The sequence below is a fragment of the Ochlerotatus camptorhynchus genome, unplaced genomic scaffold, assembly GCF_037179485.1.
Source record: "Ochlerotatus camptorhynchus isolate MF236.1 unplaced genomic scaffold, CSIRO-AGI_Acam_v1.1 ptg000201l, whole genome shotgun sequence".
NCBI classification, from domain to species: domain Eukaryota; kingdom Metazoa; phylum Arthropoda; class Insecta; order Diptera; family Culicidae; genus Ochlerotatus; species Ochlerotatus camptorhynchus.
Window position 1 is genome coordinate 1,949,528 of NW_027040691.1, and position 72,089 is coordinate 2,021,616.

Below are 72,089 nucleotides of genomic sequence, written 5' to 3' on the forward strand. Positions count from 1 at the left end.
AAACTTCAACGATGCCTTAACGCCTTTGCTGATATGGCCCCCACGTGGAAAATCAAAATCAATGCTTCCAAAACACAAACAATCATGTTCCTCCATCGGCAATCACCCAAACTAACACCGGCTCCCTCTTGTACTGTAATCATGGATGGCACAAGGGTTGAGTGGTCCACCGAAGTAACCTATCTCGGGATTTTGTTTGACGAAAAGCTCCTATTCCGCTCGCATGTGGAGAAAACCGTAGTCAAGTGTTCCGCCTTGGTTAGGAGTCTGTATCCGCTGATTTGCCGCAGATCCCGCCTCTCAAGGGTGAACAAACTGGCCGTCTACAAACAAATCGTAGCACCTGCGATCCTCTACGCAGCTCCGGTGTGGGAATCATGTGCACAGACCAGCCATGGTAAAAACACTGAACCCTTTTGCACGGGTGGCAGTTTTGTCTACAAACACACCACCAAGAGCATTGGGTTTTACGTTTCGTACCAGTGCTTGATGGAAAACCAAACGCAGCGAACAAGGCACCGGTACCGGTGCCTTGTTCGCTGCGTTTGGTGTTTTCTATCGAGCACTGGTACGGAGCGTACAACTCAATGCTCTTGGTGGTGTGTAAAAGAGGCAGTACGCAGTGTAGTGTTGCGTTTAGACATGCCTGGCACAGACTCACAGGAACAAAATTCAGGTAGCTCAGAATAGAGTGCTGAGGATGGTTCTTGATCGTCCTTTCGACACTAGAATAACAAATTTACATGAAGAGGCAGGCATTGCCAAAATAGATTCCAAAATTAACGAAATTAAGACTAAATTTGCACAAAAATGTAATTTATCAGAACATGCTTTGATAAGCAATTTGTATATAGTAGGTTAGGTGTACATAGTAGTTGTAGGTTAGTTGTAGTTGTAAATAGTAGTTATAAGTAGTCTCCTTTTTCCAATTCAAATTAAACCAATCCCACCAAGGTGGTCATACTTTAAAATAGGCCTGATAGGACTAGGAACTGTAAATAATAATTAAAATCCCAAATGTACTAAAGTTGAAAAGACGCATCTGTGTCACTTGAAAATTCATACATGTAAACCACACAATCACAAGAAATAAAGATCATTTAAACGGCAAAAAAAAAAATGTTTTGCACTGCACTGTCCTCTGTGAACAGTTATTGGAAAACAAATTATGTGTAGTTTCCGATCGATGCCACCGCCAACAACAGCAGTGACATCTGATGGAGCATGAAAGCAGAAGCAGAATCTGCTATTTATCAATTTTATTCAGATGAACGCGTCATTGGGACGGTACTAATGAATATTTTTGGTTGCTTTTGAAAATTTAGTTGATTACTGAATTTATGTATGAGCCAAAATTAGAGGCATAATGTTGAGGTAATTAATTGATTATTGAATTAGCACTCATACCATGAAAAAGCAGCCTGTTTGTGAGTTTTTGCCTGTTTTCAAGTAAGGAGTTATCATAAAGAAACAATTTGCTAGCTGGTATTACCCGGCGACTTTACAAATAAATACAATCAAACAAAATCATCATGCAGAACGAGGATTTGTTTCACTTCATATTTCACAAAATTGCTTTCGAGTGTTATGACATCGTTTCCCGCAAAGTTTACATTTTGACATAGGATTACGTCTCTTGGCAATATATTGGGGATGCAATTAAAAAAAAAAAAAAAAAACAAAATCGACCGTGTTACCAAAAGTGGTCAGGTGTTGACCACTTATAACTCTGTCAATAGCGGATGGATTTTAATTCTTAACAAGCCAATTGATTGGTAATTTTTCTTCAAAGCTGCTAAATTCAATACTTCATCAATTTTCATTTAGGTTACTATTGAAAATTACACAAATGTCCAATTGTGGAAATGGTTATCAAAATTATCACCGATTGCCTGCAAAAAGTGGTTTCCCTAACATAGTCGCCAAATATTGATACCGAGCACGTAATCCTACGTCAAATCTACGGTCGAGTCTTGGATACAACCTCTTACTTTTTTTTTTTCGAATTCGTGTATTTATTCTTTTCTTGGTGCTGGCGTTCTGCCTTCCGGAGGATGCACGCGAATGAGGTGTTAAGTTGGGTTTAGACAGGGCAAGTCAATTGATCAAGTCAGTTGAATTCAATTGAACGTGTAAACCATGCCATTCAACTTACTTGATCAACTCACTTGAATTGAAAAAAAGTTGAACCAGGCTCAACTTTTCAAGCCAATAGAATTCAACTGAGTTGATCATTTGACTTGCCTAGTCTAAACCCAGCTTTAGGCAGAAATTCGGTGCAAATGAAAAACTTCGCATGTCATTCAAAATGTTGTGTTCGATTGTAAAAACAACGCGGAAGATTTTTTCGATTACCGCGAGAGAACAAACCGGTGCTTTTTAGGAGGCAAAATTTGGTGAGATCCATCTGATTAAAAATCAATCATCAATGCATATTTCCATATATTAATAAATACGCGAGAGATTTCGAAACATCCCATTTCGAAATCTGGAAGTGTGTTTTGGCACTGCAAATTATTCATTGTTATTCATATGATAACGGTAGTGTGTACATGCGGGGCTTATTGTATGTGAAAGTAATCTCGGAATGGACTTGAACAACCAGGCATTCTGAAATGGGTTGCTGAATCTGCAGTAGAGCTATCGCTTTCTAACTCCCGGACTGAACATGCTTTAAACTATTACATCAAGGATTGTTGTAAGCAAATTTCTTCCATAATACCACTGCCGGCCAGTGGGGGTTAGATCGAATACACGAATACACACACAGTCCCAATTTTTTTTTTCGAGTACAAAAATCTGTACTTGTGGCATCGCTCAAGAGCTGTGGGGGGAACAGGGTGTTGTAATGTTGTTGCACCCAACAGCCCATATCCAGTTCCAATCATGAGGAAAGCAAATTAAATTTGTACTACCATTACCGGACGATGAACGGAATGTCATATTCATGTAACGCCTTACGAAGAGATGCGCTCGTAAAAATAAATATTATTGCCTTCGCCCTGAAGCGGTGGGATCAAACATGATAAGCGAAGCCCCCATCGGGTGCACGGCCATTAGCAGTCGAAGATAAGCGAGAAACCAGCTTGCAGTTCATTATATCACTATGCTGACCTATGATGGCTCAGGACCATTGAATATTTCAAAAAAAAAAAATGGATCGCTTTACCAAATGGCATCTTGATCCGGTCAGGAGCATAGTCTTCTGTAATATCATTTAGCAGCGAACTGTAATGCAGCGTGATAATTCATAACACCATCGGGCATTGCGTGTCTTCGATCGTGTGGGGTGATGAGAAGGTGCATAGTAGGGTTGCGATCTAATGTCTGTGCACATAAATATCAGAGCCGCCAACGTTGACGATGTCGACGGGGATCAGATTAACGACATCCACACACAGGACGGGCTAATGTTGATAAGCATTGATGGCGGCTAGTGGTCCTCCTCGATATGTGTCTGAAAGATAGAGACTGAGAAAGTGAAAGTGAATCATTTTATTTTTGTTACAACCGATAACTGGATTGCATGTTTGTAACATTTTGTTGCGTGGAATAACCGATTGCCGCACAATGCAAAATATATTAAAAACTCCTGAAATTAACAACCATTCCAGTTGGGACTCAACAGCTATGAAGGAGAATTGTAATATTCGAGATCGCCGGCATATCAATGTCCAGTAAACAACTGGCTCCTCCTCGTATTCAAGTAGCGAGAAAGTGTGAACCCGCGCGCGCAGACCCTCTCGTTGTTTCGCCTTGTCACATTTGGCCGACGGCCCAGCTGCTTGAAGTCACCAACGAAAGCCCCTCCGGTGATATCGGATGGCGATGACCTACTTCCTGTTCCCCTGGTTTCCTGAGAGGTGATGCTGAGCAGCGGCTCCATCCATACGACCCAGGCCAGGCGTCGTTTATCAATTTATATGCTAAAGGTTTCTTGTGCTTGTTGCCAATTCGAGTGCTTTTTTGTTGTTGTTTGCTTTCCACTTTTTTGGACTGTGCGCAGTTCTTCGGCCATCCCCTGGCACCGAGGAAACAACATATGAGTGATAGTGTCACATTCATATCTGTCCGGGCAGAGCTTTCGCAGTAGATGCCAACCAGCTATTCGATTCGGAGTTCAGTGAACCTGCTGGATGCTGGATGCATGGAAACAACGGAACATATTGGACAGACACGCGAGAAGCTGTGCTGGAACGGGATGGGCGTAAGGTTCGTAGTGTGCGGCATCAACATTGCACCATACCGGTCCCGGTCGGTCGGTCGGTGTCGTAAAGCGTCGGAGATGGTTTTGATAAGAGACCTATGGTTTGTTTTCCCTAGGGCATGATCGAAGAAAGTGAATTTATACCTGTCTGGAGGTTGCGAACTGGAAACTCGAAACCGATTCCTACAAGGCAACGCGCACTGAGGGGTACCTGGTGCAGCTTGGTTTGAAACTTGTTTGCCCATAATCAATCAAGTTCGATCAAAAACCAAAACTTTGTTCATTTTAACACTGTCGTAACCCCCATCCTCAACCAATGCAAAGCTTAAACTCCCCCGAAAAAAAAAATAACTCAAACTTCCACTCCTCTCAAAAGATATTCATCATCGTCCGAATCTGCACGCCTTCTTTTGTTAATAACAGGTTTTCGCTGAATATCATTTTTCCCGAAAATCCAACGTGAAGCACGACCCTGTTTGACCACCCGCTCCAGAGTTGCAGGAGAAATGCGCGCACAGTCGGACATCAGGAACAGGGATGCTAGATGATTTAGTAGGAAAGTCTTCGAAGGTTATAAAATGTCTGTTGAGTTGTTTTTGACCAAACATCCCGAATAAAAAAAAAAAAAAACCATTCAATAAATGATACAAACAACAATATTGATATAATACTGTAAACTATAAGTTCTATTGTAATTGTGTTTTACTCGGTTTTACTAGTTAAGTTTTTCATACACACTTAGAATTTTTATGAAAGCAAGCCCATTTAAAGTATAACTCTATAATGTGAAGGAGCTTGAGATTGAAATCGGTCTCCACAAGGCCACCGGGCTCGTTATTTCACAAAACAATTACGAGCAAGTTCCAGTTCAACCTGCTGTTACTAGATTTCGATCCCGGCGGCGACACCACCAACCTCACAACTATTCTTGAGAAGGATTTGTTATCGATCTCCGATCAACACGTCTTTCCCAAAACTCGAATGATATATATTTTACGAACTCGTTTCGCTAACCGAATTTCAAAACGCTTTATCTCATATTAATAAAAAAAATCCGATTTACACTAAAACTCATTGCATAGTTGGAGATGCTTAACGTCATATATCAGACTTAAAGTTGTCATTTTATTCGATAGATGAGGAGATGAAAGTATAGAGTTGATAGTTCCGTTTGAGTACGGCAGTGTGAAAAATTGTATATGGGTCATTCCAGCTCAAGTGAGTACAGAATTTAAAAAATTTGTGGTCGATGTCACTGATTTGAGCCAAAACGGTTATTTTGGCATTCTGAACAAACATCTTTTTTGATTTTGTTCTGAAATGCCTTGATCCCTCTTGGTTACAACCCTGGATTTTCGAGATTAAAAAAAATCAACTCTCAGAAGAGATTACTCCACAACCAAATAAGCTATTCGTGATCTTAGAACGTCAACCAATATTTTTGGTTCATCTTCTGAAATAGAATACCTTTTTGCCGTTACTTTGTCACCAGATATAGGCACAAAACTGTGGAATTTATGTGTGCCAGATATTGTCTTTGTGCTACACACTTAGAAAAAATCATGTAAATTTAGGTGCTCTGAGAGTGACATATACGAGCGTCAATTTTGACATATTTAAATTTAAGTCATAACAGACGCGAAATATAGCTCAATCAAACGTACTTTTCGTCGATCAACGAACTTTTCAGTCATGACGTGTTTGTTTACGTTTAATCTTTTATGTTAAAGATGGATTCCATCACGTGTAAAATTAGTTATTTCTAATCGATTCACCCCTCGAAACATAGGAAAATCCACTAACCCCTCATGTTTTCTGTCAAACTTTCATAGCGAATCAAAACAAACATAGTGTAGTACTGGAATTTCGACTAGATCACGTTAATCGATTTGCTTGGGACCAATAGGCTAGTCAAGTAGTGAGCCAATTTAAAATCGGTAGTTTCGTATTGATTGTTGATTATACTCGCTTTCTGAAAAGAGAAGAAGGAAAGGAATAGGAGAAGGAGAAAGCGAAAAGGATTATGCAAACTCTATCAACATAAGCAATATTTTTGATTTGAAATATACAATATAGAAATGCATAACGGCGGTGGTCACTACCCGAGTCTTGTCACTATTATCAAGTCATAAAAAGTAACAAGAACTAAAATGTTATCCTTTTATTACTGGAAAATCCTGATTCCGTAGTTTGAAGTTGTCACAACTAGGGTTCGGTGGTAGATCTTATACCAGTAACGCACCACAAAAAGGTGATCCCACAACGTTACTGGTTTAAAAGATAAAAATTTACAAAGTGGAACGAACTCACCAAGTTTAGCCAATTGAACCAAAAGGTACACTACCGATCATAAGTTTAAGGACACCCCCAAAAAACCATACAAATATGTTTTGTTCAATGATCTCTCATTTTACGTTCAATTTCCGATCTCCATTGGTTATTTTAATGGTATGAATGGTATAGCATAAGTGTTCTATTACTTTTATTTCAAAATTTGGCCAACTCAATTCTGAGAAAATCAGTCACGATTCTTCAGAGTAAATTTTGAAAAATATTGTAACTTTGGGTGAACTTTTAGCACACAAAATTTGAAAATTATATTGAACAATTTGCCTACGAGGAAAGTTCAATTCAATACCTTTCAAATGATCTAAAGAGAAAGCAAATTGGACGTAGAGACAGAGATGTGAACATAACAAATTTGTCATGTTTTTTTGGGTGTCCTTAAACTTATAATCGGGAGTGTATGTGATGATGTGTTAATCAACATAAACTAGTCCGGTTTATGTATTTGAGCGAAATGTTTTCCCATGATTTGAGATTAAAAATGTTCGGATGTATGTAGTCGATTTTTGATGCACACTTAGAAATAACTAATTTGGCAAGTGACGGAATCCTTCTTCTTCTTCTTTTTCGCATTTCAAGCTTATTGCGTATGGCATTATTAGCTTATTGCGTGCTCTCAACTTAGTGTTCTAGATGCACTTCCACAGTTATTAATTGAGAGCTTTCGATGCCTGTACCATTTTTGCATTAGTATAATTGTGTGGCAGGTACAATCATACTCTATGCCCAGGGAAGTCGAGGACCGGACCGGGAATCGAACCCAGCCACCTCCAGCATGGTCTTGCTTTGTAGCTGCGCCTTTACCGACTGAGCTAAGGGAGGCCCCTAAAAATGACGTGACGGAATCCATCTTTGACATGAAAAATGAGACGTAAACAAGCATCTCATGTAATATTACGTACCGTAAAACGGGGTAGCATTGATAGTTTTTTAAAGTATATTCTAAATATTTTTTACGGCAATGAATGTTTTTCAAATTTTATATTTTTAAAACAAGTACTGAGGATCTAAGAGTCAATTCGTTAGTGATATGTTTAACGAAAATTAAAGCATTTGCATTTTTTTTTTAGTTTTGTGACCGAACTTCAGTTTTTTGATTTGGAGTTACTTTGATAATGCTCGATGAATGTAGAAAAAAATTGGTGAAACTCAAACAATTTAGTTCTTTAAATATGAAACTTTGAATGAGTATATAATCAGAAAATATCATAAGCAATAAAAATACCACATTGAATTGGTGATGGCTATATAGAAAATAAATTTCATAAGTAATGGTTTGAGTGCTTTTTCAAACAGGCGAAAACGCGAAAATTGTTTTTTAATATGTTTGTAAAATATGTAACACATACTATATAAAAACTGTATACAATATCAACGGAAATACCCTTAGCTACAATATCGAACCAATGTTTCTAGTTTGAAAAAAGCGCAGCGACTAAATTTCTAGACTAACATTTGAAAAGGGCGTAATTCCAAAATGACCATATCGAGAAAATCGCTTCTGAATTTTGATGACCTAAAAATTAATCCTATTTCACGACTTTCCATTTTCTGGATGATTTTATAAGCTTGGCATATAGTTAATAGTGTAATCTATCATCATGCATCACTAAAAACTAAAAAAAAGTTTTCTTTGTCGTGAAATCGAGAAGAAAACATCATACGCCCTGATAATTTCATACATGTTGTTACCCCCCGGATCTTCCACCCTTTGAACTGCCAACACTGGTGATACGCCGTGGAAGTACATCCTCGGGATTTTTTGTTTTCTTTTTGTTCGTTGTTTACACGTGAACTATCAATCGGATGCATTTCAAATGAATCGGGCGTGACTAGATACTACAGACTCAACACGTTTGACATATTAAAACGATATAATTCGTAGTTCTGGTGCAAGGCGTAACAACCAGATGCATCATAGAGTTGAAAGTTGGAAATACGCCATGTAAGAAGAAACGTTTTTGATGATTTGAAGTGATATTTTCTTCTACTTTTTCGTGTTTATCGAGTAGTTTGTGAACTATTCTCTCTATATGTGGCAAAATATGGTTTGTTTACATTTTGGCTCTTCCGCCCCTTTCAAATGTTAATCTAGATTTAATCTTTACATTATAATATCAAAGTTACCCGCATTATCAAAGATACCCCGTTTTACGGTACCCCGAGACTGAAAAGTTCGTTGCTCGACGAAAAGTACGTTTGATTGAGCTATATTTCGCGTCTGTTATGACTCAAATTTATGTCAAAATTGAGGCTTGTATATATCGCTCTCAGAGCACCTAAATTTATATTAATTTGTCTAAGTGTATGTGCTTTGGCAAGCCTTTTCGTGACCAATTCTCGCGTCACTTTTCAAATAGACCAATGTAATAAATGTAAACAAATCGAGTTAAGCGATACAAACTATTGCTCTTCTATCATTGTATGTGATACAAAAACATACATCCAAATTTACTTTCATTTATTTAAGATAATCATTGATCAAAAATTGTCCAATGCACAGTTTGAAATGATGGGTACATGATTGTTACTTCGGTCATTCGGACTGCCTAACATGATTGGTGCTCATTATCCAAAGGCGGGGCCAATCTAAAGTTAGGTACTATACTCTGAAATCTGTGAAAGGGAATCTAGTATCATGTAGACAAAACGTCCAATGTAACACTCATTGATTATGTCATTGAGAAAAAACGTCCAATGTAACACTCATTGATTATGTCATTGAGAAAAGTCGTCCAATGTAACATGTCCGATGTACAACTCGACTTGTCAAAACGTCCTATGTGGTTTTTTCTATGTTGTAGCATGAAATTCAAAGTAAAATTGTGATTTTACCGTTTCTTCTGAATTTTTAACGTTATTATACACTGACTACATTGAAAATAGTATTGAAAAATGTATTGTTTTTAAACAGTTAAAATAATAATCTGTAGAACTTCAACTTCGATTTTTTCAAAATGGTGTATATGTTACATTGGTCTATTTGAAAAGTGACACGAGAATTGTCAGGTTCAGCGCTGCGACTCAACGCTGAGACGAATGATGGAACTACTCGTGGGACGAACTTGAACTAGATACAATGAGATGCAGCTCTCGCAGGACTTTTTTCTGTCTCAATGAACTCGTTGACAATCTAAAACTCGTCTCCTGGGTCTGGTTTTGACTAGATCAGTAACCGATTATAGATAAAAAAAAACTCCACGAAAAAAAAACGAACGTCACGATCACACGCACAGTCTACTCCTTCTCAAACCGTGGGCACATGATCAATCTCATACATGGATTCTCGGAAACAAAGTACAAACTGACAAAAAACGATAAAAAAGAACGATCTCACCAAGTCTGCAACAAGCCGCTGTGCCAATTTTCAGCGTAGCAATCCCAATTGGGGATGATCCATTTCTTGACAGGAACCAACATATACCATACTGGTTCATCTGTCTGAAATTCCACGAGTAATGTTCTCCTTTGATAGGTTCAGCGATCCACCACACCTCCATCATAATATCGGGAAGTCACGAGTTCGTTTGAGGCTCCGCCTTGGTTTCAAAACCATTTGTAAAAATACACGCTGTCCGGGGCTCAGAAGCAGGCATTGCAGTACAGCCCATATGAAGATGAACCACAAAAGAAATGTGGAACAAGCCAATTTGAGTATAACTGCTCAGACTTCATGGTTAAGATTCACACTTTATAAACTTCAGATCTCTATTAGCTTGACTTCTAGTTGTAGAGCCAATATCTTAATATCCTCAAAAAAAAAAAAAAAAAAAAAAAAATCACTCGAGCAGTACTCAAGCAGAGAAAAAAGTTAGAACAGCAAAAATAAACGTGACATTCGTTCACAAGCACAGCCTGCTATTCCATTTTCAAGTTTATTTTCTTTCTTATAATAAACTTCAAATGGATGTATTGTTGCTTGAGAATTATTCCAGTGATATTCTTGAGCAGCATTTTGGTTAATCAATGAATAATTTTCAGAAAAATCACAAATTTCTAGAATATTCCCATCCTTTACTGATTCTTTTTTATTTCTTAGAATGAAGGTGTTGGTTAATAATGTTAATGGTTAATGTTGACACGAAAGAAGATCTCAATTTAAATTTGATTCATACCTAATTCTTTATGGATAATTTTAGCTAAGAATGCTAAGTTGCTTTGCTATAGAAGTATCTGATTTTGCCTCAGTAGTAGACAATATAATCAATTATATTATTTTCTAATGATATAAGCCCTTTTCATATAAAATTCTCGATTAATCCAAGTGAGTAGTTGCTGATTAGACAAAATTGAATCACAAATTGAGCTCCATTGGGTTCTGAGATGATTTTGAGCTTCACTGGTTTAGTTTTGTGTGAAAATGGTACATTAATAAAATCAGTCCAGACATGAAAAAGTTTTTGTAAGAAAAACTTTTTTCCTTAAAAGTGCCCATGTCGCGATGTATGAACGGATGGTAGTAAACATAATTACCTATCTTGAGGCAAAGTTTCATCTAAATCAAAAATGGTAATTTTTTAAATCGACTTTAAATTTTAAAAATTGATTTTTTTCAGTGTTGGTCTAAAATGTATTTTTTTCAGTATTTTTTTTTCAAAAACTTGGACAATTTCCTAAAAGTCATCCATACAACACACTTTTGTAGGAGATGTAATTTTTCCATAATATTTTTTTGAAGAAAATCGGCAGAAAAAGTTTAGCCCTTCTCAAATGTTAGTCTAGATACATTTTGGAAAAACTGAGTATGCAAAAGTGCTTATTTAGTCAAAGTATGCACATCCAGAAAATTTAATTGAAATGTAAGAGGGTGTTGCCAGCCTCGATTTGATTTGGCGCGAAATGCGTCATCTGCTTTGTCTGTTATCATATTTTCACTATTGCAACTTCGGGTAATCTAATCTAATCTAATCTAACACAGCCAGTTCTTGAAAGCATCCTGGAAAATGATATATATTTCTACATCATTTTTCTTGTCTATTTGATATATGTTTCACATCGAAGATGCGTCAAACATATCAAAACGGCCAGGCCTACTGTGCAGCATTTAAGGGGCAAGATGATTCAGAGAACATCGGGCCTGTGCTACACGATGCTACAGAATCCAATAAATGGATGAAACGTGGACATCTCGTACCGTACGTTCCGATTTTGGTAATTATATGATTGGTTGGAAGTTGGAAGCATCAAAGCTAGAAAGGTTAAGTGATGCTCCATTTTCTTCTGACGGTTGGGGCATGAGCACTAAGTCTTGTCCTAGCCTTTTATGACTTATGGCTATAGCGCCATTACTCGCTTTCTGAAAAGAGAAAAGGGAAAGGAAAAGGAGAAGGACATAGGGAAAAGGATTATGTGAAATATATGAACATAAACAATATTTTTGATTTGAAATATACAATATAGAAATGCATAACGGCGGTGGTCACTACCCGAGTCTTGTCACTATTATCAAGTCATAAAAAGTAAGAAGGACTAAAATGTGATCCATTGATAACTGGAAAATCCTGATTCCGTAGTTTGAAGTTGTCACGACTAGGGTTCGGTGGTAGAGCTCATACCAGTAACGCACCACAAAAGGTTATCTCCCAACGTTACTGGTTTTTTAAAAGATAAAAATTATTAACTCACCAAGTTCAACCAATTGAACCTGAAGGCTGCTTGACATGTGTTGATGCAGCAGTCCAAATTGTAGACGAAGCTTGACGAAGATCCGGAGATGAACTAGTCCGGTTTATGGTAGTTTGCACAACTATGTCTTCCTTCGATTTGAGCTAAACAATGCATTGGCAAGCCTTTTCGGTGCCAATAGCCAGGTTCAACGCTGTGACTCAACGAATGATGGAACTAATTGTGGTGCCCGAGTACGGGCCTCGCCTATTTATGCTACGTTAGAGTCAGTACCTGGAGTCGGCCCTGGATCGAACTGTCAGACGAGGTAGATCTATGAGGTTCTGGTGTGTGCAGAAGAAGTGGAATAAAAATTATGTTGTTTGATTAAACAGTAAAACTGTGTTAATTATTTATTATGCAATTGAGAGCATTACATTGGCGACGAGGAATAACAACAGGTAACAATTGTAGTAGAGTGCCTATTCAAAATTTTTCAGCATTTAGAAGACAATTGAAACAACATCACTAATGGTTATGCGATGAAATTTTTTTTTTCATTTAGCTACGCCAAAAGATTGTTATCGGGTTATAACGATAGTTGCTGGACAGCGAAATAACACCGCAGAGGCGTACAAAGAAAAAAAAAACACCGCATTGGCGGACCCAGAAAAACCGCAGAGGCGAACTTAGGAAAAGGCCGCAGAGGCGGACACGTTACTGATTGCAGGACGTGGAAATTTATAACGGTTGCTTTAAAGCAGTAAATTTTCCGTCGTAAGAAAAGACAAAGGTCGTTCCTTCCCAAACAACAGCTGCCAGAGGGCAATTTGCAAGTAGGTATGGGTTAACATATGAGTACTTTAATGTACATAACCTAAGAATTGGTACGTTTATTTAGGGAAACGTTCGACGATCGAGAAGTGGGATATTCCCCAATTTAAGTTTAAATCATTCCCTCGCAATCTCATTCAAAATGAATGGATCAAATACAAGAGAAATCTTGATTACATTATCGCGGCAACGGGAAAAACAGACCGCACACGAATTAAGAATATATTTTTGGCAAAAGCTGGACCAGACCTGCAAGAGGTCTTCGCTTCCATTCCCGGTGCAGATGTACAGGAAAACAAGCACAAAAGTGTTGATCCATTTGCGGTAGCAATAAGCAAGCTGGATGAATATTTTTCGCCGAAACAACACGAGACATTTGAACGGAACACCTTTTGGACACTGAAGCCAGAGTCGGAGGAAACTTTAGGAAAGTTCATGTTACGATGTCAAGACCAAGCTGCTAGGTGCAACTTTGGTAGCAATGCAGAGGAAAGTCGTGCCATCATTGAAATTGACAAGGTAATTCTATACGCACCGAGTGATCTTAAAGAACAGCTGCTTCAAAAGGATGTTCTGAAACTGGACGACGTTACTAAAATTGTCAGCTCGTACGAGTCAGCAGGCGCAATCGATTAACCTTCCGGGAACAAGTTTCTCCAGTGAGCCGGATTTCACATTGACGTCGAGTGTCAACAAGATCAAACAATGGTCGAGTAAAGAATGTACACGATGTGGCCGTAGTGGCCATTCTGCGAATGATCCTGCTTGTCCCGCGTGGTCCAAGGAATGTATCAAATGCAAAAAACATCGGTCATTTTGCTGCTCAATGCCGATCTCTCTCTACAGGGAAACGCAAGCGGTTTCCGAAGCAAGAATCGCGGTGGTCAAATAAACGTTTCAAGTCGTACCAAGTTAACGAGATCGAAACATCAGGTGACAAGGAAGGTAAAAACTTTCTGTTCAGCATTAGTGATGGAGGTGAGCTGATTCGGATCAAGTTCGGCGGGGTAGTATTACAGGTACTCGTGGACTCTGGATGTAAGAAAAACATTGTTGACGAACAATCTTGGAAGTACATCAAAGTGAATGGAGCAAAGATATGGAACCAAACAAAGAACTGCAATGAGGTATTTCTGCCGTATGGAGAAAATGCGAAGCCGTTAACACTTTTGGGAAAGTTTGACACAACTGTATCAATAGATGACGCTGGTAGGATTCTCGAAACGGTCGCTACATTTTATGTAGTCAAAGGCGGTCAGCAGTGCCTACTAGGTCGAGTCACAGCTACAGACTTGGGTGTCTTATTTATCGGATTACCGAGTTATCAAGGGTATTCAGGTAAAGATACCGATAGACGAATCTGTATCACCAGTATGTCAACAACCTAGGCGGCCTCCCATCGCACTCATGACGAAAGTTGAAGATAAATTGAATTCGCTTCTGGTTCGGGATATAATAGAGCGTGTTGAAGGTGGCTGTTCTTGGCTCTCCATTGGTTACAGTGGTTAAAGACAACGGGGATCTTCGCTTATGCGTGGATATGCGCAGAGCAAATGCAGCAATTTTGCGGGAACGACACATTATGCCAACAATAGAGGATTTTTTTTACCAAGATTCACGTCTGCAAAGTGGTTCAGCCGGCTCGATGTCAAAGAAGCGTTTCATCAGGTTGAGCTTGATAGCGAAAGTCGGTACATAACCACATTCATAACTCACATGGGCCTCTTTCGATACAAGCGTCTTATGTACGGCGTAGCTTGTGCCCCAGAGCTATTTCAAAGAATCCTTGAGCAAATTCTGAGTTCCTATAGCAAGAATGTGGTTAACTTCATTGACGACATTATAATTTTTGGCAGCACGGAACAAGAACACGATGAAGTGCTCAAAGCAGTATTGTCTACGTTGAATGAATATGGAATACTGTTGAATCAGAGTAAATGCGTGTTCAAGGTTTCTGAATTGGAATTTTTAGGGCATGTCATCTCTTGTGACGGCATCTACCCTTCGAACAGTAAAGTTGAATCCCTCCAAAGATTTCGAGCACCTACAACTTCGGAGGAAGTCCGGACTTTCCTTGGCTTGGTGACGTACATCGGTCGGTTTCTGCCAAACCTAGCAACGATTACCGCTCCACTACGAGAGTTAACTCACTCTGGGGTTAAATTTACCTGGGGCAAAGAACAACAGGTATCTTTCGCAAAGCTTAAAGAGATGATAGGGAACGTACAACACTTGCGATTCTTTGACAACATGTTGCGGACAAGGGTTATCGCTGATGCCTCACCTGTGGCTCTCGGAGCAGTTCTTATACAATTTGAAGGATCCACCGACGATGATCCTCGACCAATAGCTTATGCCAGCAAAAGTCTGACAATCACAGAGAAACGCTATTGTCAGACGGAAAAAGAAGCTCTGGCGCTGGTCTGGGCCGTGGAGCGTTTTTCCGTCTATCTTCTGGGACGCAAGTTTGAGCTGGAAACGGACCACAAACCCTTAGAGGCGATTTTCAAACCCACCTCTAGACCATGTGCGCGGATTGAACGGTGGGTGCTTAGGCTCCAGTCATTTTCGTTTATAGTCAAATATCGGAAAGGCACTAGTAATGTGGCAGATCCAATATCACGATTGGTTGAGGAACAACCACCGGAAGAGTTTGACCCTGAAAGCAAATTTATGGTGCTAGCGGTTCTGGAATCAGCGGCACTTGACGTGCAGCAGCTTGAAGAGATGTCCAGCACAGACGCGACTTTGGAGGCCGTAAAGCAGTGCTTACGCACCGGAAATTGCAAAGTCGTTTGCTCCTTTCAAGAACGAATTGGGGTTCGTCGGAGACCTGGTAGTCAGGGGAAACAAGCTGGTTGTTCCGGAATGCTTGCGATCACGAATGCTAGACCTGGCTCATGAGGGTCACCCGGGCGAATCGGAGATGAAACGACGATAGCGTGACCGAGTTTGATGGCCCGGGATGGACCGTGATGCAGAGAAAAAGGTTAAATCATGTGAAGGGTGTAGATTGGTGAGTATGCCCAATAGACCGGAGCCGATGTGTCGTCGCGTGATGCCTTCCAAGCCGTGGATTGAGGTGGCTTTAGACTTTCTCGGACCTATGCCGTGTGGAACGTACTTACTTGTAATTATCGACTACTTTAGTCGTTACAAGGAGGTGGAGACGATGACCAAAATAACGGCGAAAGAAACCGTAGAAAGACTTGACAGAATATTTAGCCGACTCGGTTACCCACAAACAATCACCTTAGATAATTTAAATGTTGGAATTGTGTTGAAAACCACAAATTCAATTTTTGGAAAAGTAAGACGTTCCTACAATCTCGTTCTAAGCGACAGGTAGGAAACGCTTCACATTCCCGATCAGGTACAAATTCCTCTGCTGTTAACAACGGTCAGCGAGGAACAAATTTTACATAATCACCCATGCTTCAAATTCTTCATCTATATATGCTGCCCTCGCTGCTAACAATGTTCAGCGAATACATGGAGCTACCTATGCAGCTATTGCAGCTGGTAGAAATCAAAATGGAAAATGGAAATTTTGATAATTTTGACTTAGGAAGCATTACATTAATTGACATGATCATTGATATTCTGAAAACTAACTAATCAATCGTCGAAAAACAGCCATTCTACGGCGGTGGAGATAAACATATCAATTGCATACTTGTGAACCCCGAATGGGCCGCGAGTATTTGGATACTCCTTGTACTAACTCTAGTGTAAAGAAACATTGTGAAAAGTAAAATGAATTTCGGTTCCGAAAACCAATGAATTTACAAAACAAACATATCTGCAAACCTGGCATCTCTGGCGAGCGCAGTCGGACATCAGGAAGGAACTCGTGCTGATATGAGTGACAACAACGACGGGGCGGCGCGGGCGGCAGCGGCCTGGGCTAAAGTGGCTGGAGTTTTTCGTTGACATGAATCGGAGGTTGAAAACGCAATTTTGGCTTGTGTGTTCGCGAAACATCGAGTGAGGAATTTCACCACCACGAGTGGAGGATTGTAATTTTCGCATCAAAAGTAAGGATGGACTGTTGTTAAGAAGACGAAGAAGAAGAAGCTGCTGCCAACGAGCTTGCTAGCTGCCTATAGGCTCTGGACAGGTTGGGCTGTTTGAATACATGCCGTATCATTATGATGGATACATGGCGGAAACAAGTTGCGGGAAGTTTTAATTTGCGAAAGTGATGCCCAGAAATGTGGGCAGTTTATGTAGGCATAAGGGACAGATGTGAGAGTGGAAAGGTGAAACAGTAATTTATGCTTATGATTCTCGTTTGCAGTTGATGCTATCATTTTACCAATGACGTAAATGTTGCTTTTGTTTATCAAACTGGTCCGAACTAAACCATGATCGGGGTACTGAGAATTCTTCCATGAACTTTTAGTTAAATCACCAAATTGAGTGGTTTTTGTTTATTGTTTTAAAATGGAGCTGTACCATCGGGTTAACCTAATTTTTTATATCTTAAAGTGGTTTGTTTACATGGACAGCTGAGAATGATAAATAGAAATGTATCAGGAGTAGATTAAAGCCCTCTAGTTAAAGTATGGACGACTGTCACCACAAAACTGAAAAAAGCTGTTCCAATCGAGCAAAGCGGTGCATTTTGACGGTTCGATTGGAACAACTTTTGACAGACGTCCATACTTTTACTGTAGGACTTTAGAGTTGATATATATATATCAATCATACTTCTTGGAGTATTTCTTGAAATGGACCCACTCTCAATAGAACAGTTGAACTGATTTCAGTTTCTGCGATCCCGAACCCGCGTTCGCTATGAAATGTAATGATGGATGACAGCCGAAATACCAAATCTTGGTAAACATCCAATTAGTCAACACACGGACCCCCTATCCTCAACGTCCATTTTCCGGTTCCAGTCTGCTTCGATTTATTATTTTTTGTCAACATTATTTTTCATAAGGCAAATCAATGAAATTCACACTCATTTCTTATGGCTAAAATTAATAAATGTTACTCGATTTTTTACGTTCTTTTGCCTGCGTGTGTTGCCAGTGTTGCCGAATTCCGGATAAAACATGAATTTTTCGAAAATTCAGCTAAAATTGGTACTGACTCTCATTTGAAGTTGTTTATTTGCTGAATTTTCAGTAAACTAGTTAGATGCCGTGTTAGTTCGGTAAAATTGTTAGCAGAAACTCAGCAAACAAATGAAATGTTGGCTGAGATCTCAGTAAACAGTTTTTGCCGAGATTTGCATAGCCGAGTTTGGTAGAAAAAAGTTGGAAGGGTTGTATACTAGATACGACCGCAGGGTTGGCGTTGGATAACGTCTGTTATGTGTTGTACTTAATTGTGTATATTATATTTTAGGAATATTCCATAATAACTCTTTTGCGATATCTTTCCCCAAAGCGCGTTCGGACAATTCAGGCGTTTTCATTAATTTCTTCTCTCGATTCCGGAAGTGCACGACGTATCTGGAACTACCACACCAAAATGTATGCAGAATATTGTCGGTACTGGATTAGTAGCGGTAACCAGCAGGACCTACGTTGATTTAAGCTTAACACCCGCAGATTGATGAACGCTCCATCACATCACTTCAACCTTTCACATTCTGGCAAGAAAGTCAATTCTAAAACACCTTTTAAATTTATATGGTGGTTCTGAGTCGATGATACTAAATTAACCCCCGAATCCGTACAGAGTACGTCCCTGCCGCTTCAGAGCGTAAACGACATCCATGGCGGTGACAGTCTTCCTCTTCGCATGTTCGGTGTAAGTAACGGCGTCACGAATAACGTTTTCCAGAAATACCTTCAGCACTCCTCTTGTTTCTTTGTAAATGAGACCGGAAATTCTCTTAACTCCACCACGACGAGCCAAACGACGGATTGCAGGTTTAGTGATGCCCTGGATGTTGTCACGCAACACTTTTCGGTGACGCTTGGCTCCTCCTTTGCCAAGTCCTTTTCCACCCTTGCCGCGTCCAGTCATTTTCTAGTATGATAATTGTAACGTCGATGAAGGTTGAAACGAAAGTGAACAAAAATGCCAAATTTTGGCTCTTTTATACCTACTCGAGGGTTAAATTCTTTTTGTTAGTTGTTGTGTTCTTGTTCTTTCATCGTTTCTGATTGGTTGAACACAGCAAACGCATGTTATAAAACAGAATGGAAGTGATTTTTAAAAATCATCCCGATCCGCAAACCTGGGAAAGACCCTTCACTACCGTCAAGCTACAGACCGATTAGCCTGCTCTCAGCGCTGAGCAAGCTGTTCGAAAAATTGATCCTCAGCCGACTAAACAAGTTTGTGGAGGAACATGACATTCTTCTTCCGGAACAGTTCGGGTTCCGCAAGGGGCATTCCACCAATCATCAGCTAGTGCGGGTGATGAATAACATCCGAAGTAACAAAGCTGTATCCAAGTCCACAGCCATGGCCTTGTTAGACGTCGAAAAGGCGTTTGACAATGTCTGGCACGACGGACTTATATACAAGCTTTGTAACTCCAACTTTCCACCATACCTTGTGAAAATCACCCGTAACTATCTCCAGCAAAGGTCGTTCAGGGTGTCGTTGAATAGTTCCCTTTCGGGACAATTTCCGATCCCAGCAGGTGTTCCGCAAGGGAGTCTGCTGGGACCACTGCTTTACAGCATCTACACGTCGGACATCCCTCCTCTAGGAGACGGTTGCGTGTTCTTTCTGTTCGCAGATGACACCGCGATAGCCGTCAAGGGTAGGATGCCTCGTGAAATTACGAACAAGCTGCAACGATGCCTTGACACCTTTACTGATTATGCCACCTCGTGGAAAATCAAAATCAACGCCTCGAAAACCCAAGCGATCATGTTCCTTCACAGACAATCACCAAAACTTAAACCGTCTCCCTCCTGTACCGTAATAATGGATGGTACAAGGGTCGAGTGGTCCACTGATGTTACTTATCTCGGGATGTTGTTCGATGAGAAGCTCCTGTTCCGCTCGCACATAGAGAAAACCCTAGTTAAGTGCTCCGCCTTGGTTAGGTGTTTGTATCCGCTCATTTGCCGCAGATCCCGCCTCTCAAGGCAAAACAAACTGGCTGTTTACAAACAGATCATAGCCCCCGCGATCTTATATGCCGCCCCGGTGTGGGAATCGTGCGCTCAGACCCACAGGAACAAAATCCAGGTTGCACAGAATAGAGTGTTGAGGATGATCCTAGATCGTCCATTCGACACAAGAATAGCAGACCTCCATCAAGAGGCAGAAATTCCCAAAGTAGATTCCAAAATTGATGATATGACAACTAAATTTATTCAAAAATGCAATCTTTCTGAACATGCTTTAATAAGCAATTTGTACATAGTAGGTTAAGTGTATATAGTAGAGTAGGTTAGTCTTAAGCTGTAAATAGTAGTATTAAGTAGATTCTCTTCAAATTCTAAAAACAAAACAAACCAATCCCACCAAGGTGGTCGACCGTGTACTAAGTCTAGGACTAATCCTGTAAAACAAATTTTAAATTTTGCCCATACCTAAAGATGAAGAAAGCAATTAAATCACTTAGTAAAAATTTATATGGTAATCGTCCAAGTTAAACTAAAATAAAGATCATTTAAACTAAACTAAAACTTTTTATTTTTTATTCCACAGTGTGCTTTCATTGAATACACATCACAACCAACAAAATGGCTCAGCGACCGCTCGCAAGTCTACTGGAGGAAAGGCTCCTCGCAAGCAGTTGGCAACGAAGGCCGCTCGCAAGAGCGCTCCAGCCACCGGAGGAATAAAGAAGCCCCATCGCTATCGGCCAGGCACCGTCGCCTTGCGTGAGATCCGTCGCTATCAGAAATCCACCGAACTGCTGATCCGAAAGTTGCCTTTCCAACGTCTGGTCCGTGAAATTGCCCAGGACTTCAAGACCGATCTGCGCTTCCAGAGCTCAGCTGTTATGTCTCTGCAGGAAGCTAGCGAGGCCTATCTGGTCGGTCTGTTCGAGGATACCAATCTGTGTGCCATCCACGCCAAGCGCGTCACTATCATGCCGAAGGACATCCAGCTGGCTCGTCGTATTCGTGGAGAACGCGCTTAATTACCCCGTCTAAATCTTAACAAAACCGGCCCTTTTCAGGGCCACCACAATAATTCAAAAGAGTTGAAGTGACCTTTAAAATTTAAAATCGTTCGTTCCGTTCTTGTCTAGATTAAGTAACGAAGTAGAACGTGTGCGGGGGTTTGTTTTCGAGATTTTGAAAACAAACACAGCCGGGTCCGGTATATGATTTGGAAATGAATTTCACTTTGCCCAATCCACTAGAAAATAACATGGTACTTTCTAAGCAAATTTTATTATGTTTTCAAGATTCTCGTTGTTAAGAATTTTAAAATTATTTATCGAGATAAAATATGGCTCTGCGAAGATTCAACTTTAGAAAATTAATCGTTAAACTCTTTCTTGATAATGTAGTGGCCCTGAAAAGGGCTATTTTTCCAACTCGCTCGGCGTAGTTGCCCTTGCGGAGCAGACGGTGAATACGACCGACTGAGAACTGCAGCAGCTGGACATTCCATGACGGCGGCCCAGTATACCGGAGCACTGGCACCAACGCACTCGGCGTAGTTGCCCTTTCGCCCCCAGGCTCTGCTGCCGTTGCTCTGCTTCCGCTGCTCTGGTACTGCTACTCTGCTGCTCTGCTGCTGGGTCGACGATCGGATAGACAATGATGGAACGGGCGACCTTGTTGGACGCTTATATAGTAGAACAGAAAATATCAGAGGTGTCAGATACTCGCATCTGATGTCTCGGTTGGAGAAAGTATAAGAATATAAAAAAATCAAACGATTTTCACCATCTTTAGACAATGGTTTACTTTTAACCATTTTTCAATAGTTTACAGAATGAAATCAATAGTTTTGAAACATTCAGCAAATTGCTAGAAATATTTCCAATCGATTGATGCCATTATCTCGTAAATCTATCGAGAGACGGTTGAGTTATTATCGTTCAAAATCTTTTAATTTTTCGTAACGCATCCAAAATGACTGTTTTTAATTTTGTACCCCCGTATGTTGCCGAAAGACGTTATCCAGCGTCAAAACTAAGTGTGTAGGTTATGCAGCGTGACGTCACGAATGAGCTAAGTGTTCATCTAATGAACTTTTTCACTGTTTAGTGGTACCACAGAGGTAACTCTTAAGACCAGAATGTTCCGAAGAAATGTGCTAAACTTTTTGGCTCAGCTCTGGCACTCTCTTCGGTCCCAAGCTAATCGATGCATCCCTCGAATCATTCCACGAACCCCTCATTTTGTCTGCAAACTTTCATAGCAAATCAAAACAAACATAGTGTACTACTAGAATTTCCACTGAAATAGGGTACGTTAATCGATTTGCTTGCGACCAAAATAGGCTAGTCAAGTAGTGAGCAAATTTGTAATCGTTAGTTTCCACCGGTTGGTACCACTGAACCACAAACGAAGTGACAGACGGAGCGGCTCGAAAACTTTGGTGACTAACCTTCTATTGCAATTTTTCAGTGTACCACATGGCAACACCACTACTACTGGATTGTACCACATGGCAACACAACTATTGGATTGAACTAGCATTTTCACCAAATGTACTAGAATATTTTGGTTCTATCTCTTTCACTCTACTCAAAACTGAAATGCATAAAAAAATGACAAAATGATACGCACTCTTTGCACACTGTCAAAGAATCATTGTACACAAAATCAACTTTGTTCAAATCAAAACAAAAAAACTAACCCATCTGGTGGATGATGGCACAAGCTTCTAAGAAAATTCTATTACAGTGAACCACATTATTTAAATGGATTTCTTCGCCAGTAAGTCGTCTGTCACTTCGTTTGTGACTGAACTGTCGACGTTAATTTTTGTTGTTCTGATTTGTTCTCTACTTGGATGCTGATCGAGTGAAAAACTTTTGAGGATATCAAGACTTTGGCTCTGCAATTAGATGTCAAGCAAATAGAGATATGAAGCCTGTGAAGCTGGTTCCACATTTCCTTTGTGGTTCGTCTTCATAAGGGCTGTACTGCAGACGATTGCAAAAGCTGGACTGGTCGGACGGAAGCGGAAAATGAATTCCATGAGCCGTTCTTGCTGGCAATCGGATATGTGCCCTTGGAGGAGGAAAATAATTTTCCGACCGACCGGATTGAAGAAACGCAACACAGGTCCGAAGGGAAGTTGGATTCCGATTGCAAGTGAGTGTTAAGGCTGTGAATCATTTGCCGAGTTAAATTTATCTCGTGGTTAAAAGTGACATTTCGAAAGTTATTTTCTATTTTCGAAAATCCCCGTACTGTCAATCGACCGGTTTTAGAGCCACGGTTGTCAAAATTTAACTTCTTGTATGTCAGAAATAACCATGTTTGGATGGCAGGGTTAATCAACAACTTTCCATCTGTCAAATTTTAACCAAAAGTAAAAAATTCGCCAAATGGTTCAGAGCCTAAGAAAACTTGCTAATTTTTCTGTTTGTTTTAGGTTAGGTATCTGACAAACGACTACAATGCAAGGATTGATTCGAATCTGGAAAGAAGAAGAACGTTCTCTACTCGACTAGATGGATCCGGAATTTTGTCGTCTGTGTTTGAGGAAGGAGATACCTGCGATGGGTGAAAAAAGTCTACGAGGAAGGCGGTTGCTGTTGGTGCAGCCCTACTTGGTTATTTGGGTGAGATCATTCCTTTTTATTTATTTATACAGTAGCCCCTCCCTATCGTTAGGACATCAATTTAGCTTATCGTTTACCAAAACGAACCGTGCAGCAAACCCTACCCTCTTACCCAACATTCCAGTGATTCCTCGTGAAAGTGAATAGGACTCGGCAGAGGATTTCTCGGCTTCCATCAAAGCGAGTGTCACGTCAACACATTCCTAGCCCTTCCTTTCTGGACTTGTGTTCCGGCGCGGCCGGCGCTGGTATTGCTTAGTTTGAGATCACCAGTTTTTACACATTGAGGATGCTTGCTAGTCCCAAGCATCGTCTTTTGGTTCTATGTGTAATTACAGCTGATCTGGCAATAACAGAGTAGCAACTGTGGGCGGTAGATCATGCTCATGCTCAAACAGTACCACTGAACTGTCATCCGATTGAGGTTATCCCCGGCAGTGCAAAACCTCAGAGTCAATGTTATAATATGAGTCCCGGCAGAAGTACAAATCGAACTGTCATGCGGGTTATGTAAACATTATTGTTCCCACAGCCAGTGAACTACAAGTATTGTATTCATTACTGACAATATTTTAGTAATTTTAGATGAAAAACATTTCTTCGTTTTACTTGTTACATTGTGATATTTATACCGAGCACTTGTTGGATAATTTTTCAGGTTCTATAATTGTTTTTTTTTTCTCTCCAAAAGCTCCGTTATTGACATGAAATTTTTCACTGCTAAATGAAAGTCATCCGATGCTAAGGCAAAACATCTGGTTGCCGTTTACTCTGATGAAAAGTAAATCACAAACAGTGCTGCTTGTTCGCATCATTTTCTGTTGACGGGACTCTTATTATAACATCGACTATGCAAAACCTTATTGCTGATCCACAGAAGACTTTTCATTTGGTGGACTAAATAATAAGAATAAGAAGAAAAAAGAAGAAGAAGAAGGAGAAGATCAAGTACCACAGCTGTCAAACTGATGTACACTAATCAAAATCTCAAAGTAAAGTTTAAACTAAACTTTAAATAATGTTTAATGTTGAATTTTAATTTAAAATTATAAATTTATATATTTTAAATTTTAAATATTTTTTTTTCCATATGTTAATGTTTTAAATGTATTTTTTTTAATTTGAAATGTTTAAGTTTCTTATTTTAAATGTATATTTTAAAATTTGTATAAATGCATAATTTAAAATTTTACATTTGAATTTTTGTTTTAATTATTAATGTTAAAAACTTAATTTAAGCTTTTAATGTTAAATTTCCAATTAAAAATAGGTTAATTTAAAATGCTAAATGTTGAATAATAAAATGAAAAAAATTAAGTGAAAATATTCAAATGGTAAACGTTAAATAAAGGATGTGAAATTTTAAATTTTACATGTTCAATTTTAAATTTTATGTAACGAATGTTAAATTTTAAATGTTAAATGCTATATCTTAAATGCCATATGATAGATGCTGTATGATAAATGCTAAATATAAAATATAATATGTTCAATGTAAATTATAAGATGATAACTACGAAATAATGTTGACTATGATGACTATGTTTTATAGATTTTGTTAAATTTTTCATTCCACAATTTGAATTTCAAATGTTTTATTTTAAATATTAAACGCTTGTTAAATGGAAATTGGTCATACTGTGGACCCCCGTTAGTCGGGGGTGTTTTCCGTCGATTTTGTTTTCCGTACTGAGTATCAATGCTACCGACGCTAGGAAGGCAGCTCCAACACCTGAACCCTACCTATCGACCCATCAACTCATGGACCGGGCACCAATCGCTTTACTTTCCTTCTGTTGCTATCTGGGTAAATTCTACCCAGTAAACCCATTTTGATAGAAACATTAAATTGATTCCATGAATATCTTTTAAATAGAGGAAACAGTCCTATTGCTGCGGTACTTTAGAAGCGTTAGAAGCCTATTCAAGACCAACCATTGAAAATACCGCAACTCCATTTTGTAACCTTGTATGGTCATTTTCTTACGATCCGAAGACTACACTCGCAAACCTAAAACACAATCGGGTAGAGGAGAATTTTCCCTCCTACCTGTTCATTTTGTTGGTTTGCGTTGGTGGACTTCAGCTTGTGACAAAATGGCCTTACAAGGGTTGTTTACAAAATGGAATTGAGGCCTTTTCAATTGTTGGTCTTGTATTGTTGGTCTTGTATTGTTGAGTATTTAAGGTGATTGTATGTAGGGTCCACAAATGGCCGCCACAAGGGCTTTTATGCACTTCCACCTTGAATTTTCAATTGCACAATTTTCGGATATTAGAGACCCATTACACCTGAATTTGCTACTGCATGTAGCGCAGCAAACGTGCACACTTAGAAATACCTAATCTTACATGTGACGGAATCCTTCTTTGACATAAAGGATGAGACGTAAACAAACATGTCATGTAAAATTAAGTGTTCCGAGACTAAAAAGTTCGAAAGTACGTTTGATTGAGCTGAATTTCGCGTCTATTACGACTTAATGTTATGTCAAAATTGACGCTCGTATATGTCAGTCTCAGAGCACCTAAAGTTACATCAAGTTTTCTAAGTGTGTGGAGTAACAGTTTCATTGTGGTACGTGTCGTTGAAGCTGATATTTGTGCACTTAAAGTTTCGAAGTGGTAGCGAGAATAAGGATCTCACAGCGAATCACTTTAATACCAGCAAAAAAAATTACTTGGAAATGGATGTAATGTCGGCCTAAATGCCCCTAATTTGGGCCCATACATACATTCAGCAATGGAATAAATTTTCAATAGCGACCAAAAATATTCATTAGTACCGTCTCAATCACACGTTCATCTAGATAAAATTGATAAATAGCAGATTTTTATCGATGGGCCCAATCCATAGGCCAGCATTGGAGCCATTTTCCCTATATTCTACCCAAAATTAAGTTTAATTTACGTAAATTTGAGAATATGAAATTTACTCAAAAATAAGTTATTGGGCTGATCTATATCGTTGGGTCGAATCTCTCGTTTCTGTTTTAACAACAATAACGAGTGCAAGTGAGAGGCTTAACTCAAAATTAAGTTAGAAGAACTCAAATTTTGGGTAGTATTTTTCACCTGAAACCCGAATTAACACCTAAAAAGAAAGCCCCGCATCGGATATCACCTGCATCGTAACAAACCCAACTTCATCGCTTTCGTAATTCACGATTGACATTCTCCTTCATTCCCTGGGGTCATAACTCGCCAGCCGTCGTAACCGTTGTCCCAAATGTAAATCTGTCAATATATTACATTCGGAAATCTGGCCTTTTCCACTTCGATTTATCGAAGAAAAACAACGACGACGACGAACGGATGGTGTCATCTCCCGACGACGTGTCCGATTATTATGGCCATGACTAAAGATGTTGTAAAATTGAAATTGACTACGGGTCCGTGATTTCACGCTTAGCCCCACAGCCAATTGCCGGCAACACATGGCATGTTTTGGCTATTTTATTCCCGATGATTTTCGAACGAACAACGCGACGATCGAATCGTGCAATCGACTTAACACGCTTAGCTAGAAATGATTTTCGGTCACTTCCTCTTCTCGGGCCGGCTCTGCTCATTGTTCACGAACCCACTCGGCCATCGGCCCCACGCAGATCGATGGACGGGTCCCTCCCTGTAGGGCCGATCTCGTAATCACACAAATTTCTCTGCGCAGGGGTGGGATGGTTTCGATCGAAGTAAGGTGGGGTCATAAAATACTGCGAAGCTTAGCCAGCCGACTGAGGCGTCTGACAAACTAGGCATGTTTAGTAGGTATGCAAAGTAATCTTTTCCTTCCGCGGATGGATAGGGTATGTTTAATTAATAGGTAAATTGTTTGCAGGAAGTAAGCTTCCAGCAGCATCAAATCTTTACCGTCTTGATTGGCGTCTCGTTAATTGATGGCGATGGTGGAGGGTTGAGCATCAGGTTTGATTATGAGTTGTGGTTTTCCACGTACTTGTTAATTCCAACTGTGCACGCAAAAAAAAGGTTCCGGAATTTCCGTTTACGAATATACGCCACGAATAATTCGTTAAGTAATCTTTGTGCCGGCGTTACGGCGCACCGTGCACCAGGAAAGGCAAGAAACAGGCAATTTGTGCTGATTAAGAGCTGAGTAAGCTATTTTTTTTTTAGCTGAAGAAGCATATTTTTGCCTGCATAATCTCTTATTCCGCTTCCAATGTTTGTTGGTTAGGTCTGATAAACGTGATAAAAGATGTTCTTAAGGGGGTATTCCCAATCTTTTGCCTTTTTTCGGCCTGTTTTCCAATTAATTTTTTTTCAAGGAAAATGAATAGTAATGCGCCTAACTCTTTGGGATTCTTGTTTATTGAACATTAAAGTTTACAAATAAATTTTTTTCGACATAAAAAAAGACATTATTGACGTCACAAAATGGTGGCAAACAGACCCCTGTTCGCCGCAAACGCCTGGACGGGCGAAGACTTTTCTTTGGAACGGCTTCATCTGAAACAGATTTCGTGATGAAATTATAATCTGCATAAGATTCTCTGGAGCTTCTCCCGTTGGCAGCAAAAAATCTTGCAAATTAACAAAATGGCGGCCATATGAAAAAACAGGCGATTTTTAGCCCGCTTTTTTGCAGCTTTAAGGTGCTTCAAACAATGTTAAATGTTAATATTTTTGGCTGAAAGTGGGAGAAGCTCCAAAGAATTTAATAAGGAACAAAATGCGCAAAGATTCAAGTCAATATCTCTTATAGTTTCTGAGAAAAATCTTCGCCCGATAAAAAAAATGTGGTTTCGAGAAAAACGCGTTTAAAGTTTTGACTTTAGTTAAAACCATTTGGGGGTTCTTACCATTAGTCAGCTATGCCTGGACACCGAATTCGCTGATCGGAAAACGGCTTGGGGGGATGAAAGTATATAGTCTAAAGTACAAAAAAACGTGAAAAAAAAAATTTGATTTTTTGAAAAAAAGAAGATCGGGAATACCCCCTTAATATCCTGAACCTGTTCTCGAATACAAGAACATTACAAACATTCTTCCAGAGACGAATGCCCTTGAAGGGTAAAGTCTCTTTAAACAAAAAAAAAATATTCTTCAAGATGGATGTTTAAGGTGCTAGAAGACCACAGAAAAAGCGCATGGGTTTAGTAGAAGTTTAGAAAAAAAATCATAAGGAGGGCTGATCAAATCGGGTTATTGTATAAGGGTATTGGTCTGCACCACTACAGGGTGCGTGTGGTATTTCTGCACAAAATGGTGAAAATTTAAATAATTATTTTTGATTCATTTTCTTTCCAATAACATTATATTTTTAAGAAGTGTTATTTAAAAAAAGTCGCCTTCATTTTCAATAATTGTTGTCAAACGCTTGCAAAAATCACTGGAGGCGCGTTTTACCATCTCTCGATCTAAAGAAGCCATCACCTGTTATTTTTCTGATTTTAGCGACCCAATTGTTGTGTGAGGGGCTCTATTGGTATCCCGTTCTACGATTCCCCATACAAAGTAGTCCAGAGGATTGACATCGGAACTGCTAGGTGCCCAAACTTCTTTCTCCCATTACTCTTTAACATTTCCCGTAAGCCATTTCTGCGTTTTCTTCGCATTGTAAGCTGGAACTCCGTCTTGCTGGAAGACAAAATCAAGGTTGCAAATACTCATTTCAGCTAAAATAATGTTTTTCGGAATAATAAAACCAAAAGATGGTATGATGGCATGTTTTACTTGTAACTTACAAGAAGAGGTTACAAAGTATGCGTTGGAAACATAAAACCTGTAAATTTTGCTTTCTATGAGTCACAATCAGCGATTTGCTGATCGCTGAATGAGTGAGTGAGTGAGTGAGTGTGTCAAAAATCGCTGATTGTGACTCTCATGAAGTGAAATAAACAGGTTTAATATGTCAAAAACATTCTTTGCAACCTCTTCTTGTATCCTACCAATTCAAAATATGATCATGGCTTCTAATTATTTCATAATTAAAAAAGACATTGTTTTAGCTGAAATGAGTATTTGCAACCTTGGATAAAATGACGGCCAGTAGCTACCTTTTCCATCCACAGTACAACATTATTCTTCAAAACGTCCAAATATACATCGGCTGTTACCTTCAGCCCTTGCTCAAAAAATATGGGGGCTTACCATCTCCTTCACTGGATTCAACGCCTAGAACTGTCAAGTGCGTCGGAAACTTGGTTGACATGATAATTGGAACTTCATTACGTCTAGCCGCCAGCCATCTGCTCTGTCGAGAATTAGTACAAGACACTGAAGAAGTCTGCACATTGTAGACAAAATCCGCGTATCTGTCAAGGATAAGCAAATAAGGTAGTTGAATTAAATGGAAATTACTAATCCTTCTCTCTCTCTCATTATACAGGTATTCCACTAAGACGCCCACATTCATCAGGAAAGTAATTATGCCGAAACATAATCCATATGTACTAGTTCATTCCCTGAAAGTTTTAAGAAAATCCGACTTAAAATAAATTTTTGGCGAACACTTTTGTCGGGTGCATTTTTTTCGAGTACAGGCCTTAAGCAAATAACGCATTCATTCAGCAATAATACACAATAGTAATAAAAAACTAATCCCACATCTGCTGAGAAATTGTAATCCGCAAATGAATTGCATATTTTTTGAACAACATTTATTTCGTTTTTTTTTAAAAGAAAAAATTGAATGAAATTTACATTTATTTTTTTATTTTTAAACCGTATAAAAAAAATCATGTAAATTTCTGCGAATCACAGCGCACAAGTTATTAACGCTAGATTTGGCGTAATGTTACACGATATTTCATGTGCATTGCGCAATATCACATAAATCTGCAATATTGTATACAAGCTTGTAAACAATTTCGATGTTTATGTCAACTTCAGCTCAACATTAAACGAGAGGAGATTTTACGCGGCAGTTAAAATTCAGATTTTGTTTTTTTGAGGAGCCATGATCTTGCGTAGTATTGTACTAACGAAAATTTACCAAAAACCCAAACGCAATGTGGGCGGAAGCAGAATGGCATCGGCAAGGTTGACAGTTGTCACAAATTACATCAAATGCCTAACCGAAGTCGATTTGGTTCTAACTAGTTTTCAATTCGAGAAGTAGGCTTACTCTGTCGTTGCGCTTGGGCCTAAAAGAGCTGAACGGCATTGCACTAAAACGCGTTTATTCAACATTTTGGAAAAACTCATTGTTTTCAGTATAGTTTTTGTAATTTTGAATTAACCTGAACCTTCAAGACCAAACACCAAATAATTATCCAAGCTCGCATCCGGACATGTTCTGGGTACCTCCGGGTAAGTGGTCAGATTATTCTTGAACCAACATCCTCATGCGTCACATCAAACTACATCAGAATTAAAAATAAAGATCATTGGTGGCCATATTAAGTACTCAGTACTACGATGGCCAGATCCGGACATGTTCCGGATACCCGCGGAGAAGTGAAACTTGAATCTACATCCTCATGTGACACATCACACTACATGTGAATCCAAAAATATGAACATTGGTTGCCATATTTAGCGCACAGGACCACGCTGACTAGACATGTTCTGGGTGCTCCTGGGGAGATTCATTACTTACTTTACTTTTCCTGTTCCGACGTCCCTCAAGATTACACCTGCGTCACAATGTTACGCCAACTAACTCGGTTCGTAGCTGCTTGTCTCCAATTAGGTGACCGTCCCACACTTCCTAGATCTTGTTCTACTTGGTCTAACCACCTTGCTATCTGTGCTCCTCTCCGTCTTGTACCGGCTGGATTCGAGGCAAACACTATTTTTGAGGGATTGTTGTCCGGCATTTTTACAACGTGTCCCGCCCATCGTACCCGTCCAGCTTTCGCGACTTTCTGGATACTGAGTTCGCCATAGAGTTGCGCCAGCTCGTGGTTCATCCTTCTCCTCCATACACCGTTCTCACATACCCCGCCAAAGATGGTCCTAAGCACTCGTCGTTCGAAAACACCCTGTGCTTGAAGGTCCTCCTCGAGCATCGTCCTTGTCTGCGTCTTGTACATGGTACATTTAGTACGGGGGTTGAAGTTTACTCGACCTCAGGGTCTTGTGGAGCCCGTAGTAAGCACGACTTCCGGCAATTATACGTCTACGAATTTCTCTGCTGCAGTTGTTATCCGAGGTACACAAATTCATCCACCACCTCGAACTCATCTCCGTCGATTGTCACGCTTCTGCCTATGCGAGCCCTATCGCGCTCGGTTCCTCCAGCTAACAGATACTTTGTCTTCGACGTATTCACTTTTAATCCAACCTTCTCTGCTTAATTTTTCAGCCTGGTGTATTGCTTCGCCTCGGCCCGAAACGTTCTTCCGACAATGTCCACGTCATCAGCGAAGCAGATGAACTGGCTGGACTTATTGAAGCTCGTGCCACGCATGTTAAAGCCCGCACGTTTCATAACACCTTCTAGCGCAATGTTGAACAGGAGCGAGGAGCTCTTGCCATCAGATTCTGTACAGTCACCTCGTCCACTTTGTTCGCCTTAAACTGCTTCTTGCTTTCAACAATTTTTTGGGTCTTCTACAGGTTCCACTTTACGATGGCCCAATATTGTTAGATTGGGTGGAGCTCTGGCTTGTTGTGAGGGTTCTTGTCGTTGGGCCCCACCTGCACGTTGTTGGCGGCATACCACTCCATGAACTTTAATCAATAATGGCATGATGCCAAATCCACCTAAAACAGTACGGGACAATCGTGTTGCTTCAGGACAGGCAGCAGACGTTTCTCCAGACACTAGTTCACGTAAAATACCTGGTTGACGGTCCCGGTTGCAATGAACATGTCGCTTTTCAAGCTCACATGCTTGAAAATGTTACCACCTTTCCCCTTCCGGTTGTCATATAAAACTCCTACCGCAGAAGCTGTGAGAAGTCTGCCCTGACGAAGGTTTTTTAACTCGATCCACGGCTATAGACGACACTCACAGCTTGTTTGCGACATCTCGGATGCATCTAAAACACTAAGTTGAGAGCACGTAATGAGCTTTCGACTCCATTTCCTCGAGTTTTGATCACAGGACTTTAAAACTTGCAGGATGTAAATAATGCACTATGAAATAAATCCACCCAAATTTTCATTAAATTCTACCCAACGGTTAAAAAGTTAGAGCAATTTCATAGTGTGGCAATTTCATCGTGGACACCCTTTAATATGCGATAAGAAGAAGATGTGATTCCTAATCTTTTATTCGTTGTTCTCTATTTTGAAGTTGTTAAGACTAGGGTTCTCATGCGATGTCAATATTTTAACTGACAAAGTGGCGTAACTTTGGAGGGTGTTTACATTTTTCGAAGGGTATAAATAGCAGGATCTTTCTATTAGAATTTGTTCCTTGCCTCTCTGGATTCCAAAATGGTGACTTCCAGTTTTTCGAAATTCAAGATGACGACTTCCAGTTATAAACAATCTGTTAGATACCCATCAATATGGGTATTTTTTTTAACAGGGATGGCGTACAGAGGTCGATAATCTATGCTAGACTATTTTTTATTAATCCAAAATGGTCACTTTTGATTTTCAGAAGTCCATGATGGCGACTTCCAGTTTTTTTAAACTGCCAATATGAATATTTTTGGAACAGGGACGATGTGTAGAGGCCGGAAATTGATGATTGACTTCAAAATGGCAGCTTCCGGTACTATGAAAAACTGTTAAGTACCCTGCAATATGGGTGTTTTGGGTGTAGAGGTCGGAAATCGTTTTGTGACTTCGTTTTTAAATCCAATATGGCGGTTCTAGCAAAACTGGATTGGATTGAAGCTTTGAACTTGATCAGATAATCTTTTTTTTTTTTAAATGTATGTGTTTATAAAAAAAAAGAAACCATCTGTGCATAGTTATAGTGTAAATCGGATAACTTTCTTAGGATGAGATAAAGCGTAATGGTATTCGATTGGCTACACGAGCTACACGAAAAGGGCAATCATTGCCGTTGCTACCCCAACTGAAAATCAGTAACAGCAGGTTGCGCGGGAGCTTGATCGTAATCATAATTTTCGGAGGAACGAGTACGCAAAAGAGACAATATTGAGTTTTACGCAAACCGTGTTGATCGTAAATCCATATCAAATCCTCATCAAGAGCAGTTGTTAATGTCGCTGGTGATGTCACAGTCTGGATCGAAATCTTATAACAGCAAGTTGAACGGATACTTGATCGTTTTTGTTTTGTGATAAAAGGAGCTCGGTGTTCTAATGGCGACCGATTTTGTTTACTGAGCAGAAGACCGTGAATCCGTAGGAAATCATTACAGCACATCGTTTACTAAAACGAATCGTGCTGCAATCCCACCCCTTTTATCCAACATCCTAGTGATTTCTCGTGGAAGTGCAGAGATAATAAAGCGACGATTACGTCAACATATTCCAACCCATTCCTTTCTTGATCAGCATTTGGATGTGACCGGCGCTGGTATTACCTAGTTTAAGATCACCAGTATTCACTCATTGAGGATGATTTCTAATCCCAAACAACGTCTATTGGTTCTCTGTGTAATTACAGCTGATCTGAGTTGCATCGGTAGGTGGTCAATCATGATCATGCTCATACTCACATCAGGGATAATTTCGATCTCTGGTTTTAGGTTTCACGAAATCATTCGTAGGTATTGTGTTACGAAATCATTGGTCGCGCTGAGTTCCTGGATTTGAGATTATTTTTTATGAAATATAGTTTTACCTTATCACGTTTACGTGAACTTAGTCACGAATTCAAAAGATTCAGCAGTTCCACCAACAATCAATACGAAACTAACGATTTTAAATTGGCTCACTACTTGACTAGCCTATCGGTCCCAAGCAAACGATTAACGTACCCCATTATAGTCAAAATTCTAGTACTACGCAATGTTTGTTTTGATTCGCTATGAAAGTTTGACAGATAAAATGAGGGGTTATTGGATTTTCCTATGTTTCGAGGGGTGAATCGATTAGCTTGGGACCGAAGAGAGTACCAGAGCTGAGCCAAAAAGTTGAGCACGTTATTTCGGGACCTTCTAGTCTTAGAGTTACCTCTATGGTTCTACTTGCTATGATTTTTTGTTCACGAATACAGTGTCGTGACTGGACTGGAGGTTTCCAGCCTCGGTCACGGTTCCACGAATCTGCCGCTCAGCTGGAGGTGCGATGTGGTAACCGGACCTAGGTTTCCAGCCTCAGTCACGGTTCCACGAATCTGCTGCTCCTTCTGTTGGTCCGCTAGTGCCGCTATCCCTTCTGCTGGTGGTCCTTTGCTGGTCGTCCGCTCTCTCCACAGTTCGTCATAAGAATACCGTCAACGAGCTTACACGCCAACTTGAAAGTACCCATTAATGGTTGAAAAAGACCCATTTTGAAGAAAAGTGGCTTAACTCATTAAATGAGTAATGTTTTTACCCATTAATGAGTATCTGTTACCCATTAATGAGTAATTGTTAATCATTAATGGGTAACAGATACTCATTAATGGGTAAAATTGTTTAATCATTAATGAGTTAAGCCACTTTTCTTCAAAATGGGTCTTTTTTTACTCATTAATGAGTACTTTCAAGTTAGCGTGTAGGTACCTCATATTTATGCTTCTACCTGTATCAACATTCCCGAACCAATCAGATTCCGTTTACATTCGGTCCATCACGCTTCACGCTCACTCGATTCTACTCATTTCTATTCCACACTAGCTCTATCTACTACATTCTTCCCCTCTCCTACTTTCCTAAATTATGATCGGGGCGAAGACAACAAATTAAGAAGACTGGCAACTCTTCCATTTTCTCATACGAACGCTATTTTTTTTTTTATATCTTTATTAAGGAGACTTTTAGCCGTTGGCTGGCTCGTCTCCGCGACGAACGCTATGAAATAGGTACAATCGCGTCATCTGCCGCTCAAAAGTAAATGCTTTGAACGAATTTGATAGCAAAGATTTCATCCTCAGAAGAAGGGTTCACCCCAGCAGGCCGGGGTTCAATACCAGTCGGCGCCGCCGGGATGTTCTTTGAGGCATAACATCTCTGATCACGCCTTCCTTCGGATGGGAAGTAAAGCCGTTGGTCCCCGGTTCATGAGTTGATGGGTCGATAGGTAGGGTCCAGGTGTGGGAGCTGCCTTCCTGGCACGTCGGTAGCATTGGTGCTCAGCACGGAAAACAAGATCGACGGAAAAAACAAACCAAAGAAAAAAAAAAGAAGAGGAAGGGTTTGCGTGTTTGCTCATTTTTCTATGCGTTGCTTCCACCTTCACTCAAGCGCAGCGCCATTGTATCTGTCACTTGGATTCCGGCAAAGTTGCCAGTATTCTTGATTTGTTGTTTTTGATCGGGGGCAATTTATCAACCCTCTCGGAGGAATATCTTCTCCCTTCTCGGAGAATTCTTGGAGGAATTTCTTCTACCTTGTCGAGGAAATTTCATCTACCTTCAACGAGGAATTTCTTCAACCTCCTCGGGAGAATTTCTTCTACTTTCTGGAAGGAATTTCTTCTACCTTCTCGGAAGAATTTCATCTACCCTCAAGAGGCAATTTCATTTACCTTCTCGGAGGAATTTTATCTACCCTCTAGGAAGAATTTCATCTACCATCTCGGGGAAATTTCTCCTACCTTCTCAGAGGAATTTCTTCTACCTTTTCGGAGGGATTTCTTTCACCTTTTCCGAGGAATTTCTTCTACCTTCTCAGAGAATTTCTTCTACCTTCTCGGAGGAATATCTTCTACCCTTTCGGGGAAATTTCTTCTACCTTCTCGGAGGGATTTCTTCTAACTTTTCGGAGGAATTTCTTCTACCCTCTCGAGGAAATTTCTTCTACCTTCTCGGAGGAAATTTTTCTTCTACCTTTTCGAGGGAATTTCTTCTACCTTCTCGGGGAAATTTCATCTACCTTCTCCGAGGAATTTCTTGAACCTTCTCGGAGGAATTTCTTCTACCTTCTCGGAGGAATTTGTTCTACCTTCTCGGAGGAATTTCTTCTACATTCTCGGAGGAATTTCATTTACCTTCCCGGGAGAATTTCTTCTACCTTTTGGAAGGAATTTCATCTACCTTCTCGGAGGAATTTCTTGTACCATTTTGGATGAATTTATTCTACCTTCTCGAAGGAATCTCTTCCGCCCTCTCGGAGGAATTTCTTCAACCTTTTCGGAGGAATTTCTTCTACCTTCTCAGAGGAATTTCATCTATCATCTCGGATGAATTTCTTCTACCTTTTCAGAAGAATTTCTTCTACCTTTTCGGAGGGATTTCTTTCACCTTTGCCGAGGAATTTCTTCTACCTTCTCAGAGGATTTCTTCTACCTTCTCGGAGGAATATCTTCTACCCTTTCGGGGAAATTTCTTCTACTTTTTCGGAGGAATTTCTTCAACCTTCTCGGAGGGATTTCTTCCAACTTTTCGGAGGAATTTCTTTTACCTTCTCAGAGAAATTTCTTCTACCTTCTCAGTGGAATTTCTTCTACCTTCTCGGAGGAATTTCTTCTACCTTTTCGAGGGAATTTCTTCTACCTTCTCGGGGAAATTTCATCTACCTTCTCCGAGAAATTTCTTGAACCTTCTCGGATAAATTTCTTCTACCTTCTCGGAGGACCTTCTCGCAGGAATTTCTTCTACCTTCTCGGAGGGATTTCTTCCAACTTTTCGGAGGAATTTTTTTACCTTCTCAGAGAAATTTCTTCTACCTTCTCGGAGGAATTTCATCTACCTTCTCGGAAGAATTTCATCTACCCTCTAGGAAGAATTTCATCTACCTTCTCGGAGGAATTTTTTGTACCATTTCAGATGAATCTCTTCCACCCTCTCGGAGGAATTTATTCTACCTTGTCGGATGAATTTCGTCTACCTTCTTGGAGGAATTTCTTCTCGAAGGAATTTCTTCTCGGAGGAATTTCCTCTACTCTGTCGAAGGAAATTCTTATACCTTTTCGGAGGAATTACTTCTACCTTCTCGGAGGAATTTCTTCTACCTTTTCATAGGAATTTCCTCTACCTTCTTAAAGGAATTTCTTCTCGGAGGAATTTCTTCTACCTTTTCGGTGGAATTTCTTCTACCTTCTCCCAGGAATTACTTCTACTTTCCTGGTAGAATTTCTTCTGCCTTCTCGGAGGAATTTCTTTTACCCTCTCGGGGGAATTTCTTCTACTTTCTCGGAGGAATTTCATCTACCCCCTCGGGGGGATTCCATGTACCCTCTCAGGGGAATTTCAACTGCTCTCTCAGGGAGTACCAGTTGCATCCTCGCATAAAAAAAGAGAATGGTTCTCACTTACCGAGTTGCGCCATTGTCATGACTGGTTTCCAGCCTCAGTCACGCTTTCACGAATCTGCTGCTCCCTCTGTTGGTTCACTAATATACTTACATACGGTCTATCACGCTTCACGTTCACTCTATTCTACTCATTTCTATTCCACACTAACTATATCTACTACATACAGGAACTGTTTTTTTTTGGTGTACATATATTGGGAAGGTTATACCGAAATGAACCGTAAACCAGTTTTTTTTGATTTGGTTATTAACTTTTAAATCGAATATTAGATCCTCTTGCAGTGGACGACACTATAGGATCATTATAAAATTTTCTTGGATTTTGGATCATATTAGGCCATGATTATCAATTTTTAAAAGTATAAAGATTTCAGTGTATTAACGGTAGCTTCTTGAGAGCCCCTACAATTCTGGAAAAATGTTTAGAAGTTCTAAAGATTACCACACTCCATTCCAGGCCGTGAAGGCGTTCCCAGAGAACTCCCAGATCAAACTCAAATAACTAAACAGTGATCATGGTGGTAGGTCATTTGGGCTACAGCATTTTCAGCCGAAAATAAATCGGAAAACCTTCAAGAAGTACTGAGAGCCCTTTAGATTGCATTGAATTTGCATTCAAAATCTTTTGAACGATCCATGCCGTTCAAAACTGTCCGGGATGTTCAATGGATAATCCACAAAAATCACCACTTAAAGCCCTATATATCCACCACTGGAGCTCATTCTTTGCAAGATCTCGACTCGGAAGAGAAGTTACCTTCGAATCTTAAACCTCTTCCAAACTCTCTGATACTATTCCTTAAATAATTCCTCATACATTTCTAATCAAATTCCAATGGAGCCAAATTCTCACGCCTTTTCTCTACACACAGGATTTCAGACCAAGATTAATCGCGATTACAGCTTACCAGCTAACTACATGACGTCATCCCCCTGCTGGCAAACACTTTTCCTTTCATCGCCCATTAACGGCATTCCATCTGGACCAGCAAGCCAGACTCCTTTCGCTTTCCATCGGACCTCACCGAGCTCCAACCGATCGTGCAGGAGGAACGCATTCTGCTCCGCACATAGAAGCCATTCGGCGGAATGAATGCACTCGTCCACCACGGCGGAGCTGTGCGTCATGTGAAAGTGATTTAATTAACTTTTTCCCTCTTACGCAGAAGCTTGACCCCAGCCCCACCGCGCTCCCCATTTGGATTTAACGACCATGAACTGGCCTACCCACTCCAAAGGTCCATCCATCCACACCCTGCAGCACGCATTTTTCAAATCACCTCCTGCTTCTACAACACCGCATGTGTGTGCGCGGGGATGACACTCACTGACTGTCTCACTAATGTCTGCTGCTGGTGCTGCTGCATCTCGCCGTCGCAGCACTTTCATCACCCGACCCGCTCTCGGTAATCCCGACCAGCAAGAGTACCTACCACCTCTATCGGCAAATTAAACGTACTAAACTGCCCAGGCACCCCCGCGGCTCTTCTCGGGGGCGCACTAATTAATTGCCACGCTCCCACCATCCAGATAAATGGCGCATGCTAAAGATGCAAATTGCGTGCGATGTCTATGAACTTCGTCGAGCCGTCGTCGTCGTCGTCGTCAAAGCTTTGCGGCAATTTTCTAATCTGCATTACAAGCTCCGAAGGCGATAACCCGCGTGAGGACTTCCAGTTTCCCCCGTCTTGGCTTCGGGTTTGAGCATGAAGCGATGGATGCATCGCATCGCATCGTTCGTTCCACACCTTCCTGCCGGGACGGGAGTGCATTGCATTGCTAAGCGTAAGATGAAGTCGTGTGGGTTATTAAAATTACCATGTTTACACGACCCCTTGATGGGAATGGCGATGGGGTTCACTCACAGCTATCCAAACCGCATCTGGTCAAACGCAAAGATGGTCGATCAGTAGCATCGGACTCGGCGGAATTTGGGTCAACCGAGATGAAAACGAAACTGATTACCTCCGGATCGCTTGCTCGTCTCAATCCGGATTGGAATTAGCTTATCGCGCGTTTTACGCACGATTTGCTGCACCATTAGCAGTGCGGGATCATCCCAAATGACATTAAAGACTCGGGTATCGTTTTGTACTCGTTCAGCGGCTATTTTCTCGAACGAAGAAGCATTTTTATAGCGCACACAATCAAATTAAATAAATCAGTTTGGAATTCTTCCCCAGGTCTTGCAGCGAATTTACTTTCCACCTAATCTAATGAATCATTTCCTAATGAAGATCTCGATAAAACCATCAACGAGAGGATTCTCGCATGGTTTCTCAAAAGCAAGTAGGTTCCTGGAAACCTTTTTCGGGCAAGCGAAATGTGAAAGTTTCCTTTTTGCTGCCGACGACAACCCAGGGCAAAGACTCCTAACCTGACCAAGCCTCCTGACGTCACTCGAAACGTAATTGAAATTCGAAATGCCATACCGTTCCAATTCACACAGCCATGCGACCCCACTTCTAACAGACATGTCATATGTGGATGTCCAAATTGGCACCAGGAGCGCTTTATGTCGATGCGGTGACACCCGGCTGTCAATCAGTTGATCCGCAACGGGCAGGTGGTATTGTGCGTAGATATCCGATTCAATCGATTCAAAGGTAGGAGCCCCCTCTTCCTGGAATAAGCTGCTTATCAGTTCAAATGTAATCATGCTTGGCATGATGGCTTATTGGAATTTTCATTTTTCTGTCAGGTGGTTGGCTGAAGCCTCGTTTGGTTGGAGTTTTTTTTTGATGAATCGATAAAGGGGATTGATGTTGGGTAGTTTAGAAACCTGTCAACATATTTGTTTCGTAAAGGGAATTTATTTTTTATCCGGTTTGGAACTAGCGCGAATTCGAACTTTTTTGGGGCCCGGTCAAATATTATGTTACGCAAAAATGTTAAAACGCCAGCTTGTATGTTACGTAATATTTTAACGGGCCCTTGTCAACCTGAGAAAAGTTTTAAAACAAACGATCAAACTGATGTTTTTTTTATAAAACAGCCAGATAATGTTCCTATAAAGGTACGAATAAAGGGTGATACGGTCAAAATTTGGTCAAGGGAAAACGCGTGTAAATCGGTGAAATCGTTTATTTAAAAAATCAAATTAAATTTCTTTTTCAAGTTCAATTAGTATAAAATTCAGGAAAAATATTCAGTTAGGCTTCCGCTTTTCCAAATCCGAATTGCCGGGCCTTACGCTTGACCCCTGCCATCAGATTTTGTACAGCCACCTTGTCCACCTTCTTCGCCGCAGAAAGCCAGTTTGCCTTGAACTGCTGCTCGCCCTTAGCAGTTTTTTTGGTCTTCTTTAGGTTCCGCTTGACAATAGCCCAGTATTTCTCAATTGGGCGGAGCTCTGGCGTGTTGGGAGGGTTCTTGTCCTTGGGAACCACCTGCACGTTGTTGGCGGCGTACCACTCCATGGACTTTTTACCGTAATGGCAAGATGCCAAATCCGGCCAAAACAGTACGGAACAACCGTGTTTCTTCAGGAAAGGCAGCAGACGTTTATTCAAACACTCTTTCACGTAAATTTCTTGGTTGACAGTCCCGGAAGCTATGAAAATGCTGCTTTTCAAGCCACAGGTAGAGATGGCTTGCCAAACGAGATATTTCTTTGCGAACTTTGACAGTTTCATGTGCTTGAAAACATCTGCTACCTTTCCCCTTCCTTTTGTCGTATAAAACTCCTGTCCCGGAAGCTGCTTGTAGTCGGCTTTGACGTAGGTTTCGTCGTCCATTACCACGCAGTCAAACTTCGTCAGCATCGTCGTGTACAGCCTCCGGGATCGCGCTTTGGCCGTCGTATTTTGTTTATCATCACGATTTGGAGTCACTACCTTCTTGTAAGTCGATAGTCCGGCTCGTTTTTTGGCTCGATGCACGGTTGTAGACGATACACCCAGCTTATTTGCGGCATCTCGGAGAGAGAGGTTAGGGTTTCGCTTGAAACTACCGGCAACTCTCTTTGCCGTCTCAGCGGCTTCCGGTTTTCGATTTCCCCCCGATCCAGACTTCCTGGCTGTCGACAAACGTTCCCAAACACTTTAATTACATTTGTAACGGTTGATTTGGCAACTTTTAGCGATTTTGCCAACTTTGCGTGCGAGTAGCTCGGATTTTCGCGATGCGCGAGCAAAATTTTGATACGCTGCTCTTCTTGCTTGGACGGCATTTTGACAACTGAAGAGTGAATTCCAAAATCAAAATAGGAGCAACATTCTACACACACACACACCTTCAAAATGAGGGGTGTTCAGGTTTTTTAAATGCAAAATTGAAAGAAATACGTCAAGTTGATATTGACCAAATTTTGACCGTATCACCCTTTAGACTAGACAGTTTCTCTGCGACTTGTCATTTTTTGTCTGCTTAAATCCGTACCGTACTATCACAATACCCGCAGATAAATATTTTATTACACATATTTTGACAGTCATTTTCGTAGACTGTGACAGACTTTTTAAGCATGTCTGTATGACGATTACACTGTACGGACAGAGAAACTCGATACTAGAAATACTCAGAGGGAGAGATGGGTGGAGAGAATGTTTTGAGCCAAATGAACTGTCAAAATCTGAGCCAATCGAACATTTCCATTATATTTTATGCGAGGATTTCTTATTCTTACTAGATTAAATTTGAGAGTATTGCAATCGAACAGTCATTCAATCACCTTTATGTTTCGGGTGCTTCTCAAATTCAACTCGTTTTTGGAATCAATAACAATGTTCTAACTCTATTGATTAATTGATCTTAGTTGGTTAATTAATGGCACCAAGAAATGTGCAAAATATTGCGATGCACTGCTATTTTACATGCAAATCGAATAAAAAACTACAAAGAACAGCCCTATGGGGTTGTAAGCAATGGTGACGTAGGACTACGTGGTCTTAAAATAAAATAAATCTTATTTTTTAACTGCAGCAGGAGCTTGTGTTTTGTGTAGGAATATAAATTTGAGTGGGGTTATCTCTGTTTATACTCTTTAGTATGACGCGCTTGACATAGATGGCCCACAGCGACTCGCGGAGAGCTACTGATTCCGATCAATAGCGGTGCGGCTTCTTCCTCCTTCCATGGATGCGCACTGTGGGCTGTAGCTCGCTGCTTGCAGGTAGCCTTTCGTTGTGTATTGGAGAACAATGTTCAACTCCACGCGCCGAAAGCACTACTGCTGCTGATGCCGACGACCGGACACCACCACACACGGTGATTGTAACTGAATCCAATAAGCGGTTGAGGGCAGCCTTGATCTCGGCCTTAATAGTCAGCTGCATGCGGGGAGCCTTTTGTTGTATACCGGAGAACACCACCACTCACCACGCGGTGATTGAATAAACACCGTTTGGTGAGACCGGATGGAATTCAACTTTGAAATATGTGTTAGGGAAATCGCTTTTCGCAGGCAATCGGTGATAATTTTAACTATCATAGCAACAGTTGCACATTCGTGCAATTTTCAATAGTTACATTTTGAAAAATGATAGAGTCTTAAATTTGCGTAGAAATATTTCTGATGGAATCGTGATAAAATTATTGAAATTGGTCAAGGGGCACCTGAGTTATCAACGTTCAAAATCTTTCATAATTTTGTTACATGTTGCATTTTCTGTTTTCACAAAGTGTACACCCATATAGAAATCACAGACGTAGTCCTTCGTCAAAATAAATTTATGTGAAATGCTAGCTACTAGCAAGGGTTGCAAGATAATTTAGGTACAAATCCCTGCTGTCGAATTGTATTTTGTCTCTCTCCCGTCTCTCTCTCTAAGTATTTCTAGTACAGACTAAAATACACATGACAACGTCAGAAATATGACAGTTTATCTGTAGACCGTGATCACATTGAAAGGCAACGAGTAAATGGAAGAGTTTAAAATTCATAGAATTTTAATTCAAATCGTAAGTGGTAAAATGCTCCTTGGATCATGGAAAAGAAACGAAACGTAGGTGTATGTGGGTTTGTAATTATGTTAAAAAAGGGATAGCGATGGTTTCCATGTGAAACTGATGACAAAATTGGCTATTGAGGATCCAGTCAAATTCCAAGAGTCTATACGTATGAGTAGAGAAAACGACGACTATGACGTGGTTACATAAGAACAGTGGCAGAGTGAAAAGGGTGTCTAATCCTCATTGCCAAACCTGTTATATATGACATTGCAGTTTGACAGCTGCCTCAACGGCAACCTTTCGCGTCTTTGTTTTGATTTCTGTGTGTGGGAAAAGTAACCGTAGCCACAATTGAGATTCTATTATTTAAACAGAAACACCGAGGATTTCACCATTTTTTCTTTATTGATACCCGTCGCTGGTAAGTCTCTCGTTTTTAAGCCGTTGTGCTTCGTAATTAGTCAAATCCGTTCTTAATTTAATCTTTTTATGTTTAGCAAAAAAAAATCTATTTTCGGAATGCAGTCCGAACGAAGTCCAAAACGGCGCCGGGAGAATGCTAGAGAACCTAGCGAAGGATTTGAGCCATCGACTGACGAGCCCAATTCACTCGATGATGTGGAATTCCTGAGTGAGTCGTTTGGGGAGAGCCAATGTCTGGATGAGGAACAGACTGCTGAATGTTCGAGTGCCTACTCAAGAAGGAATGCAGATCCCCTCATCGATTACGATCTCGCGGAAAGTGGATCAGAACCTGAAGATGGATTTCATAACAGGAACGAAGAGAATGTGCAAACCAACGGCTTCTCGGATTTTGTAAGATATGCCTTGTTTAGGGACAAATCCAATCACAGATACTACTCGGTTGATGAAGTAACTGTGAACTTGCTGCACACTTGGACGATGAAAGAGATTTATCTGCTCCTTCACGTTTATTCACTGTCTGTTAACAACAGAAGTGTTTTTAAAACGCTCAAGAACACGCTTTTGGAACCCGCAACAAGAGATAAGGCAAGTGCCACTTCAAACAGAGCAGTGGAGATACTTGTTAAAAAACTGCAAGAAAAGTATGATGAAAGCTGGAAGGCACAGGATATAGCATGTGGGAAAATTCTATTTTTACCGCAGAACCTCATCTTTAAGACAAAATGACAAACGAAGCACCTCCTGAACATTTGGCTAAATTATTTGCAGCACATGAGCAGTCACAATTAAGAGCAATTCGTCGCAGTTTCACTATGGCCCATAATGTAAATGCCGGCTATCACGATGAAGTTGTTTCCATCCGTGAGGCCTTCACTGTTTTGGAAACTACTGTTCAAAGCTTACTTACTACAGTGCAACTGATGAAGCGTTGCATCGAAGCGTTGAAGACACGAGCTTCCTTGGGCCAATCGTTTATTTCAGCAGAAGAAGATACAGCCTTTTCGGAATCATTGGCAAGTCGAGTATCAGAACAGGAAGATATTGATCATCTTTAATTTTGATGTTTCTTTTCATTGTTTTTTTATGCAAATATGAATTAGCGTTGTTCGGATAAAGTTCAATCAACAATCAATACGAAACTAACGATTTCAAATTGGCTCACTACTTGACTGGCCTATTGGTCCCAAGCAAACGATTAACGTACCCCATTCTAGTCGAAATTCTAGTACTACTCAATGTTTGTTTTAATTCGCTATGAAAGTTTGACAGATAAAATGAGGGGTTATTGGATTTTCCTATGTTTCGAGGGGTGAATCGATTAGCTTGGGACCGAAGATAGTACCAGAGCTGAACCAAAAAGTTGAGTACGTTTCTTTGGGACCTTCTAGTCTTAGAATTACCTCTATGGTTCAATACTGTTAAATAAAACATTCTGTGGATATTATTCGCAATTTATAAAATTTTACGATTCTTCTCAGAATTTTCTCCAAAACCAAGATTAATTAGGTAATCCTCCAATTCAACCGTAGGATCAAATCGTCCTCCTCTGATGTAGCCACATTTCTTAAACAAGTTTGTCATGGGATATTTTGAATATTGCTCCATAATGTCTACTAAGAGCAACTGCAAATCTCGTTGATTGCATTCTCGGTAAAGTCGCTTTAAATGCCGCTTAATCAGTCCAAACACTATCTCGATCGGGTTGTAGAGAGGACAGTAGGCCGGGAGAAAAATTGGTATAAATCTAAGGGACCGCAGGAAGTAAATTATCATGGCGTCACAATGTATGCGAGCTCCCTCAAGAATCCAAATTGAATATTGACCTGGATACCTTTCAATCTCACCAGTGTTTGCGACAAATTTCCTACAGCAATCGAAAAACTGAGTTCTGTTGAAGGTTCCATCTGTGCAGCAAACTTCTTCCATTGCGTTTTGCCCAAAAAAGCAGAACAGGGAATATCCTTGGCTTTCGAACAATTTCTCCCCGGCAGATAAGCCTTTTACCACGCAGTCCATACCCTCGAGTCCGTAACATTGTTCGGTTATCAAAGCTGACCTCATCGAGAAATATGAGGTTATGGTAATCCCATCGTAGTCTTTGCATTTCGTCACAGAACCGCATGATGTCATCCGACCGAATCTGGATTGCTCTTCTTTCGAGGGCTTTCCATGACAATTCTTCATGATGTAATCGAGGAAGCGGATATGGAAATGTTGAAGGTTATGTTTGGCTTCATCAAGATAGAGTGTTGGTTTTGAAAGATATAGTTCCACTAACCAGGATCATTTGTCCGCGCCGAATTTCTTCAAGTCTAGGGCATACTCTTTTCGCGAGAAAAATCAATTTTGTCGATAGCTTGAGATCCAGTTGGCAATTGTCGTTTTATGCTTCCGGTAGATGTAAAAGTAATATATATATAGTAATCAAAAAGAACATCATAAACGGTATTAACTGATGCCCGCCGGCTGGAGACAGGCTGTAGAATATCTGCCATTTCAGGAATCACCACAAAATTATCCTTTTCTACAACAAAACACGAAATCCTTCGGGGAAATAGATCGGAGAAATGCTTTGCCACTGCTAAACCAAATAACAAACAATAGAGATTGCTGACGTTTGTCGTACGTAGTGTGCGTCACGTATACGTATACGCAAAATGTTTTCATCGGGAAAAAAAACTTCATAGCGGAAAATTTTCCCGATGAAAACAAATCACTTACACAATCATACTTTAGCAATCTCTATAATATAAACCATGCTGTCATAACATCAACTTATCAATACAACACATGCCTACTGGTGTTAGTGGGTGTGTTTATTGTATCTGTCAAACTAGAATTTTCGCTAGAATCCAAAAAATTGTGCAACGGTCAATACAAAGAAATTTCTGATCAAAGCTCAAAACTGACATCTGCCGCCGTGTTCGCGGAAAATATTTATCCTAGCCACGAACATGCGTACAAAATTTATGAGTTGGTTCGTGTCTAATCTATTTCGGACAAATTATTTCTATCTAGATAACACATTTCTGTGGTTTCGACAGATGGGATCGCCGCACATTTGAATCGACCGTTATGGATTCTCGATCAAGAGTTAAGTAAATATGACTGAAGGTGATTATATTTATTTCTGTTCAATATAAAATATACACACGTTCCCACAAGTAGTCCCGATTGTCAAACCGTGCAGCTATCCCTCGCCATGCAGCATCACGTATTGGAAGCTTATTATAATCAGCAGCACCAAAATTCCGTACAGAATGTTGCTCCTCCACCAGCTAGATAAGCAGCATCGTTTCTTCATCTTATGAGCCACAGTTTGGCGATTCCGCTTTTCACAGACATAACACTTAGGAGAAAATTCTCTAAACAAAATATCGTCAAGCGTATTTTGCATGCACACTAGCACCCTCTATCATCCACATTCCCAAGCATTGATGTGCAACCGGAGCATTCCCCGTTCATGCAATATTTTAACCAGTTGCTTTTCCCTCGTTCTATCAACACGTCAGTTGTGTTGAACAAAAACAAAACAGATGCAAGTCAGTGATGCCGGTTCTACCAAATTTTACGTAGATCTATAGAATTGATTGAATTTTAAAGAAATACGGATCCGTAGGAGATATTCTCAGAAACTTAGTATTTTTTTAGGGATTAGTTTTGTTTGTTTAGTGTGATTTTTCTTTTATTGGAAAAAGTTTTTAAACGTGGTAATGAATCACTAATGCGTGCTCTTTCTACCACCGCTAATCACTTTAATGTGTACACAGCAAACAAATATAATATGTATCAATCAATGCTATTCATAATGATGCATTGTAACTGGTAAAGTCTTGTTCAGACTACAGTGCTAACATGTTTCAAGGGTGCTATAATAATTATCAACAAGTAAAACGTCATCAAAATAGCATTGTAATAATTACACAACAAGTGGAATGACCAATGTGCAGCTGTTTGGATGTTATATTCATCAACTCTGTATTCGTTCGATTAGTAAGTGGTATGTGTCTCCAGTGGGATGCCTGGCACTCTTATCATTTTCAAAAGCTGAAATCTACTAAATTGACCTGAAAAAGAATGGGCATCACTGATAAGTTTGAAATAAGGTGGCTTGCTTAACGCTTCAGTGGCGCCACCACGACAAATTCAAGCACATTCCTTACTAAAAACTTATTTGCGAAGTATGTGATTGTGATTGTTATGTCTGTTTGTCTGTGGTTTGAATTTTCATTTCCGTCCGAATACCGATTTTTGAGATTGTGTACCGATTTATACCGATTTTTTAACATAAATTAATGAAAGCGATCAACATCTTCCATAAATCTCTTTCTTCTGGAATGTTTTCTTAACTTCTCCTAGAAGCTTCTATTGACTGTCTTGTAAACCCTCTGGCATCCACCGTTTTATTCCAAACTACCTCAGGAAGTTTCTTCCAGCATCTCCGAAAAGTTTCTTCCGTCTTCTTCAGGAAGTTCATTTAAACTTCTACCAAAAGTGGGGGCGACCCCGGCGTAGTGGTTAGCATCCATACCTCTCACGCCAAAGTCACGAGTTTAAATCTCACCCCCGGACAAGTCAGAAATGACCCAAGAGCGTTAAAGTGACTATAATAAAAAAAATCTACCGGAAGTAGGGGAAATGGATGTAATGTCGGTCTAAATGCTCCTAATTTGGGCCCATACATAAATTCAGCAATCGACTAAATTTTCATTGTCGACCAAAAATATCCATTAGTACCGTCCCAATGACACGTTCAACTAGATAAAATTGATAAATAGCAGATTTTTAGCGATAGGCCCAGTCTTAGATCCATTTCCCCTATCTATCGAATTCTTTCGTTCTTTCAAAGGTTCTCTCGTCTTCCTTTGGAAGTTTCATCCGAAGGATTTTCCGACATCTATTGGAAGGTTTTCCCGAGCTTCTACTGGCTTCCCTGGAAATGGCTACTCCTGGAATTTTCTTCAGACTTCCGGAACCTTTCTGGCTTACTCATGATGTGTCATCCGATTTTTCTTACAGCAGCTTGTTTAAATTTTCTCCAGATGTTTCTCAATATTTTTCCTGGAAGTTCCCCGGATGTTTTCCGACTTTTCATAGAACTTTCTTAAAACTTGCTTCAGACGAGCTTCTTTCTTCTCTCTATGGAAGTTTTTTTTTCAGTTTCCTTGAAAAGCTAGTTCAAACATTCCCCAAAAATTTCATCCGACTTCTTCTAGAGAGTAAATTTTCCGTTGTTAGTCTAAAAGTTTAAATACTCGACTTCAAAAACGACAAAGATATAAAATTAATTAAAATAGTAAATACCGATAAATACCGATTTTTTAAACCTTTGATACTGATAAGCTTGAAAACAATCTGACAACACTGCACGGGTGGTACCATGTGTACACTGTGCCAAAATATTATCCTTTATTCGAATGAAGCCTGAAGCAAGCACCACACGGGCAAACATATTGTCAATATTCAAAAGAAGTTATAATCATCTTGATGCAACTATTGACGACGAAAATATTGATGCAAAATTCCAAATAGTTGGATTTCATGTTTCAATATTTCCCCTCATTTTCCCTTTCTTTTTGAGGTACAGCACAAGGGGTAGGTCACTCTGCACACCAATCTTGGGTCATGGCATGTTGATCGCTTTACAGACGAATCGGGGTCGCAGGCTGGAGTTGGACTTGGAATTGGCAGGACCGAACACTGCAATAAGTCAAAGTCTACCGGAGAAATGTTCCGTCTTTTCTGCGGAACCCGCAGCCATCCTAGATGCAGATCGACCGATCCTCGTGTTAACGGACTCACACAGCGTCATCCAGGCGCTGGAAGCTGAAGCCCCCCTGGATACAAGCCATTACACGGTACGCCCCTCCTTCAACCGTCTTAACGTGGATTCCCGGAAACTTTGGTGTTCCCGGAAACGAGCCTGCGGATACTCTGGTGGGATTTGGTCCATCTGGTCTCCGCTACACCAGGAACGTACCTCTCATAGACGTCAGGCGTTGGATTACGAACACAATCATGGAAGCCTGGCAGCAGGAATGGCTCCAGTCGCGGACCACTTTCCTGAGGAAGATCAAGGATACCTTACGACCCTGGCTGGACAGCCAAAAGTATAAGGACCAGCGGATCACTTCAAGACTCCGGACTGGCCATGCCAGGATTTCTCACACTTCCGCAAGGTATATCCAATTTGCAGCATTCCTGTCTCGGTGGAACACGTGCTATGTGTCTGCCCGGAATTCCAGAAGCTACGCAAACAACACGGACTCCCGGAGAACGTCTGGAATCTACTTGGTGACGACCCCCCGACGTTGGCTGCGCTGATCGCTTTCCTGAAGGACGCTCAACTGTATACAACCAAATCTAGCGCTCTCGTCGTTGGCTGCGCTGATCGTATTTTTTTCTGCCGTCGGGGTATCTCTGTCAGACGGGGCCACTACCTCCTACGGTGGAGCTCTACCTTGTTCGCACATGCATTTCTTGCCACAACCTTGTATGTTATTCTCATTTTACATTAAGCTTTTAAAGTGTTGTCTGTCTCACTCGGCGTTGTATGGTACGTTAATGTCAAATTGAAACCTTCTTCTGAGGCAGGCCATAAGCCTAACCACTTTCTATCTAACGTGATGAACTAGCCTACGGCTAAAAATCACGATAATAATAAAAAAAAAAATATCTTGGTTGATTTTTTTTAGTGTGCCTATTGTGCCGATCACAGAGCAAACTGCGATTGTTTGTAAAATACCCAACCTGGCAACCCGGTATTTCTGACACCTTGAATATTTTAATTTGAAATCGTAAGAATAAATCGGTCTAGCGGCATTTCGCATTTGCATTTCGCAGTGTGACCTACTGGTCTGAGTTCCTCTGGTTTATTTAATTAGAGGATGTTCCTGAATATACAGCCAAACAGCACGCAATGCTGTGAACAACTTCAGTGACAGTTTTCCAGCAGTGCTCCCATTTTAATTACAACAATCCAATGCCTACGATATTGTGCCGAAAGTGTGCCGATGGATGTGCCCGAGGGGCTGTCAACTTTAGTCAATGGGAGTGCTATCAAGATGGACCTTGACGTTAGCAGGTGGAACAAGCCGAGGTGAATTCGAGTGTGGAAACAGAATGGTTTGTGTTTTAGCTGCATTGATACAAATCTTCCAGCTCTTGAAATAGTCGGACAGAACCTCCAGGCCTGATTGTACTTTACTCGCCAGAGCACGGATCACCCGACCCTTATAGATGATGGAGGTGTCATCTGCGAACATTGACAGGATACCACCACCCGACAGGGGAGGAACGTCTGACGTGAAGATGTTGAATAGGATAGGCCCAAGCAGGCTACCCTGAGGGACCCCTGCATCAACGTTGAACGTATCAGAGGGTACATTGTTCAAGTAGACCTGGAATGATCTGCCCGACAAGTAGTTTTTGATGATCTTCACGAAGTAGATCGGAAAGTTGTATCGATGCAGCTTGTACACTAGGCCATCATGCCAGACATTGTCGAACGCCTTCGCGACGTCCAACAATGCCATGGAAACGGACTTGTTCCGCTTGATGATGTTAGTAGCCCTTTCGAGTTGGTGGACGGTAGAGTGGCCTTTCCTAAACACGAACTGCTCTTTGATAAAGATGTTATTATCATTTGAAAACACCAGCAGACGGCTGAGTATCAACTTTTGGCTAGCTTCCAGCATGCAGGGAAGCTCCAAACATCTGTTGAAGATAACGGTAAGATGGTTGAAGAAGTCAATACTCAAGTTTTTCAACTCGAGGTTGACCACACCATCCATACCCGTGGCCTTCATGTTTTTAGTGCTTCTAATAGCTGCTATCACCTCGTTAGCCGATATTCTACTCTCATCTTGCACTACTACCGGGGTGTCAGCGACTCTAGATATTGCCTCCAGTACGGCAGGCTCATGGGAGCTCACCATGGTTTGGCCAAGATTATGTAAAATCACAAAATGTTGGCCAAGAGCATTGGCCTTTTCAACTGGGGTTATGAGTAGGGATGGGTCCGAGTTCTGGTCAACAGAGGAAAGCGGAGAGATCGGTCTCGACTTATTTTTCAAAATTTTGGTCATTTTCCAAAATGGTTTTGCACAATCTGGGAGAGAGCGAAAATCGTTATTTCTGAGTTCAACTATCCTGGCCTGGATAATTTTGGTCAGCCTATTGACATTGGTCTTCAAGTGGAGCAGCCCAGAACGCTGGAACTGCCTACGAATGGTGTTACTGATCCTGATAAGATCTTTGGTTGGGCTGTCAAGGTTGCGAAGTCCAATCCACCTAGCTTTAGCCTTTAGCTACTTTTTCGAACTGTGTACGTTTCCGCCATCGTCTCAAAGTTCCGTGCCATGATGTCGATGTCATCGGCGAAGCCAAGATTCCACTAACATGCCAAATCGCGAAAATTAGGTCTGTGATAGCGTGGGCCCCCATGAATCCAGCCTGATATTGCCCCACGAACTCTCATGCGGCGGCATAGAATTTGGGAGAGTACCTTGTAGGCGGCGTTCAGCAGTGTGATCAGATGCCGTATCACGAATGAACTTATCTATCCAACTACTGGAGATAATAAGTACGTAAACAGTTTTTGAAAGGTCTCTGACCTCCCTCCCTTTGCTTAGCCAATCTTCGATTCAAATTGTGAAAATTTGTATGGAACGTAGACCCTTGCCAATCCCCCCTTAATCGTAGATGTGGTTTGATTTTCTGTAGCTCGATTTTGTGTGTATCCGTGTTAAGAAAATGTTTGTTATACAATACCCAGATTTTTGTTTAATGGTTATAGCGTTTATTTCATAGTACAAGCCCAACCGACGAAGCACAACTGTGCCGAACCCGTTTCTTGCTCCCTCATAAACTCTTGTTGCTGTCCCGAAATGGGCCGAAATATGAAAACGAAGAAAGGTGAAATGCTGCTTTATACATTTCGCGAATGAATGACATACGGCATCAAGAGGTCTCCGCAGGGTGGAGACCTCGTCGAGTGGTCACCACCACTCACATTCGGCCCGAGCCGGAGGTATATACTTGAGCACCTATGCCCAAAGTGACCGGTCCGTTTTCGGAACTGGTCGGCTTTCGCAAAAAGGATCGATGATAAATGACTTCTTCCCCGAGAAGGAATCGCACTTCAAAACATTCCCGGTCAAGCGGACGGCAGCGGCGCGGAGGTGGCGGAAAAAGGAAATGAAATAAAATCACCGAAAACACTTTCGCCCTTTTCAGGCATCTGCGGCCGCGATTCAGCTAGACGCTACTGGACCAAGGCTTTGTCGTGGTCGTCGTCGTCGTCATCGTCATTTGCGAGGAGACACCCGGAGGGCAAATATTTTTGCTTTCTGTGAGTATGAATTTCGGTTTTATGTAGTGCCTTAATTGGTTTCTTCTGGACTGTATTTTGCGGGAGTAATAGTGATAAAGAGCGATTATGAGTCACCATTATGGTTTGATTGTGGGATGGTGATTCGCAGTCGTAGCCCGAGTTGAAGATTTGGCAGATTTTGGCGTGGTCAGTTGGAGGAATTGAGCTTTTTCTTCGGGATGTGCCTCGCCCTGTCAGGACCACGTCTCCAAATATGGTCGGAACGCGGTGATAATTATTCACCACAGCGAAAGTTGAACCCTCCCAGATCTTGCGGAAGAAATTGCCACTGCGTGTGGTTTTAATTTATTTCGCAATTTTCTCTTATTAAACATCGATTGGTTTTGGTAATTTATGCATAAATTTGGTTAATTGGAGTACGTCAAAAGCAAACCTGGGTATCGCTGCTCGGACAATTTGCCAATTTGACGATCTTCCGCTGACAAACGCTTGCCCGGTAAGGTCAATGTGACAATGAAATGTATGTTTTATTTATCGGCAAACCGTAACCGAGAGAGAGAGAGAGGAAAACCTGTCGGCGTCTTCGCAACTGTTTGCAACTCGTCGCGCAGTCACTCAAACTCGTTCCACTCTATTGACACATTGCGGAAAGTTTCTCCATACTGCTCCTTCACACCACGTGTCCTGTGCCCAACCAGTCGATCGGTCGCTGGCTGCTAGGATCGGAAGCATACATTACTAGCTTCTTTGTCTTATGGAAAACAGATTATGATAATTTTTGCTCATGCATTAATTTGCTTTTGATCTCTCCTAACATCGAGGGGGAGAGGGTCGGTGAACTCCCGGGATGAAAGTGAAACTTGGCGGACACGGTTGTATTCTTCTTGAAACTTTCGTCATACATATTCTAACAAATAATCATTCATTCATATTCCAAGCACCGATCAAAATTAGTCGGGGATCGACAACCGACTTCGTCCGTCAGGTTCGTTTATTTATTGACAGATTAGATTAGCAGGAATGTCACTCCACCCCAATTTTCTTCCAGCGGCACCTCCCTTCACTATATAGTATAACGTTTTTGTTGTCATTACTTTCTTGATCATTGTCGTTAAAACGTTGATGGTTTTGCTGCGAAAGGGAAAGTTTTTCGGTGATCCACGCCTCTACGCCTGCCACGGGCGGCATGGTCGCAAGGAATCGATGGGCTGGTTGAGGAAATATGAACTCAAGGGACCCATCCGCGACGGCCACACTGACTGGGACCATGGAAGGGGGGGGAGGGGGTGATTGGGAGTATAAATTAATTTGCATAAATGAGGTATCATTTGCTGGCAACAGGTTGGAATTAGTGTTGTTGTTTTTTTTTCGTGAGTGCTCAGATTTGTCCACGGGAGATAAAAAGTCGATGGGCTTTGGGAGGTTTAGTAATGATGTTAGCTGAAGTGGTTTGAAGCAGGGTTTGAACAAGTTTCAACTTACAGTTTTATTTGGATAAAAAAGTTTTCTCTCTTAGCTCTTTAAAAGCGATTCATTAGTTTGAGTGAAATGAGTTTTTTGGTATTTTGCCACACACGCTATTGAAAATGCTGAAAATTCATCACCAACGTTTCCAAACAATCCTAAATCCGTAAAAATGGTAGTCTGAACTGTAGTTCTCGATGAATTAAAAGTAGTGTGAGCGGCCTTGAAATCTTTGAATGGGGATTTGATAGACCAGTAATGGGAGATTATGCACGAAAACGGATTTCCTGATAAACTGACGCGGTTGGTGAAGGCGACAATGGATCAATGGATTTTAATTTGTTAATTGGATAAGACTCCACTATTAAAACAAGCTTTACGGAGTCGCAAGTCTTTAAATCAATTCTACGAAGTTGTAGCATTTCTAATTATTGTAGATATTTTGAAATGGAAAAAGTTCACTTTCTTAGGAATTTTTAAGAAAAGAATGCATTTTGTATAAAAACAAAATTAATACGATATTTTATTTCACTCATTGAACCTCATAAATCCGGAACAGATTTATTTTCAGCATCAAATTAATGTTAAAATTGAGAGATTTTATACTTGAATATTTTTTTTTAAATTATGGTTTTAACAATATTTATGCCTGGTGGCATTTTTATGAGCCTGGAACAAAGATAAATATGCATTACATTGGGCATTTAACATTTACCAAAGATCAGAAATTTGACAAAATCGTATCAATCACCGACCAAAATTTTCAAGGCTCATGGAATTTGATTCGAATTTCTATGTCACTCAACCCAAGGGAGTTCTGGGAAGAACGTGAGAAAAACAAAAGTGAAAAAGCGGAATCCCCTTTCAAGGTAGCTCTGAGTATTCCTTGATTCGTTTTCCGTGCTGTGCACCAATGCTACTGACGCCAGGGAGGCAGCTTCTACACCTGGACCCTACCTATCGACCCGATCAAACTCATGAACCGGGGACTAACGGCTTTACTTCCCTTCCAAAGGAAGGCGTGATCAGAGATGTTATGCCTCAGAACATACCGGCGTCGCCGACTGAGATTGAACAAAGCCCTACTGGGGTGAGATGTTATCACGCTTACCACAACACCACCGGCGTCAAATTCTTCTTTATTTTGATTTGTTATGTGGTTTACAATTGCTAATACAGGGCAAGAGGTTAGCCAGTACGGTGATAGAGGAAATGCTACACCAAACCCGAGCGTCTGTTCACCATGGAGGTGCGGCTCAAAACGGCGTCTGTTCTCCATGTTAGGAGCGGCTGATCACCGTCCTAGTGCCAACGTGGGACTCTAAACAGAGCTGTGTACGATGGTCCCCCGGCGAGACAGGGGGTTGGGGCAGGCCCAACAAGCCGCCCTGAAAAAAAAACAAAGTTGCAAATACCGAAGAAAGAAATACGGATCGGAACAATCGGCACAGACCTACGCGACGAAATAAGGACTACGATTGGAAACTCGGAACATGGAACTGCAAATCGCTCAGCTTCCCGGGCTGCGATAGGTTAATCTTTGACGAACTTCAACCACGCAACTTCGAAGTTGTAGCACTGCAGGAACTTTGCTGGACGGGACAAAAGGTATGGAAAAGCGGGCATCGAGCGGCTACTTTCTACCAGAGCTGTAGCACCACCAACGAGCTGGGAAACGGCTTTGTAGTGCTGGGTAAGATGCACCAACGCGTGATTGGTTGGCAGCCGATCAACGCGAGGATTTGCAAGTTGAGGATTAAGGGTAGTTTCTTCAACTACAGCATCATCAACGTGCACTTCCACACGAAGGGAGACCCGACGACGAGAAAGAGCGTTCTATACCCTGCGTCGACTGTTCGCAACGGGACGTCAAAATCGTCATCGGCAACATGAACGCTCAGGTAGGACGGGAGGCAATGTATAGACCGGCAATCGGGCCAAACAGCCTGCATGCCGTATCGAACGACAACGGCCAACGATGCGTGAACTTTGCAGCCTCCCGGGGTATGGTAGTTCGAAGTACCTTTTTTCCCCCGCAAGGATATCCACAAAGCCACCCGGGGATCACCTGACCAACACACAGAAAACCAAATCGATCACGTTCTAATCGACGGGAAATTCTTCTCCGACATTATCAACGTTCGCACGTACCGCAGTGCGAACATAGATTCGGACCACACTGCAGTATGCATGCGCTCAAAACTCTCGACGGTTCATAACACCCATTGAAGTCGATCGCCGCGACCCAACATTGAGCAACTACGGGACGCCGGAGTTGCCCAGGACTACGCGCTGCAGCTGGAAGTTGCACTACCCACGGAAGAGCAGCTTGGCGCAGCTTCTCTTGAAGATGGCTGGAGGGACATCCGTTCAGCCATAGGTAGTACTGCTGTAGCGGCACTAGGTACTGCGATCCCGGACCAAAGAAATGACTGGTTTGACGGCGAATGCAAACTGTTAGTAGAGGAGAAGAATGCAGCACGGGCGAGAATGCTGCAACACCGCACGAGATTGAATGTGGAGCGATACAGACAAGCGCGGAACAGACAAAACTCGGTTTTCCGAAGGAAGAAGCGTCAGCAGGAAGATCGAGATCGCGAGGCGATGGAAAATCTGTACCGCATAAACGACACACGGAAGTTCTACGAGAAGCTAAATAGTTCGCGCAAAGGCTACGTGCCGCAAGCCGATATGTGCAAGGACTTGGACGGTAACCTTCTCACGAACGAGTGATAAGTGATTGAGAGGTGAAAGCAGTACTATGACGTGCACGACAACGGTGAAGCAGCAGAAAACGAAGGTGGCACGGCAACATACCTTGGAGCACGCGCAGAGGACGACAGGCTACCGGCCCCTGATCTTCAAAAAGTTGAGGAGGAGATCGTTCGGCTGAAGAACAACAAAGCAACTGGTGTAGATCAACTACCAAGTGAGCTATTAAAATACGGTGGAGAAGCACTGGGTAATTGCCAAGATTTGGGAGGAGGAGATATTACCGGAGGAGTGGATGGAAGGTGTCGTATGCTCAATCTACAAAAAGGGCGACAAGTTGGATTGCTGCAACTACCGTGCGATCACACTGCTGAGCGCCGCCTACAAGGTATTCTCCCAAATTCTATGCCGCCGCCTGACACTATTTGCAAGAGAGTTCGTGGGGCAATATCAGGCGGGATTCATGGGTGCCCGCGTTACCACGGACCAAATTTTCGCGATTCGGCAGGTTCTGCAGAAATTCTGCGAATACAACGTGCCCACACATCATTTGTTCATCGATTTCAAATCCGCATACGACACAATCGATCGAGATCAGCTATGGCAGATTATGCACGAGTACGGATTTCCGGATAAACTGACGCGATTGGTCATGGCAACGATGGATCGAGTGATGTGCGTTGTTCGAGTATCGGGAACACTATCGAGTCCCTTTGAATCTCGAAGGGGGTTACGGCAAGGAGATGAACTTTCGTGTCTGCTATTCAACATCGCGTTAGAAGGTATGATCAGAAGAGCTGGGATAGACATGAGTGGCACGATCTTCAGGAAGTCCATCCAGCTTCTTGGCTTCGCCGATGACATCGACATCATGGCACGGAACTTTGAGACGATGGTGGAAACGTACATCAGACTGAAGATTGAAGTTAGGTGGATTGGACTTGCCATCAACGCATCAAAGACAAAATACATGAAAAGAAGAGGTTCCAGGGAAGACAATGTTAGCCTGACGAAATCGAGGTGGTCGATGAGTTCGTGTATTTGGGCTCACTGGTGACCGCAGCAAATGATACCAGCAGAGAAATTCAAAGACGCATTATGGCAGGGAATCGTGCCTGCTACGGACTCCGGAGGACGCTCCGGTCGAATAAAATTCGCCGCCGCACGAAGTTGACTGTCTACAAGACGCTGATTAGACCGGTGGTCCTCTACGGCCACGAGACCTGGACTATGCTAGTGGTGTTTTCGGAAGGTGCTGCGTACCACCTACGTTGAAGTGCAGATGGATGACGTAACGTGAAGGAGGCGAATGAACCACGAATTGCACCAGCTGCTAGGAGAACCATCCATCGTCCACATTGCAAACATTGGGCGACTACGGTGGGCTGGGCACGTCGTAAGAATGCCGCACTACGACCCAGTGAAAATGGTTCTCGAAAGTGACCCAACAGGAACAATAAGAAGAGGCGCGCAGCGGGCAAGGTGGATCGACCAAGCAGCAGGGGTCCTGTGGACCCTTCGCAGACTACGAGGCTGGCGAAGTGTGGTCATAGATCGAGTAGAGTGGAGACGACTTCTTCGGACGGCAGAGGACAACAAGGCCTTAGCCTGATTGGTAAGGTAAGTAGCAAGGCGAGCGAACTTTTAATGAAAATTAACTCTTAGACAACAAGAACTTATGGTGGTCCTGAAACGAACCGTTATGCCGTGATGGTTGAGTATTGCTGAGTTGTATGTTTCATTCGAAGTGTTTTTATGTTACTTCATACGCGAAGTTTGCGATTTCAGAGTTGGTTGGAAATGCTATCTAACATGAAGTGTGATAATTTATTAGCTAGAGAATGATCTTTAGGAGAGGGTAGGTAGATTGTTCTGTTAGAGTACGGGGCAGTATGAAAATTTATTAGAAGTTGAAAATTAGCGGAGGGCCATTAATACGACAGTACAAAATCAAACGCACGCATTTTGCCTAACCCTTACGATGTAAGCGGAGATTTGAAGTATGTCTTCACATCTACAGGCAAAAAGTGTGCGCCCGCCTTTGCTCATTACTGTCTGTGGCTGTGGTATAGTTCTAGCGACGTTTCTTCACTACCTGAAGCCCCACGTTGCCGAAAGCATTTCCAGTCGATGGTGTGTTATAATGCAAATCTTCTTTACCCCCCCCCCCCTTCTTTGGTCATGACGAGAGGAGGAACACAAAAAAAAAAGTGCTACCTGGAGAGAATTACATCGTCGACCATATCAATGGGTAGATGCAAAAGTGGTGTGGAAACAGGAATTCGTTTGACTTTTCCATTTTCACGAATTTTTTATACTTGACTTCATATTCCTTGTTACGGAATCCTGCGTCGGTGCGTTTCTCTGCTAAAGTTTGTGGAAAGATATTAGTTCGAAGCAATGGCAAATGTTGGTCTATCGTGCAGCATTTGAGGCATCCATGAATAGAATTGAAGTTGACTATACCTGTAGATATAAATTCATGTTTTTTTTTTATATTTCGTTAGTTCAGAAAGTGTACATGATTTATATATTTAAAAAATGCAATAATCGCAGGTGAGTTACAAATCATTGCCCGAATTTTCACATTTAATTTTATTCCATTTATATGAATGCCATTTTGCAGTATAGGTACAATTTCAGTGACAAATGGACTCAGGAATTATTCAATCTTTTTTGGTTTGTTGCGACCGTAAAACATGCCAGCTATCATTGGTTTAACGTCAGGTTTACCATTGATATTAAACAGTATGGGCCAAACTTGATGTGTCCCATTATTGAATGTTGGTAAGCGGTCGATATTTACGTTTATACTAACTGTGCATGATTCCGTTAAAGTAAAGAAGGTTTGGCGAAGACAAGTTTCTGCAAAGAATCAACATCATAAACATTTTTGATAGTCATGACAACCAAAACCTATTTGTGTTCACCGACGCCTTGGTGCCAGTATTCACCTCCTTCAATGTTGATAATAGTAGGTTTGCTTCTTGGTGTACGAAGCAATCGTCTTGGAGAGTTGGGGAGAGTTCGATCATATTGAGCAAGTTTTCGCATTAAAGGCTTCATTGCATTTTGCGATATGTTGAATTCTAAGCTCCAATTTCGAAAAAAAGTACTCAAACTCTTATCCGGCTTCTATCCAAACATCTTCCTGAGCTATTCCACGGTTTTCTGCATCCTGCAACTTAGAGTCAGATGCTTCATCAGGACTGTATTCTTTAATACGTTCGTTCTTTACAACTAAATCGTCATCAGAACTATGTTCATCGAGATTGAACAGTGCCAGTAGATCCTCTGTATACGATGAGGTAAACTGTTCATTCGAGAAATCTTTCTGAAAACTCGAGGACACACTTCCACACACCTTATTGTATATTCATATATACCCCCAGTAGTTTTCGGTAATTATTCACTTTACGACGGTACATAGGTACATACATTTATTTGTACAACATCACATTTAAGATAAGACATAATCAACAATAGTACGCCACAATACTCGGTTTGCGGCTGCCGCTCTCCATCCTCGGTCATGCCCAATGCTCGTTAGATCACGCTCTACCTGCTCCGCCCATCGTGCTCTCTGCGCTCCACGCCTTCTTGTGCCAACCGGATCAGTAGCGAACACCAACTTTGCACGGTTGTTGTCCGGCATTCTTGCAACATGCCCTGCCCACCGCATCCTTCAGGCTTTGGCCACCTTCTGGATGCTGGGTTAGCCGTAGAGTGCAGCGAGCTCGTGGTTTATTCTTCACCGCCACTCACCGTTGTCCTGCACACCGCCGAAGATCGTCCTTAGCACACGTCGCTCGAAAACTCCGAGTGCTTGCAGGTCCTCCTCGAGCATAGTCCATGTCTCGTGTCCATAGAGGACCACCGGTCTTATAAGCGTTCTGTACAAGGTACATTTGGTGCGGGGGTGAATCTTTTTTGACCGTAGTTTCTTCTGGAGCCCGTAGTAGGCACGACTTCCACTGATGATGCGCCTTCGTATTTCACGACTCACATTGTTGTCAGCCGTCATTAAGGCTCCAAGGTAAACGAATTCCTCCACTACCTCGAAAGTATCCCCGTCTATCGTGACATTACTTCCTAGACGAATCCTGTCATGTTCGGTTCCGCCTACTAGCATGTACTTTGTTTTTGACGCACTCACCACCAGTCCGACCTTTGCTGCTTTGTGTTTCAGGCGGGTGTATAGTTCTGCCACCGTTCCAAATGTTCGTGCGATAATGTCCATGTCGTCCGCAAAGCACACAAATTGACCGGATTTCGTGAAAATCGTACCCCGGCTGTTGAGCCCGGCTCGTCGCATTACACCTTCTAGAGCGATGTTGAAGAGTAGGCATGAGAGTCCGTCACATTGTCGCAGTCCCCGGCGAGATTCGAATGAACTGGATAGTTCACCCGAAACCCTTACGCCGTTTTGCACACCGTTCATCGGTGCTTTGATCAGCCTGATCAGTTTCCCAGGAAAGCCGTTCTCGTCCATGATTTTCCATAGCTCTGTGCGGTCGATACTGTCGTATGCCGCCTTAAAGTCGATGAACAAATGATGCGTTGGGACCTGGTATTCACGGCATTTCTGGAGGTCCGTTGTCGATCGGCTGTCAATGAAGCCAGCTTGATAACGGAAGATGATCTGGGATAGCACTTTGTAGGCGGCATTCAAAATGGTGATCGCTCTGAAGTTCTCACATTCCAAATGGTCGCCTTTCTTGTGAATGGGGCAGATTACCCCTCCTTCCACTCCTCCGGTAGCTGTTCTGCTTCCCAGATTCTGACTATCATCCGGTGCAGGCAGGTGGCCAACTTTTCTGGGCCCATCTTGATGAGTTCGGCTGCGATACCATCCTTACCAGCTGCTTTGTTGTTTTTGAGCTGCTGAATGGCATCCTCAACTTCCCTCAGCGTGGGAGTTGGGTCAGTTCCGTCCTCTGCTGCACTGACGTAGTCGTTTCCTCCATTGCGCTGGTCTCCCGTGCCTACGTTCTCCTCGCCATTCAGGTGCGCATCGAAGTGCTGCTTCCACCTTTCAATCAACTCACGTCCGTCCGTCAAGAGGCTCCCGTCCTTATCCTTGCACATTTCGGCTCGCGGCACGAAGCCGTTGCGGGATGCGTTGAGCTTCTGGTAGAACTTCCGTGTTTCTTGGGAACGGCACAGCAGTTCTATTTCCTCGCACTCCGCTTCTTCCAGGCGGCGTTTTTTCTCCCGAAAGATGCGGGTCTGCTGTTTCCGCTTCCGTTCCACGTTCTGTCGGGTTCCATGCTGCAGCATTACTACCCGCGCTGTGTTCTTCTCCTCCAAAATCGCTCTGCACTCCTCGTCGAACCATTCATTCCGTCGACTTCTTTCCACGTACCCGATGGTGCTCTCGGCTGCGTCGGTGATGGCTGCTTTTACTGTACTCCAGCAGTCCTCTAGAGGGGGCACATCGAGCACGCCCTCCTCTGGCAACGCTGCCTCGAGATTCTGCGCGTATGCTAAGGCGACATCCGGTTGTTTCAATCGCTCTAGGTAGTACCGTGGCGGGCGTCGGTACCGTACATTGTTGATGACGGAAAGTTTTGGGCGCAGTTTGACCATCACCAGGTAGTGGTCAGAGTCGATGTAAGCGCCACGAAAGGTCCTGACGTCGATAATGTCGGAGAAGTGCCATCCATCAATCAGAGCACGCTCGATTTACGATTCCGTCTGCTGTGGTGATCTCCAGGTGTAACGATAGGGGAGGCTGTGTTGGAAGAAGGTGTTACGTATGGCCATGTTCTTGGAGGTGGCGAAATCGATAAGTCGTAGGCCGTTCCCGTTCGTAAGCTGGTGGGCGCTGAACTTTCCAATCGTCTGAATTCCTCCCCTTGGCCTATCTGAGCGTTTAGGTCTCCTATGATGATCTTGACGTCGAGGCTTGGGCAGCGATCGTACTGCGCGTAAAATGCGTCCTTGTCATCATCAGTGCTTCTAGAGTGAGGGCTGTGCACGTTGATTATGCTAAAGTTGAAGAATCGGCCCTTGATCCTCAACCTGCACATTCTTTCGTCGATCGGCCACCAACCGATCACGCGCTTCTGCATTTCGCCCATCACGATGAAAGCTGTGCCCAGCTCGCGTGTGTTGCCGCAACTCTGGTAGATGGTATAATTACCTCTGAACGTTCGCACCATGGATCCTGAACAACACACCTCCTGCAGCGCTACGATGCCGAATCTGCGGTCCTTCAGTAGATTGGCGAGTATTCGGGTGCTCCCGATGAAATTGAGAGATCGACAGTTCCACGTCCTATTTCGTCGCTGGGGTCGTTGCCGTTGGTCTCGGTTCGTATTCCTCTGTTGCTGATTTTCCGTTGCAATGCTTTTTTTTACGGCTGGCTCGCAGGGCCTGACACCAACCCCCTAAGTTTCCGGAGGACCAGGGTGCATAGTTGTGCTTAGAGTCCTTCACTGGCACTCGGACGTAGATCAACCGCCTCTAACATGGGGAACAGACGCTGTTGTGAGCCGCTCCTCCGAAGCAAACACCCCCCCCCCCACCCCTGTCAGCCTATGACCAAACCCGATCTTCCCTAAGGTTGCTCACAATTCCTGGCCGGTACCACGGGGAGGTAGGGATAGGAGTTGCTGGGAAGAGGCTAATGATCTCAATGGGATCTGTATTGCGCATTACCCAGCATTAACCGACCTTTTTTACGACGGTAATTTCTACTTGTTAATGTTTTCTCTATTTTTCAAAAGAATCCATTTTTGTTTACTATACGGCTGGAATCGAAAATGTCAAAACCTAAGTGCTCTCAAGGTGAATAATGAGGACTTTACAAACATGTAAAGCCGCATTTGTATGCTTTAAAAGTGCTCATATTGAATAATGCTTGCAGGCACTAGTATGTCCACATTATAACTTGCAAGTAATGCAAATGCAACGAAATGGTTCCTGAGCACTAATAATGTCTTATAAAGACCAATTCTTGACTTTGATTTAATGCTTGCGGTTACTTGGGTAGTTGGCGAAATACGCGTATCTGTCAAAAGATAAGCAATACTAGCGGAATTAAAAGGAAATAAATAAACACACTTAAGTGGCTCTTCCTGAAGAGATTCCGTTAAGAGATTCGACAAAATTAAAAGAAAAAAACAGTTGTTTAACTACTCCATACTTAATAAATCTATATGCAGAAACTAAGACAAAACATTCTGATGAGTAACTGTCATGAAATTAGCTTTACACTTTTCTGATCTTTGAGCTAAAATATTTCTCGATTCCCGGGAATTCATGAAAAGAGCCAAAAATGGCCGGGAAATGAGAACACTAATTCATGATCACCAGGAAAATTGCGGTGACTTAAGAGAAGTTTCGAGAGTTTCTAGTATTTTTTGGAACATGCAGGCAAATCCATAGAAGTTTAAAAGAGTTTGAGTTATTCTTCTTCAGGGAAGATCAATAAACTTAATAATAGTTCAATTAATCTCAGGAAAATTGTGGAAACTTTTAAAAAGTTCTGAGAACTTAAGGAATGTCCAGAAGTGGTCGGGGGTCGCACATATTAAATTTCAGCGAGTACCATGACCATAACCATACTTTATCATGAGAGCACTGGTCAAGGAGTGTCCCTAAAAAAGCGCACATTTCAAAATAATTCCATTACTTCTCCGATCACAAACGCGGCAAAAACGCAAAAACAAAACAAACAAAAATCAACATCATTATGCCATAAAGAGATTTGCGTAAACAACAATCAACCACTTTGATTCGCTGATTGTTTTCTAATCAGCATTCCAACCCTACTCAAAGTTCGATTCATTCTCTACCTCTGAAAGTGAACCACCGCCTGCGGGTGCTACCCAGGGGGAATAGCCACCTTACCTTACCACCCAGCAGTCAGTGCGTGGTGGAGTGCGGTAATGTTTATTTTTCTCCTCTCGTCTCGAATTCACCACCATGAGTGGGACACATGTTGCAATTTCTCATAAAACTTCCCGGCGCGCTACACGACCAATGACAGTAACTCAGAATTTAGTCGAATTTGACTCAAAATTGTAAAAAATGGGGCTACTTAGGCTGGGCACCATTTGGCGGATTTTAACGTAGGACTCCGTCTGTGATTTCTATATGGGGGTACACTTTGTGAAAACCGAAAATGGATCATGTAACAAAATTATGAAAGATTTTGAACGCTAATAACTCAGCTGTTCCTGGACATGTTTTAATAATTTTATCATCAATCGATCAGAAATATTTCTACGCATCTGTTAAGTTTAGGACTTTATCATTTTCAAAATGTCACTGTTGAAAATTGCACGAATGTGCAACTGTTGCTATGATAATTTAATTTATCACCGATTGCCTGTGAAAAGCGATTTCCCTAACACAGATTTCAAAGTTGAATTCCAACCGGTCTCACCAAAGGGTGTTTATTAAATCACCGCGTGGTGAGTGGTGGTGTTCTCCAGTACACAACGAAAGGCTGACTGGAAGCAGCGAGCTGCAGCCCACATGAGCATCCATGGAAAGAGGAAGCAGCCGCACCGCTATTGATCGGAATCAGTAGCTCTTCGTGAGTCGCTGAGGGCCATCTATGTCAAGCGCGTCATACTAAAGAGTATAAACAGAGAGAACCCCGCTCAAATTCCCATTCCTATACAAAACGCAAGCTCCTGCTACAGTTAACAAATAAGATTTTTTATATAAGACCACGTAGTCCTACATCACCATTGCATACAACCCCTTAGGGCTGTCCCTTGTAGTTTTTTTCAACTTTTGGTTAAAATTTGACAGATGAAATGTTATCGATCAACCCTTCCATCCGAGCGTGGTTATTTCTGACCGACAAAAAGTTAAATTTTGACAACCGTGGCCGAGTTCAGCTCGAAAACCGATCGATCGGTAACACAGGGATTTTCGAACATGAAAAACAACTTTCGAAATGTCACTTTTAACCTCGCTTTTAACCACTCGACAAGCCTTAATGAATGAGTATAATTTGTCTCGATTTTCCAGGGAAAACTTCTTAAATATGAGGAAAACCGTGAGACATTTCACTCAGTCTATTGGTATACTCCTAGACTGAGTAAAAGTTTGGTTAATTTTAGAAAATTTTTACTCACTAACTGGCTACGCTCATCGGCCGTGTATCACAAAGGGGCATCCAACCAGTCAAGTGCACACCGGTCAGTAGCTAGGTAGTAGGGCCGCTCTCTTTTCCCGTGACTTTCAAGCGACTTCAATGCAAGAGCAAACGGCCGAGAGAGGAACCTCTTCTTCTCTGCCTGTCGTGTGCCGGTTGCTTCTGTTCGATCCGACGATGATGTTGGGCATTGGATGGAGATGGAGCGCCAAGCGCCAGCTGCTATCTCCCCTCGCGGAATGTGGATTCAGTCTTTCGCCAGTACCGGACGGGGACGGATCGTGTGACTTTCGGGGAACGTGAATCAGACCGTGGATCGCGGTTTGTTGCTCTTTAATTCCTTTCTACTTTCCTCGCTTCCCTGCTGAATGTGAGTGTGACTCATAAAAAGAAGAACTATTAAACTTTTATGCTTCGCCCGGCAGTGAAAGGGTGCGTGGTTGAAGCAATCCCTAAAAACGGAGAAGAGAAGATCTTACGCTGGCTGCTCTATGCTGGAATGTGTTTAAATCCAAATTGATTGGATCAAAGCGAACTGATCGAAATTATTTCGGCAATTTTTGATTGGCTCATAAAATCGAAGAAGATTGACTGTTTTTCTTTATTTGTTTGTTCCCCAAATCGTGTGAAAAGTGGTTAGTGCAATTCTTCGCCGAAGAAGACCTCTTGTGTTACGTAAACAAGCGGTTTGGATATTTGGAGGCCCAGTCAGTGTGCTAACGTAAAAACGATCGATTAAATTTCCCAGCACAAAGTGAGGTGTGATCAGGTTTTTTTTTTCTCACGCGGAAACTATTATGGCAGCATCATCGATCGGAAAATCGACCCCCTAGTGTTGTGATGGTTTAAAGTGGAACCATCTTGAAAATTATTGAAGAGGAGTCCAATAGTGTACATGATCGATCACGGAGTGCTCCCGGTTCAAATGACGCTGGTGCTGGTGTATGTTTACCAAATGATTGTGTAATAGTGAACAAAGCAAACGGACCGGCGCAAAGTTAGAGGCGGACGGAATTGCAGGTTGGTCGGTCAGAGCCAGAGGCAGAGGAAACGTTCGCGGAAAAACGGTGTATATGTAGTTGAATCGAACACACCCACTGCACTGCACTCTGCAGCACCCGATGAAGATCGGATCCGACAAAACGCAAAACGAAGATTCAAAGTTGAAGACATTTGGAGTCACCTGCTGTGGGTAGAGATTACGCCGGTTGCATCAAGCCGTCAATTTTCTGCACGTTGAAGGATTATTATGCGCTGGCCATTGAGTACGGTGGACGGTGTTGATGGACGTATCTAGCCGGAGGACGGCTCAAGGTGAGTTAAAGCATTTTGCCAAATTAGAACGACTTTGATTCCAATGAAACGCAAAATCCTCGGTAGTGGGGTTTAAGCCAAGTAAAAGATCAGGCGGCCTCAACAGGGTATTTTCACGTTTTTGATATACTTTCATAAACATGTTTAACAATTATTACATTTTTTACTACACATTAAAGCCGGTTTTTGGTTTTATGATAGCAGTTAACTTTTCAAAATATATGAGCTGAGTTCCAGTTGTGGTACAAGTGTTCTACTAATTTGCTTTATGAATTGAAACATGTCCAAAATAAGCTGTTGGGTATTTTCCAATGAAGTGAATATATTAAATTTAAAGAAATAGTTTATTCGAATGGGAATTTCGTTTACATAAAAAACAGGTTGGGCTCGAATATCCGAAGGCTTGAAATAAATTCACTTAGGATAATTGAGCCATTTTTTTTTGTTTCGTTGCCACTTATCAAGCACAGTTTAACGATGATGAAATTTAATTGCACTGGGCTTATGTGCCCGAATTGACTGTTTTAAAATTATTTTCTTCCTGTTTACTGAGTCGCATATAGAACAACTGGAGAGCAAGTTTTCTCCTCCAGCTGATTTTTTGGAACCAATTTTCATCTCACATTCTTCAGCAATGGCTGAAGCAACCCACAATTTTGAGTCGAACCGCCGGACGTGCTGGTTCTTCTACTGAAATCAACTTCCCTTCGGTCGATAGCATCGCTTGAATTTTTCCTCCAACTTCGTTTATTCTTCGAGATATCCTTGTCATAAATTTGGTTTTTATTCACTATGAGGATCCATCCTTAAAGTTCAATTTGTAAACAGAGAAGATTTTATGATACACTTTTAAAAGCCTAAAAGGCAACAATGTATGCCTCTTATTTAAAACCTAATGGTTTTATGCTTGCTTTGATAATGATAGAACAGGTTTATAGAGTATTTTATCAAGACATTAATAAAAAATTGCTAATGAAGCTTATGATTGATTTATAGAACAGTTTTTTGGTGGGATTGAGAACTACTTTAAATTTAATTTTAAAACAAGACAGTTTTTGACTTCTCCCCAGATTGTAAATGGTTTTTAAACCAGCGAAAAGGTGAACTACTAAGCAGGAACGTTTTACACTGTGAAATGCTGCATTTAAACTAAATGGATTATACATTGCCATTATAAAACCATCATAAATCAGAGTGGATGCCAAATGATTGCAGAATTGTTACTTGGGATTGCTGAAAATTATGATAGCATCAGATTGCGGGGTTGCTAGTGTAATAGGATGCTTTGTTGATTGTTCATTAACTCTTGATCGCTTGTAATACTTATGAATATTTTAGGTGAACAAAACAGTGAACTAAGAGGTGGACGCCTGAGCTTTTCCACATTTATATCGCTGTGAAGCAACTGTAAACTTTAGTGGGAATTTATATCTGTAACAGTAACCAGCTCGATTTTGTTTGCAAACCTGGTTAAATCGTCCAGCTCAGACCTTTGTAGGGGTAAGAGGTGGGACCATCATCATTCATGTGGTGAAAAGTGGCAATTTTAGGTTGATGGGAATGGTTTGAAGTGCTTGGTATTACTCTCTTTGTGTTTGTTGGTTTGCTATCGATTTCGAAATTGAACGAGGACGTTTCCCTGATGATGAGAAGATCTAAGAAGGGGAGTTTGCCGTCTCTTCTTCGTGAGTAAATTTGATGTCCTTGTGAACGTTGCTTATGGCCTCCAATATTTTTGATAAATCTTCCCTTTTGACAATGCTAAAAATGTCATCCATTTACCTATACCAACACTTGGGCAACAAATTTCTATCCTCCAGAGTACTTCTAGGTTAGCCATGAACAATTCACATAAAAATGGAGAAAGCGGATTGTTCATAGGAGCACCTTTAGTTTGTTAATAAAAATTTCCTCTGAAAATGAAATATTTTCCTCCATACAAAGACGAGCAAGTTTGAGAAATGACCGAACTTTGTTTTTCCAAGTAGACTACTCACGTTGCTTCAGAAGCCAGTCCTCTAAAAGGCTGATGGCTTCCTTTACTGGTCACTCGGAAAAAGTGAAACCATGACTTCATCTTCCCGAATCTCTCCTGATGCCTGAAGTTGATTTGCGAATTCCTATGTGCTGTTAACTGAGCGAGAGGTAAAGGGTTTAGGCATATTTTGAAATTCCTTTACTAGTCATTTGCACATAACATATGTGGAACTTCATGCAAAGAGCTGACTCAAAACTGACCCCTTTTTTGTTATGCCTCAGTGATATAACTGGCATAGTTGGACATCGATCTGTCAAAATAAAATGTTCGTGATATCGGCACTGAGCGTTTATAAAGACCAATGTAGAAAACATAAATAATGGCTTCTTTCAAAAATGTCTCGTAGGTCAAAGTCAATCCATGTAAGCCACTTATTTTATCGGATTTCGGACTCTTTCTCTACACAATCATGTTGTTGGTTTTCTTGGGTGAGTTTTCATTTTCGAGAAATTCACGCCACCGTTTCTTCACGCAAAGATTGACAGAATCATATGGGATTAGGGTAAGGAAATGTTCACCAAATTTCACGAACAACCTGATGTTTGCTTATTGGATTTTACCATAGGAGTGATGAGTTACAGAGTGACCGAAGAGGCGAATTCTCGATGAACATTTCAAATGGTCCTATCTGCATTGATCGATTCTCTTCATCGACTTTCTCTTTCGTCAATAACTCAGCTGCAAAACCTTTCCCTGTTGTATTTGACATTTTGGACGCTAGATAAGAACCTTCTTTATCAAAATATGTGGTAGAATTAGCGCGAAATCTGTTTGCATAACAGTGGTTATGAAAAGAGAAAGTCGATTAAGAGAATCGATCAAAGCAGATAGGACCATTTGAAATGTTCATCGAGAATTGTCAATAGTCACGGTAATGCGTAATTAGATGTAAACAGGTGAGGCCCAGATAATTGGTCGTCTCTTTTGTTCCTTCGCTACAGTTAAATCTAGAGAGAGCTGGAATTAAGGCGTAACAACTTTTGTAAACAATGGCTTCTATCGACGATTTCTAGGAATCCAAGGCACGTCCACGCAGACCAACCTAACCATCGGATAGGGGAAGTCTTTCCCTACCCGATGAGGATGTTGGTTTGCGTGGGCGAGCATTGAATTTCTAGAAATCATCAAGAGAAGTCATTGTTTACAAAACCTCTAAGGCCCTAATCTCAGCTCTATCTAGATCTTTATTCGACTAGCTGGACAGGGGGCTTTTCAACGGAATTTTTAACTAGTATTTTCAAGTCGGTTAGAAGCCAACCAAGAGCGTTCTTATTCAGTAATATTACCTATTTACAGATGCAATATTTCTTCGTCTCTTTTGTCTTATTGGTTTGCATTGGATTCATTACGGAAATTATACGACCCTACGAAGATTTGTTGATTACGTTGATAACTATCATTTTGTCTGTGGTATGTTGCAATATTGTTAACTATGCTTTTAGTGAGTCAACTTATGATTGCATAATGAAATAGTTGATGCATATTAACGATTATTTTCGTTAGTAAACACTGCTTCACTTTGATACGGCTAGCTTGGAGTCCCACTCTGGAACCTTAGCCATAGTGGTCGAAAAAAAGTTTGTTATGATTGTGTGTAGCTCCTCCTATTCCTTTTCGATCAACAAGGATCAACCTTACCTCGTTTTTGTTACAAAGTAATTGGAGTAGTTCTTTGTGTTGGGATTTTTGAAGAAATTTTCAAGGGTTGAAGGTATCGATAAGCACTCGATTTCATTTATCATTCTGCTTGCGAAATTCTTGCGAATGGAACGATGCAAAGTCAGCTCAAAACACTGCATATTTTTCAAATAGTACTTCTGACTCTTGTTCCAAATTTTGCTGCTGTGTGAAACTACACAGTATGAACGAAACGTGTAATTTTCTGTTT

General features: G+C 41.5%; 1 protein-coding gene across 1 annotated transcript; it reads left to right on the forward strand.

The window, feature by feature from the left end:
- Positions 1-4,093: 4,093 nt before the first annotated feature.
- LOC135702851 (histone H3-like) lies at positions 4,094-21,062 on the forward strand. The gene is made up of 2 exons (XM_065223892.1): positions 4,094-4,212; positions 20,624-21,062. The coding sequence occupies exons 1-2, from the start codon at positions 4,094-4,096 to the stop codon at positions 21,060-21,062; spliced, it is 558 nt and encodes a 185-aa protein (XP_065079964.1).
- Positions 21,063-72,089: the final 51,027 nt, after the last annotated feature.

Coding starts and splice junctions, on each gene's coding strand:
- LOC135702851 (XM_065223892.1), top strand. CDS start 4,094: ATGCCAACCAGCTATTCGATTCGGAGTTCAGTGAACCTGCTGGATGCT. Junction 4,213..20,623: donor TGGAACGGGATGGGCGTAAG/GTTCGTAGTGTG, acceptor TTTATTCCACAG/TGTGCTTTCATTGAATACAC.